This window comes from Terrapene carolina, unplaced genomic scaffold (assembly GCF_002925995.2).
Source record: "Terrapene carolina triunguis isolate 2854851 unplaced genomic scaffold, T_m_triunguis-2.0 Scaffold194, whole genome shotgun sequence".
Classification (NCBI taxonomy): domain Eukaryota; kingdom Metazoa; phylum Chordata; order Testudines; family Emydidae; genus Terrapene; species Terrapene triunguis.
The window spans coordinates 3,347,831-3,416,334 of NW_020664545.1; the positions used below are offsets into that span (position 1 = coordinate 3,347,831).

The 68,504-nt window shown below is 59.6% G+C and overlaps 3 protein-coding genes across 3 annotated transcripts in view; 1 reads left to right on the top strand and 2 right to left on the bottom strand.

Moving 5' to 3' along the window:
* Positions 1-7,583: 7,583 nt before the first annotated feature.
* Positions 7,584-21,042, bottom strand: SLC5A5 (solute carrier family 5 member 5). The gene is made up of 15 exons (XM_024219120.1): positions 20,671-21,042; positions 17,790-17,855; positions 17,335-17,386; positions 16,747-16,814; positions 15,988-16,142; positions 15,358-15,498; positions 13,169-13,298; positions 12,420-12,508; positions 11,738-11,850; positions 11,384-11,454; positions 10,408-10,494; positions 9,876-10,081; positions 9,053-9,156; positions 8,319-8,428; positions 7,584-7,799 (listed from the first exon to the last, which is right to left on the bottom strand). The coding sequence occupies exons 1-15, from the start codon at positions 21,040-21,042 to the stop codon at positions 7,584-7,586; spliced, it is 1,980 nt and encodes a 659-aa protein (XP_024074888.1).
* A 16,540-nt stretch (positions 21,043-37,582) lies between these two features.
* Positions 37,583-60,485, top strand: JAK3 (Janus kinase 3). The gene is made up of 24 exons (XM_024219106.3): positions 37,583-37,711; positions 40,027-40,241; positions 41,078-41,201; positions 42,020-42,131; positions 42,840-42,985; positions 43,387-43,684; positions 44,447-44,569; positions 45,458-45,615; positions 46,493-46,598; positions 47,209-47,395; positions 47,879-48,000; positions 48,741-48,872; positions 49,028-49,112; positions 49,957-50,090; positions 50,917-51,055; positions 51,508-51,659; positions 52,898-53,048; positions 53,444-53,583; positions 54,296-54,485; positions 55,292-55,416; positions 55,776-55,948; positions 56,803-56,920; positions 58,078-58,188; positions 58,288-60,485. The coding sequence occupies exons 1-24, from the start codon at positions 37,605-37,607 to the stop codon at positions 58,402-58,404; spliced, it is 3,465 nt and encodes a 1,154-aa protein (XP_024074874.2). The 5' UTR covers positions 37,583-37,604; the 3' UTR covers positions 58,405-60,485.
* Positions 60,486-66,805: 6,320 nt separating this feature from the next.
* Positions 66,806-68,504, bottom strand: part of B3GNT3 (UDP-GlcNAc:betaGal beta-1,3-N-acetylglucosaminyltransferase 3) — an 11,082-nt gene continuing 9,383 nt past the window's right edge. Inside the window, exon 2 of the mRNA XM_026655009.1 lies at positions 66,806-67,969. Coding sequence (XP_026510794.1) covers positions 66,806-67,963 — 1,158 coding nt within the window. The 5' untranslated portion in view covers positions 67,964-67,969. The remainder of the gene's footprint in view (positions 67,970-68,504) is intronic.

Sequence of the window (68,504 nt, forward strand, 5' to 3'; positions counted from 1 at the left end):
ATGGCAGCGTGGGAGCAGCCCGCAAAGAGCCAGCTGTGGAGTTCTGTGCCCCCGGCAACCTTTCCCTCCCCGGCCTCTGGGAGGATTAGCTCATGCACTGGAGCATGAAATGAGATGATCCAAGCAGCTACAACTGGTGTCGGGGAGGCCAGCAGGGGGTCATTAAAATTATCCAGCTGGTCTTTGCTACTCTAGTAGAGGTGATTTAAGCCTAGGGCAGGGGTTAACTTAACACTTGGCCCCATAAAATCCACCCAACCCCTGGGAAATCGAACCAGTCCCCTGTGCTCCCCTGTCCCCAGCATTAACACCATGTGGTTAGGCTGAAAATCCAAGACAGGAAGTGAGAATGTTATTATGTATCTTGAACACCTAGGAAACCTAACAGAGCTCAGGGCCCCATTATGTTGGGCGCTGGACAGACATGGTGAGAGACAGGCCCTTTCCTGAAGAGCTCACAGGCTAAACAGACAAAGGAAAGGAGGGGAAACTGAGGCACGGAGCAGGGCAGTGACTTGCCCAAGATAACCCAGCTTGTCCATGGCAGAGCCGGGAATAGACCCCAGGTCCCCTGACTCCCACTGCCCCCACCATAGGCACCAGGTTTGTAAATGTTTTGGATGGGGTCAAGCCCGCAGGTGGGCAGGTGACCCTGGGTCCCTCCTTAGCACAATTCTGGTTGTGCCCCTGGTGTAAACACTGTGGGGGAGGGGCTGGGCCTGCTTTCCAGAATATTGGTGGGCCCATGGGCCCCTATAACCCGGTGCTTCCAACCCTAGCTGCGGGACCACGCTACCTTCCAGTAACACAGCCCCCGGCGTCTGTCCTGCTACTGAGCACACATCACACCTTGCCGGAGCCACCTCGGGATGTGGGGTGGGTGACGGTCTAGTGGGGGGCTGCGTTCAGACTGGGCCAGCGACCAAGCAGAACAGAGTTTGAGCCTCACTCGCGTTGCTGGTGGCCGTTGTGGCACCAGGGGGCGATAAAGGCTACGTCTCGCCATCCCAGCTCTCCGAAAAGTCCCCGGACTGCTACAGAAACCGAGCAAGAGGAGACAGGAATACCACAGCGGTCCCAGGCCAGACGGGCCCAGTCTCGTTCAACCTCCTCTGTAGCACAGCCCTTCCCCCAGTTACCCCTCTGGTGAGCCCCGTGCCTTGGCACTGTGCATCGGGACAGCTCCAGCGCTCAGAGGTGTGACAAGTCTGCAGCCCCGAGTGCTGTGGGATACCGACCCAACCTCGTATGTGGACAGCGCTGGGTCAACAGGAGAACGTAGCGCCTCTCGGGGAGGTGGATTTTCTGCATCAAAGGGAAAATGCCTCGCGCCGGCATAGGTACATTTCAAGTGTAGACAAGCCCCGAGGTGCACCAGGGCCCGAGGCCCCTACCATGGCAGGGAATTGACTTACCCAGACGATCCCAGCAGGTGCCAAACGCCTCCTGCTGCAGAGGAAGGTGAAAACCCTCCAGACAATTCCCTCCTGACCCCAAATTCCCCCTCCGCCCCCACCAAAAAAACCCTCTTTGAAATCTGAGTTCATACACGAGTGCCAGGAGTTCACCATTCTCGGTGCTGGCCGAAGCAGGCAATGGCTGGCGCTGCAAAGATGCCACGCAAGTTGGGGTAACTTAGTGGCCTTAGTTCAAAGCAGGCAGAACTGGCAAGGGGGGGCCTCAGGCCAGGCTTGCAATGCACTGTGAGTGTTATGTAGGGAGTTTAAGACCGAGCTAGTGGGCAGGGCAGGGGGCTGCGGGTCAGGATTGCAGGGCATCAGCAAAGCTTTGTGTGGAAGGAGTCGAGGCCGGGGATAGCAGCAGCTGCAGATCAGGCTTTTTCTCTCTCTGCTATTAAACCAGGCTGAGCATTGGTCTAGTTGATGTTTTCCCAGAAAGGCAAAGCACAGCGGGTGAGCCGGCCGGTTTATTTAATGGAATCATGCGGCAGAAATGTTTGAAAAGCCGCTCGAGCGATCAGCATGAAAGGGTCACTCGAGAACCCCAGCTGAGCTCTGTTTGAAGTAGCGGTGCCCAGCGCTAAATGAGCCGGTGCCTGCACTGTGGCCGGCGGGTGCTTTGCAGTCACGGACCCCTCCTCTGGGCAGCTGGGCAGCATCTCTGCGTGTCTGGGAGGAAAAGGAGCTTGTAGCGGAGTCAGCAGCTCCTCCAGTTTCCTTCCTGCCGTTCCATGGTGGCTGTTTCTCATCAGCCCAGGTGCACTTAGGTGAAAGCATCACAAGCTCCTAGAGCTAGAGGTGGCCACAACAAAGCGAAGGGGGACTAGCCACAGCCTGACTCCATTGGCTTTCTCGGCCACCTGCCTGGCTTACGTTACAGTTCAGTAATGAGCACAAGTCTGCAGAAATCCCAGTTCATTCATCCGGGGCTGCTTTCTGGAGGCTGCTTTTTCTGCTTCAGAATCTGCTTTCAGGTTAAAAAAAAAAAAAGTGTCTCTCTCCAGTTCTTGTGGATGCAAAAAATCCACCTCTTCAGTGTGACCCATATATAACCGATGAAGTGACAGCTGTCCGTCTGTGGCCAGTTTAAAACAGTATCTCTGAGAGGGATGCGGTGTCCCTTTCATGTCAATGGGGGTGTTTACCCTGAACCCTAGTGATGACAAGGTAAATGCCAATGATTTCACCACTTATCAAAGAGTGCAAGGCTATGTCTACACTGGCAATTGAATGACAAAACTTTTGTTCTTCAGAGGTGTTAACCCTCCCCCGCCCCGAAAGACAAAAGTTTTGCCGCGACAAATGCCACTGTAAACAGTGTGTTGTCGCTCCTGCCGACAACACAAACGCTGCTCGTTGGGGGTAGAAGTTTTTTGTCGGGAGGAGAGCCGAGAACAGTGGCTACACTGTGTGACTTTTAGCCGCATGGCTGGGGCGACAGCCACGCTGCCAAAAGCTGTGTAGTGTAGACAGGAAAGGGACAGAGATCTGCACAGTCTGCTGTTCGCAGTGTCTCACTCTGATGTCATGAATGGATGGGCTTGCTTTGTAGGTGGGGCTTTGAAGAATAACATGGTTTGGATTTAATCTTACTTTGCTCGCTGGTGCCCCCTTGAGATCTTACTCTGGAGTCGATTTTGCCTTTTAGGGGGCAGAAAATTGTCCCAAAAATGTGCAAAACAAATTCATTCCTTTAAAAAAAATGAATCAGAAACATTAAATCAATAACGTTTGTTTAAATGTTAAAAAAGGAGCAGTCGAGTCATGTCGAACACTGGGACACAAACCAGCGTTGACATTTTTTTTTTAAAAAGGGAGTTTAGTGTTTCCCAGACAGTTCTATGATTGACCTCCCTGTCCTTGGAACAGCCCCCCCTTGGGGTCATTCCAGCCTGCAATTGACTGCCCAATGGCCTGGCATACTCCACAGCCCTATCGAGCTTTTATCTGCTAGCAAAACCCAGTCAGAGATTACGCAATCCCCACACCCCTTTTCCAGCTCACTTTAAATACGCAGCTCCCAGCGGCGCTAGACAAGGCACCTGTCCCGATTAGCCCTCTGAATGTCAGATTATCAAGCAGGTGGAATAAAATCACAGCTCAGAGCTCCCCATAGATTGAATTCAAATCTTTTAGTTACTTAGCAGGGTGGACTCCCAGCAGCTGATAGTCCCACACTTGCATCACTTCTCCTTTCACCTGCTGTGATAAGGACAAATCAAGGAGTTGCCACAAGGTGGGTTTTCCCATCTTAAGAAACATAGAAGCATCTGCAGCAGAGATACGCGAGCGAGGGGGCGTGGAGAATCAGGAAGCGGCAGTGCTAACATTATGCAATGATGGGGCTGGCAGATTACTCAGATCCAGCAATAACTTACCGGCGGCAGGCGGCTGACACTTTACAGCAGTGATAGGTCACCGGGCACTTTTAGCGGAGTCCCATGCAAGAGGCAGAGCTGGAGCGAAGGGTAGAGAAGGGCTGTTTGCATCCAGTCTCTTTGGGCCCACTCGGTCTCCCAGCGGTCAGCTCTGAGCCAACGCGGCAGTCGTGTCTGCGGCGTGGATAGAGGGGCCCTAGAGCTGCTGGGAAGCTGCAAAGGGTCTTGGCCAATGTCCGTTCAACTCAGCCATGTCCGTGCTCCTGTTGCACTTGTGAACATTGGCACGGTTGGGTTTTCCTTCGCACGAGGGATCAAGGAAACATCCAACCAAGCAGCTTCACCCACAAACCAGTTCATTAGCGGCGCTGTGTGGCAGCCTCCCTGACTGGACACCGCCTGGCTTCAGTGACCCATCACCCACAACAACCAGGTGACGTGGCGCAGCAGGAATCGATAGGCTGAAACGCGTTTCTCCCAACGACCTGCCAGCTGTTGACGAAGGGACCAGCAGGATCGGCTGGAAAGGGCCAAACGAGCGGGATCATTTAGCCCCAGCTCAGAACTCAGCCGGCTCCAGTTGGTGATAAACCAAATGCAATACTCAGCCACGGGTGGGGGGCCTGTGCACGAGGGTGAATTTCCCCCTCTGGGTATTCTGTCGAGGCCACATCAAAGGCTACGCCTGACGCATGGGTGGGTGCATGCGGCATATGGACAAGGCTAGAGGGGCAAAGGGCCTTCTGCCAAACCACAGCTAGTGCTGGCTGTCACAGGATCCCGTCTGCCCCCCACCATTGAGGGGTGCATGGATGGGTCGCACGTGAGCCCCGAACGGTGTTCCTCCAAGGGCGCGAGCAGCCAGGGCTTTGCTGGTTGATCCTGCTGCCCACAGCTGGTTTTTAGTTCTCTGGATTTGTAATTCACCCCAGGGGCCGGCCGCCGAATTGCCGCCGAATAGCTGGACGTGCCGCCCCTCTCCGGCGTGGCCGCCCCAAGCACCTGCTTGACAAGCTGGTGCCTGGAGCCAGCCCTGCCCACAGGCATGCCGCCGAAGGCTGCCTCACTGCCGCCCTCGCAGGGACCGGCAGGGTGCCCCCCGCGACTTGCTGCCCCAGGCACGCGCTTGGAGCGCTGGTGCCTGGAGCCGCAGCTGATTCACCCCCATTACACCGCCAGTGAGCGCTGCCCCAGAAAGCAACAGCCCCAGACGTGCGCCCCGCCACGGCTCACCTGGGGGGAAATGCATCATGAGCTTTCCCAGCAAACCCTGGGCTAAGGGGTGGGGCCGATCAGGGTGGTACTTATTGGGGGTGAAGCCATAGGATGTGGCACTTTGGCCCTTCTATTTCTGAGCGATTCTAGGAAGCAGAAGACAGTGCAGTGGGGTTACAGCCTGTGCCTGGGACCTTGCTGTGCTAAAGAGTCTGTGGCTAACTTGCTTCATCTTTGGGCCTCAGTTTCCCCATCTGAACACTGGCCTGCCTCCCGGGGGCACTGCCAGGACAAACACCCTGAGGCTGGCAAAGTGCCCAGATGTTATGTTGAAGGGGGCCCCAGAGGAGCCTTGGCCAGATGGGCAGCCCAGGTGCATGGCGGTAACTGAGATCAGCCAGCCACGGCCCCCAGCCAGCCCAGAACTGGGACCTCACCAAGGGGCCTTAGTGTGATGTCTCTCCCTCTGCCGGCGCTGCATCGCCCAGGAGGCACTGTGCTTTCAGCCCCGGCCGGCTGCTAGCTCAGAGCCAGGGCTCCTCGTGGTGGAACCGCAGCAGGGGGGCACAGAACCAGCGGGGAGGGGATTGGGGCCAGCTGCTGTCTGCTTGAACCCTTTATTGAGCTTCAGCATCTAGACATGAGTACGGCCCAGGAAGGGACCAAACCTGCCGTCTGGAGCCAGGTTTCGTCTCGAAAGGGGCTCAGGAAAATCCCATCCGCACACAAAGACAGAAGCTACCGCAGGGGCTAGAGCAGGTGAGGCCTCAGCGTGGACAACACACTCGCCCTGGCCAGGCGTGAGTGAGCAGGGCGGGCTGGTAGCTGAGGCCCTGCGCCAGGACTCAGGAGATCAAGGTTCACGTCCTTGCTCTGGTGGGTGACCTTGAGCCAGTCCCTGCACCTGCCTCAGTTTCCCTAGCTGTAAAATGGGGATAACGATGCTTCCTTCCTCTCGCTTGTCAGCGCCTTGTGGCAGCAGCTGTCTCTCCCCGTGTCGGGGCAGAGCCTGGGGCAAACGGACCCTGCTGGCTGTGGGGGCCTGACCCCTAAGATCTCCTAGCACTTAGGAGCAGCCCTCAGGAGCAAGTTTGTTCAGCCACAAGGCCTTCCCCATAGGGATTCCCTTGGCCCTGCTCTGGCTAGAATCAGCATTACCCCCCTCCCGTACACACACACACACACATTATTTCCTTCACAATCTTTATTGGAGCAAGGTGTTTGCAGTCAACAGGCGCTTGTGTGCCCCTGATAAGATAGAGCGTGGGCTGATAAGCTATTTCGTGAGCAGGTCCAGTCTGTGATGGGTCGATAAAGTTCTTCGGGCCCAGAGGAGTTATGCAAGCAGCAGGAGTCTTGAAGCCAGGCTGATACGCTGCCAGAGGGTGCCTGGAGCGAGTCACTGTTAACTCCAAACACTCCTGAAAAACCCCAGGTCGGGCCTGACCGGTGCCGCCTGAGCCTGCCCAAGGAGAGAGGTCGGCCCGCAGCCCCAGCTGGACATCGGGACAGCAGCGGGGCTAGCGCCTGTTTACCGCCGCTGGGGATTGCTGGCCTGAGAGGCCAGGGCAGAGCTGACCCGACCTCATCTGTCCCCGAGCTCAGCCTAACCCTGGCCCACACCATTCTCCACGCCGGTTCAAATGAGCTGATGTGGCACTTAGTGCCCGGTGGCTTCAGCTGCCGGTGGCTGCCGCAGTGGGGCTGGGGGGCAGAGAAGCTGGTCCTGGCTCGGGGGGCAGAGGCGGAATTTGCATGGGGGCTGGCCTAGCGAGGGTTTATCGGACCCACAGCGCAGACGATCCCCTGCCAGGTGCAGAGGTGAGGGCGCGGGCAGCCTGGGACAGGGATTCTGAAGGGAGGGGCAGGCGGCGCGGGGCTCTCCCCCCGGTGTCCTCTACATAGCAGAGGTGGCGAGCACTGCTCTGGTGCTCAGCACAGGACTCCAGGGCTCTTTCTATGGCCCTTCCTCCAACTTGCCAAGCCCCTTGCCTGCTCCCTGCCTCAGTTTCCCCATAAATCACCGACCTAAATCCCAGGGCTCCATCTGTCACTATGTTAGCAGCCAGGAGGGGCTGGGCAGCTCTAGACAAGGCCCTGCTCTGTCATGGCCACGGGGCTCAGCACTGGCTGCAGCTTGGCCCCCCCGTGCAGCTACTGCCTTCCCAAACCCACTTGGGCTTGGCCTGGCTGGCGCCTGCAGCATCCAGGTGACTTCGTGCAGCCGCTTTGCAGTGTCAGCCTCTGCCCGGCCAGTCAGAGCCCCGGGCACCCCCTGGAGGGGGCCAGTGCAGGGCGGGGGGCGCTGTAACTGCTCACCTGGTTATGCTGAGAATACCCCCCCCCCCCCGAATGTCCTTGCTGGGGGGGTTGGCCAGCCCAGGGCTGCTCTGTCCATTGCTCCCTCACTGGGGCGGGGGCTGGATTCGTTCCCCTCCCCCCATGCTGGCTCTGGGGTGAGCGTGGCTGGTTGAACCCCTTTGGGCCGGAGCTCAGCGGCGTCGGCCCAGCCCCACGGCGCTGCCCGGCCCTAGACGTTGGTCTCTCGCAGCAGGTGGCAGCAGCCGGTGTCGACAGGGTGGCAGAGCCAGAGGAACTCCTCGGAGTCGCACTGCGAGGGGGCGGCCACCTTCGCCTGCTTCGCCAGCAGCGCCCGGTCGGCCTCTTCGCTGTCCGTGAGCCCTGCCAGCAGGAACGTGGAGGAGCTGAATGGCTTCTCCTGCAGAGTGGGGGAGTCCTCCGAGTCCTGTGGGGGGAGAGCGGAGATGGAGGAGGGGGGGCTGACGTGGGGGCTGACGCTGGAAACCTCCCCCCGCCGCCCTTACGTGTCCAGTGCGAGCCTCCTGCCCAGCAGCGGCTGCCCGGCCGCGGCAGCATCGCCAGCCCTACCAGCAAGCCAGCCGTGCCGTGTGCCACGAGCGACACGCTCAGCCCAGCTCCTGGGGGGGGGGGGGGAGGCAACCCCGCTCTCAGCCCCCCAAGCCAGGCAGACCATGTGAAAGCTGCCTCCCATGAAGTGAGCCCTGGGACACCCAGGGGCAGACGCCCTGCAGGACAGGCGGACGGTCCCTGCTGGGGACGCCCGGCTCTGGTGTCTGGCCAGGGACGCGCTGGCTCCCTGCTTTGCACTGAAGTGCGGTTTTGCCCAGAAATGCCCAGGCAGCCACCAGGTTGCCAACTGGGCTGGCGGAAACTTGGGAGGGAACAGGGACAAAGAACCTTCCTGCCCTCCCCCGAGCCCCAGGCCCCACCCTGACTCCGTTACCTTGGTCAGACTGTCCTCAAAGGGGTTTTTCCCGCCCTCTGGCAAAGACGTCTCCTTGATAATGTCCCACCAGAGCACTCCCCGGGGCATCTGGCTCCTCTTGGTAGGACCTAGCGAAAAACAATGAAAACCAGATGGGCAAAGTCCCTGTCTAATGACAACTCTGGCTAAACAAAACACCATGGAACAGGGCAGAGCAGTGGCTGTGCCAGTCCTTTGCCCACCTCCGACGCCCTCCAGCCCTGGCGGACACTGAATCACCTACTGATGAGGCCAAGGAGCATTCTCCCCATGTCACAGATGGGGAAACTGAGGCACGGAGACCCCAGACTTGCCCAAGGTCACACGCCGGGTCCATGACAGAGCTGGGAATGAAACCCAGGAGTCCTGACTCCCCCTCCCAAAGTTTAATCTCAAGAGTATCCTCCCTCCCGCAGCGGAGGCCTGCGGTCAGTTCGCTGTCCCGGGGCCTCCACACTCCAGGAGAAGCTCGTTTGACCCTCTCCATGCATGGGGGCTGGGTCACGGCTGGGACAGCATGTGGGGGAAACCTGCTCCTTCGCCGCCCTCGTCTGGCCCTTTGCACCAGTGCCACATTCTCACTAGTTCATCCAAATCTGCCCCTTTCTCTCCTGCCCTCCACCCAGGCTCAAGCTCCATGGGATGCCAGGTGCCAACCCAACATATGGCACCCCTGCCCGTTGGCCGGGCTGGCACCTCGCAGCTGGCATTACCTGTCAGGCAACTTATCAGCACCCCCACCACCACGGTGGACAGCGTCCCCAAAGCCCCATAGTAGAGGTAGGACATGGCGTAGAAGTCATCGGCAATGGCCGGCCTGCGAAGGAAGTGACATCGTAGTAAAGCAGAGGAAAGGACATCGTGATTGGCTAAAGAAAACCATGACCAGATACATCTAGGCTGGTCAAGGGCGGTTCTATTCCTGGGGATCACCACGGCTGAGAATTGCTCACCCCCTATGATATTGGTTGCCCTGCCTTCCCCCAGCCCACCGGCCTGGCTCAGTCCCTGTGCCTCTGGGCTCGTAGTAGGGAACGTCTTCAGGACTGTGGCCCAACATGCCTGAGGTCTGTAGGTCCTACCACGCTGTCAGTGCGAAATACAAATGCTGCCAATAACAGAGTTGCCCATCTGATGAGGTCGGGGCTTTGCAGGAGGAGAAATGAGTGTCCCATACTTTGTTGGTTTATTTACCCGATCTACCCCCATCCTGGACCAGAGCCGTCACATGCAGCCAAGCCCCTCTGCCAGAGCTCTCCGCCCATGCACCACTGCCCAGCTTCAGGGAGCAACTCTGACCCCAAACCGGACTCCCTAACCCTAACCCCGTGACCACCCGCCACCACCACCATTCAAACCCTAGAGGACAATGGGTCTGAACCGAACACCTCCAGGCTCTGGGAGAGTTCACAACCACAGGCTGGCCCTCATCTCTTTCCTTGGACAGCCTCCGACCCAGGCAATTCCCTCAGCCCTGGGAATATTCAGCCCGGGAGCCAGCCCCTGCTGGATTGGTTCCCTCATTCCTGGCCTCACCTCTCCAGGGGCGCAGAGACGTTCCGCGGAGGCAGGGGTCCCAGGACGATGGTGCTGTTGATCCCCTCGGTAGCGTTGTAGAGCGGGCACAGGTCTCCGTAGTAGGGCAGCACTCCCATGGTGTCCTCACTGGGTGGGTAGATAGTGCCCCCCACGGCCACCCAGAAGGAGAGGGCAAAACCAGCCCCCAAGCCTGCAAAAACCCCCTAGAAGCAGAAAAGAAACGAGGATTCAGCCAGAGCCTGGGCAATAGACATCCCGCTCCCCACGGCTCTCGGGCATCTCCACGCACACAGCCGGGTGCCTGCTCCTAGGGCCAGCATCTTCTGTGTCTCTCGGGATCAACCTGAGACAGGCACAGGCAGGTGGCGTCGAACAAGGCAGCCGGCAGCCCACACCTCACCTACAGCCCACGGATGCCCCTGATCTCCCACTCCCTTTGCTGCCGAGTCAGAGCCAATCTGAGCACCAGCTTCCCACTTCCGATGCACCGAAGCAGCCTCCATCCCCCTCTCCCCCCGGCAGGACTTACGACTGTGTTGCAGGCGGGTATGAACATCCCAAGGATGAAGGCTCCAAGCAGAGGGCCGCTTATCACTCCCATGACAGTGAAGGAACCCTGGAGAGATGGAGATGGGGTGGGGGGTCAGCCGGGATCTGGACGGGGTTTGGCACTTGGGGTCCCGGGAGGAGAGCAAGTCAAGACTTTCCCATCTCAACTTTTATTTTTAAATGAAAAAGAGCTTTTTCGACAAAGGGGAGTTTTCGGGAGAGAATTTCCATTTTCATGGAAAACCAAAAGTGGTTTTCCCCCTTCCCGCCCCCCCCCCCCGCCCCAACATCACAAAATAAAAGTTGGGTTTTGTGGAAACTTTCATCTTCTGTTAAGAAACGAGGGAACGGACAGGTGGGCTTCGACCAGCTCCCATCAGGAGGGTCTGGCCAGGAGCCACAGGTCTCTCCTGCCTTAAAAACCTCGTGCACTTCAAAGAGGGGACTTGAGTTTCAACTTGATCCATCTCCAGGCTATGTAGCTGCAACCCAACAATTGCTGTGGGATCCTGCCGCTGAGGGGCACCTGTGAGCCATGATCCAAAACTCCAGCGTGTTGGCACTAATATATTCATCATCGGTGCCAACACAGCCCCCAAGTTTTCCCAAATGCTTTGGGAAGCTTCTAGTTTTGGAAGCCCAATGGGAGACGGCCGGAGCTTGCTTTTCAGAGGCTCCGTTGACTTCAGCTGGAGCGGTTGATGCTCCGCGGGATGTGGGGTGGAGCAGGACCATAGGGCTAGGGGGTGGGCGAAGGGTACAGAGCCCTTGGCTGGCAGACCCCTATGTCATTGCCACCTCGACAGCTCTTCCACGACTCATGTGAAACAAGCCGGAGCAAGGGGGACCCAGGGCAACGGATGTTGGACGGGGCTCAGGGACAAAGCCTGCGGATATCGAACCAGAACCCCGGAGCATGGCCCTATCCAGCGGGGGGGGGTGGGGAGGGAGCTTACCTGCAGCACACCGCCTCCCAGCAGGGAAGACAAAGCAGCCACCGTGATGCACGAGGTGCCGTAGATTAACGCTGCGGAATGGAGAAAAAAACAGCCTCAGGCCAGGGAAGCAGCCGCATCAGACCCACACCCTGAAGGGGGCTGAGGCATCATGGGGGGGCGGGGAGCAGCTTGGGGCTGGGGAGCTGGTCGCCTTGATGTGTCCCCCCCTTTAGCCATGGAGCCCTAAGCAGCCAGGGTGAAATGCACCCCTGGGCTGCGGGCCCGGGCAGCCGAAAGCCAAATGTGCCGCTGCCCCGTTGCCATGCAGCCAAATGCAAGGCTCCCTCCCGCCCCCTCCAGCCCCGCACTTACAGAGTCCCTTGGAGATGAGGGTGAGTTTCCGCGGCGTCAGGGAGGGCATGTTGGGCTTGACCAGGTCTTCCACGGTGACGGCGGCCATGGCGTTGATGCTGGTGGACGCCGTGCTGGGGAGAGAGGGCGGGAGCAGGGGAGAGTCATGCACGCCGGGCCGACGGGATTGTCATCCTCCGGTCTCCTAGGCTAGGTGGGGTTGGGCCAGGGGGATCTTTGGATGGGAGACCAACAGGGACGTGATGTAGAGGGTGCGCTCCCCTCTGGGTCGGTGCTCATGCCCCAGCACGCTGCTAGGGGGCGCTGTGCCACAGGGAGCTGGGTGGGTGGCTCGGTAAAGGGCACTCCCCCTTGGAGCCAGTGCTGACCGCCCGTGCCACAGGATACGGGGCACTTGCCCCACAGTCCTATCCATCCCCAGTGCCGGCGACCCCAGTCTGCACCCGGAACTGCCCCTTTAGCTGCAGCTGGGCACAGCGACTTTCCTCCTCACTTCCTGTCCCAAATGGTTGGGGGGGGGGGATTTAAAGAGCTGACGAGCTCCACCCCAGAGCCAGCTCCGAGCCGTGGAATAACAAAGGGGAGTGGGGCGGGGGTGGGATAGCTGGGCCCCCAAACGGAGCCCGGGGCTACAGCCACTATTGCGCTGTTTTGCTGGGGGGGGTCGGGCTCTGCCCCTTACCTGAGGGTCCCGCTGTACGCACAAGCCAGGAAGAGACCGGGCACGCCCGGGTACTTCTCAAAGATATCCAGGACCATGTACGGCATGTACTGCAGGGAGGAGACGGCCACGTCACAGAGGAGCCAGAGGCAGGGAGGAGGGGGCAGCTCCCGGGGGGTTATTCCAGAGTGAGAATAAACCCCCTCTTCTAAGGCGGGCTGGTGGGGGGCGGGGGAAAGGACCCCGCTCCTCCCACTCGCTGCCTCCTCCTCGGAGAGCAGCTTAAACCCGTCGAACAGACACAGAGAAGGTGATGCCCCAGAGAAGTGGGTTAACAGCATAATACCAAGGGCCGGGCATGGCACCTTCCATCCCAGGGCCTGGGAGCACTTTGCAAAGCATCAGCCCTGCTTTATAGATAGGGAAACTGAGGCACGGAAAGGCGCAGAGACCCACCCCGGATCAAGCCAGCACTAGAACCCAGGTGTCCTGATTCCTAGTCCCACGCTCCAACCACTAGGGAATAGTCCCCTCCCCGAACTGGGGAAAGAACCCAGGTGTCCTGCTTGCCGGGCTCGTGCTCTGCCCACAGCCTCTAAAGAATGAACGATCCACGCAGGGGCTTCACCAGACGGCTTGTCAAGCTCCCTCAGTTTGGCCTCTTGCCTTGATCTCCTCCACCCGGTCATTAACAGGGCAGTTCCCCCTGGCTGCTCAAACAGCCCTCGGTTCACTAGAGCAGGGCTCCCCTGCAGTGGGGGCGGAGGTACCTGGTCGGGGGCAGAGATGTATCCGGCCAGGAGGGGATCGCAGTCCTTGTAGAGCACAAACATCACAATGCCACAGCCCACCGCGCTGGAGACGATGAAGAAGAGGCCCACTTGATTGACCAGCAGAGCACTGCGAACACACGGGCGGCAGAGATCACAACCGGGACAGAGCCAACACCGCACAGTGACGTCCGGCCAGGAGCCGGCTTTCCCCTCCGCCGGGCCGGGGCAGACCCGCCGTTGTGCTGCGTCAGCAGCCCCAGTGGTCCGTGTTCACCCCCCCCCCCCCCGCTGCGGCAGAGGCAGGGCAAGCTTCCCAGGCCCTCAGGCTGGGAGGGAGGTGCCCCATTTCAATGGGACTTGGGTGCTTAACTCCCAGAGGTTCCGTTGTAGGGGCCCCCGACAATGTGCCCTCCTCACCTTGACCCAGACGGGGCACTAGAGCCGACAGAGCCTGGTGCTTTGGGAGGCTCGCCTGCTTTGAGACGCCCCAGGCCTGATCTGCAGAGGGGCAGAGCACCCCCATGCCAGCCAAAGCCAGTGGGCGCTCCAGGGGCTCCGCACCTCTGGAGGGCAGGGCCCAGGCACAGCAGGTCGGGCCTGTATCCGGCCTCGCCCTCCTCGGCACAGGGCTCCGTTTGCTCTCCCCAAAACGTGCCCCAGCTCGAGGGCAGGATCCCGACCTCCAAGGAGAGCCCTCCCCTCGCCGCACTGGGCAGAGCCCCTCGGCTGCCCCATGCCGCGCAGAGCTCAGAGTGATCCCAGAGGGCTTGGCCCACAGCCCGGGGGGCTCACGGCGAGATCCCCTCTAACGCAAGGCCCAGCTGCAGGGACCGGGAGGAATCCAGGGGCTGGGGCTGGCTTTGCAGAGAACAACAGTCTCCTGTCCCCTGGCGCCTGCTTCCCCCAGAGATCTGCGGTAGCTACTTGTAGCCTTCCAGGCTCTGGATTCATCGACGGCTTCCTGCCACTGGCCTGGTCCCTGAGAGACCCCGGGATGGGACACAGCTACCTGGGAACACACGTCCTAACTGTCTGCGGGACAACCCAGAGCTGCAGGGTCACAATTACTCAGCAAAAGCCAGTTCCGGTTCCTGGCAGAGCCATGCCCGGCGGCTCCCTGTTCAGCATAACCCTGACCCTGACCCTAACCCTGACCCTGACCCTTGAGCCAGGAACAATCCTCCCCGGCCCTCCGGCTGGGCAAATCCCCTCTTGACTCCCACACTTCGCCCTGGTGAGCTCGGACACTTTCCTCTCCGCAATCCCCCGCAACTGCCCACTCAGAGCCTGACAAAGCTCCAGCCTCTCCCCCACCCCATGCAAACCTCAGCCCTGGCCGCAGGGGAAACGCCAGGCCTCTCCCCCACCTCCTTTCCCCATCACCCAAGTGGCTCCTCACTAAGCCCCACCCCAAGCCAGCAAGTCCCCATGGTCACAGTTCATCCTTTACTGCAATGGCCTGGGGAACTCACTGCCACAAGATATTGCTGCGGCCAAGAGCTTTAATCTCTGCTGGTTTTCTGCCCCTGCACGAAACGAGGTTCTTGGAACAGGCACAACCTCGGCCACCGATAAATACATGCGGGCTGGTCTCAGCGCTGGCACGGCCAGCCGGGTGGGGCAGCTAAAGTCTCCCCTGGCCATTATCAGAGCACTGGAGGAGGCCAGGGTGGGTTATCGGTGGCTGACGGATCATGGCTTGTGTCTATAGACTCACACAGGAGGAGGGGGAAGGCGCGTAAGGCTGCGTGGCAGCTGCCATGTTGATATTAGAGATACCGGCGTCGGGGCAGATAGTAGCCTGCATGAGCCAATAAACCCTGGACGAATCGCCCCCCAGCACAGCGGTGGATCAGGAGGGACGAGGGCACCTTCTTCCCACCCGCACCCTGGGCTTCCCATGCCAGCCAGGAGGCAACAGCACCGGTCAGGGGATAGAGGCTCGTGCCGTTGGAACAGAAGATCAAGGGTTCTATTCCTACCTGCTCCGTATGTGCAGTTTTACGTGGCAACACTGGATCATAACCCTGCAGCCTCCAGCACTGGCCACAGCCACCATGAGGGGACTCAACCAGGGTCCCCCTTCCTCCATCCCTCTGTGCTGAGTTCCCCAGCAGCCAGGCTCTCGCTTCCCTAGGAAGCTAAACCCTGCCTCAGTTTCCCTCCCCTAAGCAGTGGGGACTCACAGTTTTGCCTCATTCTCCGTCTTGCAGGCCACGTAGCGCTGGACCTGGGCCTGGTTCACACCGTACATGGAGAGCCACACCAGGGTGCCCCCAAAGGTGAAGGTCCAGAAGGTGTAGCGGCTCCTGGGGTCTGGGTCGAAGCTGCAGGCAGAAGGGGAGGGCGAGACACAGACTGAGCCAGTCACACAGGGGGAGAGTCTCCCAACACAGACTATTTACCCAGCCCCATAAATGTGTGGGGTCGGGGGGCTGAGGGGCCCAGGCTACCATCTTGGCAATTCCACCTCCCACCCCAGTCATGCTGGGACATCTCAGTGTCATGGGCTGGCATTTCGGTGCTGTCATGGTACAATGAACGGCCGGGAAGGGTCACACCACGTTGCTGTGGGAATATCCCGTGTGGGACACAGACTGCCAGCCCAGAGAATCACCCCACTAAAAATGAAAACTGGCTGGGAAAAGCCCTGGGGCAGACAGCAGCCCTGCTCCGCGAGGACACTACTGGGAGCCAGGACTCCTGGGTTCTCTTCCCAGCCCTGGGAGGGGAGTGGGACCTGGAGGTAGGGGTCGGTGTGTCCCAGAGTTAGTGGGTTTCTGGTGGGAAAGACCCATGCTGGGAAAGGCACGTACTCGGCCAGGTTGACCCTGGAGTGGTTGGACGCGATCTCCAGGGCTGCGCTGGGGCCGCCCACCAGCAGCGTCCCCTGGATCAAGATGGCGATGAATCCAGAGAGCATCACCAACACCTGGAACACATCTGTCCAGATGACGGCCTTCATCCCACCCTGCAGAGGGAGAAGAGGAGGGTCAGCGCCCTGGGCAGCCAGTACCAAAGTGACATCACAGAGCCCCCAGGGGCCAGAGCCTGGGCTGGAGCAAATCAGAGATCCACTGACGTCAATGGGGGGAGGGATAGTTCAGTGGTTTGAGCATTGGCCTGCTAAACCCAGGGTTGTGAGCTCAATCCTTGAGGGGGCCATTTAGGGATCTGGGGCAAAATCAGTACTTGGTCCTGCTAGTGAAGGCAGGGGGCTGGACTCAATGACCTTTCAAGGTCCCTTCCAGCTCTATGAGATAGGGATATCTCCATATTAAAAATGAAGCGACACTGATTTGCCCTGGCCCCAAGGGTGAGCTTGACCCAACCAGGGTAGGGACACGGCTCAGCGAGCTAGTATTCCCCTCCTGCCATCGCTGGTTTGACCTGCCAGCAGATTGTGGAAGGGACCCGCAGGGCACAGGATGGAGGCCCCATTGCTGGAGCCTTTGCATTGGACACAGTGCAAGGATACCCCAGGCGAGCCCCATCCCACTCGTCTCTGTGATCTCTGCTGGAACCAGGCGAACAGCTGGAGGACACGTGCCAGCAGCGGGGGGGCTGGTACTCACTATGGTGGTGTAGAAGGTGCAGATGGCTCCAGTGGAGAGAAGAGACGCCCAGATATCCAGCCCTGTCACTAAACCAAAGAAGCAGCCAGTCAGCTAAGGGGAGACATTCCCTGACCCAGCCGTGCGGCTCACAGGGAGACGGGCCCGGCACAGAACTCCCGATCTCCCCCCACACAGAAACTTCGGGGCCTGGGTCAGCTCTAGGCCCAAAGTTTGCAGCCGGTCAGACAGCGGCTCACAAGAGATAACGGGATGGATCCCCAGCTGGTGTAAATCAGCATCGCCCCACTAAGCCAATGGGGCCAGAGCCCCAGCTGGTGAACAGCGGCCAGAGCTCCACGGGAGTCAATGGGGCCAGTGGGAATCGGGGGCTGGGAGGACAAAGCCCCTGCAGCCGCAGCAAAGGCAATAGAGGAAGGGCTTTGATTGTAAGCTGCTTGGGGCAGGACCCAGAGGGCAGCAGCCGGCGCGATGGGGGGCTGGGCCGCGCCTGAGCGCTATGGGAACAGAAATACTAAAGAACAGCAGCCAGGCCCCTTTCCAGGCTTCGCTCCTGGGGACCCTGAAACCGGGGGGCCTGGGACGTACCTTGGTTGAGGATCAGCGCTGGGGCGTAGATGACTATCCCCGTGTACAGCATCTGCAGGCGGAACAAACAGCGACCCAACCCCACCGTCAGCACAGAGCATGCCAAGCCCCTGGCAGCAAGAGCGCAGCCCCCAGCGGGACAGCCGGGGGGTCAGACAATGGGGACCGGGGCTGGAGGAGGCCCAGCTCGACTCTCACGCCGTTCACGTGGGCACCCCCCAGCGGGACACGACCTGCCCCATGGCTAGACTCCCCCAGGCTCTGGCTCCCCACTCTGTGCCCTACCCACTAGGCCACGCTGCGGAGCGGCTCCTGTAGCTCAGACCCCGGCAGAGGTGTCTGCTCAGACCCCACCGTCTGTCCACGTGGAATCAATGTCCTTAGCCCGTTCTGCCTGTGCAGCCCCCACCCCCAGATACGCCACTCCGCCCCCGCCAGACCCCCGGACTACGCACCGTGGCAATGATGTACTGGATGGTCCCGCACAGGCGAACCTTCCTGCAGAATCTCAGCTCCAGGTACTGCAAGGGGGAAGGGGGGGGGGGGGGGGGTGAGATATGGGGGGGGGAATGCTGAGCTCTTTGCTCATCTCCTCCACGGGAGGGGGCTCAGCAAGCCAACACATCTCAGGGCAGTTCCCCAGCCTCGCCTGGCTACCCACAGCACGAGCCCGCCGGGACAGGCGCCTCCAGCCGCTGCTGAGGGTCGTGGAGGAGTCCGGTTCCTCAAGGGACTCGATCTAACCTGTTCCCTTCCTTTGCAGTGGTTTGTCTCAGCCTGTCGGTGCAGCCCCCTCCCCTCCCCCCAACACCTTGCACAGGTGCAGAATTGCAAACCCCTTTGCTCCTTGCAGAGCAGCTCTCCCCCCCCCTCCCCCCAATTTACAGCAGTGCTGGGTTGGAGAGTAACAACGTCGGACAGAGCAGAGTTCAAACCACAGCTCTGACCCCTCCGATTAGATTAACATTGGCCGCTCAGGGGCTCCAGTACACAGACCCAGCGCCCCTGGGGCTTGGCTGCCCAAGGGCGCCGTGGGGTCACCAGCCAGAGAGTGTGTGTGGGGGGGGGCAGAGAGGGGGGCCCCTGGCGCTCTGGGGTGCAGCCGCCTTTCCACTGCCACACAGCGAATGGGCCTCGGAGCATAAATGGGCGTGAGTAGGGGGAGAACGTCCCTGAGCAGAGCCGGTCCCAGGCCCCGTGGCTTAAGTCAAAGAGTGGGATTCAGGCTCCCAGATCCCATTCGGTTTCATGGTAATCGGGCACCCGAATTCCTTCGCTGTTCCGTGGGGGATGCCCCGGGGCAGGCAGCACTCCAGTCCCAGGACTAGAACTAGGGGCTCCCCCCCAATGCATTTGTCCTCACAGCTCCCCAGCAAGGCAGGGACGTGACATCAGCCTCATTGGACAGAGGAGAAACTGAGGCAACAGGAGAGGAAGGGGGTCTGGGGCAGAGCCAGGAACTCCCAGATCTCCCGAGTCCCCCAACAGCATCTGAACCACAAGGCCTCCTTCCAGGACCCCCACCCCCACGCCCCAAGAAATAGCACGGGAGCTGGCAGAGCTCGGGTTCCACAGAGACCGCCGCCCCTCGCAGGTGGCTCCGGCTCTCCGCCTTGCGCGTCACTGCCTGGCTCGCTAATGCCCCCTCTCCTGGGACGCGCTGTTCACACCACTCCGAGACGCAGCGAACACACGTCCCAGCACATGCTCCAGCGAGCCAAGAGCAGGAATCCACGCCAGGGCTTCAGATGAGGCACTTGGCCAGCAGGGCCTGTGATCCTGGGGCCTGGGCCTTTAAGGGCTGAGCTTCCCAGACAGAGTCTGAGCATGGCACGGGAAAGCTTTGGTTGTTATGCTCCGCCAGTGGGAACCAGACACAGAAGAAAGCACCCGGAGCACTGAGCGACCCCTGAGCCCCCCAGGGCTGCCTCCTCCAGGGTGGTCAGGCAGCCGGGCAGCTCCCCAAAGCCTGTGGTGCCTGCAGACTGGGCGTGGAGAGCCCAGGGTATGAGAGAGGCTCATTCACAGGCTGGCACCGAGCTTCGAGACTTGTTGGGGATGGGGGGGGGGGTGAAGGGATGAAGAACAGCGCAGGCAGCGTGCAGCCAGGCAGGCAGCGCAGAACTGGAGTGGAACAAAGCCCCAGCTCCGAGCACCCCCCAGACTCGGGAACGGTCAGAGTCACCCTCGGGGGCTTGGGCTGGTTCCCAGAATGCTTTGCAGCTCCCAGCAGCCCAGCCACTCATGGTTGTTTTCACTTCTCCGACCTCGGTTTTAGCTCCAGGGCAGCTCTGGCGGAGTTTGCGCGTCGGTGCCAACAACTCAAGCGTCCTGGGAGTTTTCACCCTCTGGTGCCACGCCCGCTTGCCCGCAGGCCATACAGTTACCGGAGCCCTTTCTGGTTTGGCACCAGGGTGCCATGTTCTTCTTGGATGGGGGAACCTCTGCTGGGATCCGAACGCCCCAAAGCTGACTTGTTTTGGGTCTGGGGCTCTGATTCGGGACCCTCCCCATCCGCTCCCCCAGACTGGAGCCGGTGGTCGAGGGGAACAAGTCACGTAGCTAGAGACGGGTGGCCAGAGAGCTCCAAGCTCTGGGGAAGCTGCGATCTGCACCCACCCAGCTCTGGAAGGCGATCAGTGCCCCCGCCTCCTTCCCCAGCCCTTTGAGGGAGCATGCACCGCCTGACCTCAGCCCTCTCCCCACCGGCGGGGGGGCTCCTTTGCGGGTCCTGGCAGCTGCACTCCCCGGAAGCCCAGTGAGGAGCCCTGGAGTTTGTCAGGGATAATAGCAGAGCCAGGAATCCAGGCACCTGCTCTCCGGGGCCAGGCCCTCGGCACTCAGACACCAGACTCCTAGTCCCCTGTTCTAACCACATCCGCCCCCGAGCAGGACAAGCCTGCCTCTCAGGCGGAAAGAGGAGAGGGGAAATACTGGGATCCCAGGGGGCACCCTTTGACACCCCCCTCACCCCCGGCACCCTGAGATCTGGGGACTGTGGATTTATCAGCTCCTGTTATCCATGGTGTTTGCAATGATAAGACTCTGCATGGCCAGCAGAGAGCCGGCGATTCCTGACCTTTCCCACTCAGCAACTAGGAGAACGTGGTCAGCAGAGCCACAGGGCTGGGCTAGCGGGGGGCTGCGGGTCGGGACTGAGGGGCACCACCAGGGCTGTGTTCCTGTGTAGGGGAAGGCTGCCCAGCTCCTGCTGCCCCATAAATGCCCCTCGCCAATCCTAGCAGCCCCTCAAATTCACGAGCACCGAGCGTGGCCCTGAACAAACCCACCTTGGCTGCCCAGGCCTCTCTCCTGTGTCCCGCCAGGCTCCCTTACCTCGTAGGTGCTGGTCAGCCTCAGGCGGTAGAAGACGGGCAGGAAGAGGTAGGCTGTCAGCAGGGTGTTGAGCAGCTGCCCCAGGCACATCCACAGGAACTTTATGCCGTAGCGGTAGGCCTCCGCGGGCACACCCAGCACCTGGATGGCCGACATGAAGCTGGCGGAGAGCGAGAGCCCCACAGGCACGGCCGACATCTGGCGCCCCCCCGTGAAGAAGTCGTCGCTGGTCTTCTGCCCGCCTTTGCGGAGGGCGTAGAAAAGCCCGATCCCCGTGGAGATCAGGAGCATCAGACCAAATACTCCGTAGTCCCAGAGGTTGAACGTTAGCATCTCCGGTATGAAAACCTCCATGCTGCCCACCTGGGACATCGGTCCAGCCTCAGGCACGCCCAGACCTCAGCCCCACAATATTCCCCCCACAAGCAAATCAACTGGTAGCAGGAGCTGGGCCTGCAATGGGGCCCTGTGCGGTAACTTGCTGGACCAATACAGTCACCCGGGAGCTCGGCTAGCAAAGCAGGGGCAGCTTGGAACGCGCCTAGACAGGGCCACAGACAGACAGACAGTTGCAGATCTAGACACACAGATAGGCAGCAAAAGGCTGTAAAAAACCCCTACAATTAACCACGTGAATTTCACCGTGGGAGAGAGGAACAAATAATAATGATTTAAACCAACAAAAACAGCAAATTGTGTATGAAAATCAAAATGTTTCAGAAACTTGAAATTCACAGTTTGGATCCAGGACACAGAAAGGCCCACACTGCAGAAAAGTCTCTACACTCACGGTGTCAGAATCAGCGGGGGACAAATATGTTTTAAACAAACAAAAACCTCTGGCCTGGATCCTTTCTGGAAAATCAAAATATTTTACAAACTGAAACGGACGAGAACGTCAATATTTTAAAACACGTGGTTAGAAATTAAAGCAAGTCCAGTTGAGGCGGATCAAAAAAACTAAACCAAACCTGTTTTGTCTGTTCAAAACAATGCCAACAACTCTCAGCGCTTTCCACCCAGTGCCTGGAAAGCCGAAAGGTGATGGCACGAGAAAGAAAATACCCAGCTTAAAAAATAAAAAAGAGCGACCCTGTTAAATTGCTACAGGTGAGAAGATCAAAAGAGAGCAGGTTCCAAACCTGTGCTGTGCTCAGCAAAATGTTCCCCTGTGTTTAAAAAAAAATGTAGAAGATTCCTAAAAGCCTTGTTTTACAGCACATTTCATAAGCAGGTCAATAAATAACTACATCCAACCCCACTAAACTGCTAGGAAAACAGGAGCAAACAGTTTGCTGCCAGCGGGAGCTGGGATGTCCTGGGAGACTCCTTGGCGATCCTCGATCCCTTTGGGATGAAGCAGCTTCTCTTCTACCTGGGCAGCTCTGGGCTGGGAGCGTTTTTCAGGAGTCACTTAGCCAGCAGGACTGCGATAAGGGAGGAGGTTGCTCAGAGTTTCTCAGAGGGGTGTTGATTTATTTGATGGGAGACCAAGGTCATCCAGGCTTGGCTAAAGGAGTGTGTCTCCAATGCCAGGCACCCTTTCAGTGCTGGGGCTAAAAGAGCAGGTGGAAGTCGTAAGGAGGAAGTTTTTAAAGGCACTTTCCAGCCCAGGGCCCAGGGCGTGGTGGCAAGTTATGAGCAATGCATTGACAGTGGTGGGGAAAGTGTAATTAGCAAAGGGACCTGCCAGGGGAATTGGGGCTGGTTCTGAGCGGTAAGTGTTAGGTGCTTCCTGGTAAGGGATCACAGGATGGGGGAGAGGAGAGAAGAGAGGAATAAGTGAGTGGGAAAAAGAATCCAATGACTCCCCACCACCTTGCACGGGTGCAGTGATTTACAGCCGTGCTGAGCAGGGCTGCAAAACGCTGCCACTGGAGAAGGGAGCAGAGAGCTCCCTACGCCCTCTGCACAGCTGTCCGACTCCATCGGGCTCTAAGGGACACACGCACACAGCCGCAGGAGGCCGTGAGCAGCGATGGATGATGCCCCAAAGGCCCATTGGCTGCCTGCTTCCCCAGGGGAGCTCCTGCATCGCCAATCCTGCAGGGCCAGGCCCCGGGGCCCAAAGCTCTGCTTGCAATGCCTTAGCGCAGGCAGAGAGGCGCTGAGTGACCGTGGGTGCTCCCTGTTCGATCACAGATATCAGGGGCCTGCTTCGCAACTGCACCCCAAGGGGACAGGAGTCCTCCCCTGTGACAGTGCATCTTCCCCCCCAGCCCCCTCACATCACTGCCTCTGTCGGGCCCTTCGCTTTGTGACACTGGGCGCCTGTCCCTTTTAGAGGCGTTTTCACTGACTGGGGGGTGGGGGGTATTTCCTGACCAGATCCAGGTCCGGCCTCACCGCAGCCACTGGAAAACTGGGTGAAAAGGGAGAGAGAGAGAGAGAGAGAGATTTAAAAAGTCACTGGAGAGCTGTTATCTGTGTTTGGACTCTGAGGAGGACAGGGAGTCTGGGTTAACCTCGCAGCAAGGGGCAACCCAAAGGCCTTGTCTGTGCAAAGACGCCAGCCCAGCTTTTGGATAAGCAAGTGTAAGCAGCTCAGTGATTAACACTTTCAGCTCCCGCCTGGCCCCTTTGATTTCAATAAATGCCAATGCTGAGGCAGCGAGCTTGGGTCCTAGTTACTCGGCTCCTCTGCTGGGGACAGAGGTGGAGTGGGTGGTTTAAGGTGGCTTTGCATTCGGGGGCTGTGCAGGGCCCTCCCCAGCCTCCAGTGTAACTTAGAGCAGCCCAAGGGCTGCTCTAACTTACACGCTGCATCCCATGGCCCCTGGGGAGCAGAGGATTGCCGTAGTGCAATGCATTCTGGCCACATGCCCGACATACCCCCTACGCCAGGGGCTGCAAGCAGGAAGGCCCCCGTCACAGACAGAAGATGCTCAGGGATGGCGTTTACACCTCTTTATGCTGTCAGAGCAGCCTAAGCCTCCTTGAGAATTAGGCGCAGAAGTTCCCTATTTTAGTTCCTTTTTAAAGAACCTCCCACCCTGCCTCAGTCTGTCCCTGGAGCTGCTCTGATGAGCTCAGCACCTTCCCAGCCCCTCAGGAGCCTCCCAAGTCTGGGTCATTGATTCCAACATCTATCCTTAGCCGCACAAAATCACTCCTGCATCTCTGTCTGCAGGCCCGGCGCTGAATCCAGCTGCAGCCAAGCCTTAGACAATGGGACACTCGCTCTCTGGAGGGCCCAGATATTAACAGCTATTGAAAGACACTTGCAGGCGAATGGGCCCTGGCTCCTCATCTTTGGCAACACGCTACCCTCCACGCGGGCTCCACAGTTTGCTCTGTAGTCCAGCTGGGAAGATCAATCTGGGGGAGGGGGAGAGGGGGCTGCATTACCCCAATCTATGGAAACACAGAACCTAGAAATCCGCAATCATCGGAGAAACAGGAAGAGAGCGACTTCCAAAAGATGGAGTGTTAACCTGAGTAACGGAAACCCGCTCCAGCTGGTGCGGTTACATTCTGCCTCCCTACATCTCCCCTGTGACTTCAGCTCTTTATTCACTGCCTGTCCTCCAGGGCTGCTGAGCTCCCTTAGCTGGTGCCACCCCAGAAGTGGATGCATTTCAGCAGCGAGGTTCGGCGGGGAGCAGCTTCATGTGGACAAAGTCTGCAGAGGCCGTAAATACTTTCGCATCTCTCATCCTGGAGGGCAGGCGCATTGTCAGCTCTGTACAGCTGTGGGGCAGGAAGACTGCAGCAGTTCTCGTTGTGCAATGAGAGGTTGATGGTGCCGGATGTGCTGTGGCATCGTGCCAGCCCCTCCCAGACACATGCAGCTGGAGAAAGACAGGTCTGTTTCCCTGCAGATGTGCCAATCAAGCCATTCCCTCAAGACTGGGTTCACGTTTGCCAAGTGCATGCGTTCCTGGCTAGTGCTTCGCCAGACCCCAAATGCAGGTGGCGGGGCTGGGGGATTGGGCACAGACTCCCTGGCTAACCTTGGGCAAGTCCCTTTCCCCCTCCACAGAGCAGGGATAACGATTACCCACCTGAGGCAAGAGCCTTCCGATTTGAGTGTGCCCCGGGCTATTTGCCACAACCCGGCCCTGGACCCCTCTGCTGAGAGTGGATCTGGCTGCTGGATCTCCCCTGCTTCTAAGCCAGCCGGGTCCGGGCAGAGCCAGCTCACTGTTCCATGCTCTGGGTTGCTCGGGTAGAGCCGCAGGCTCACAGCCCCGCGTCTGAGCTGTGCCGCAGGATGTGGGACTCCCCTGCCCCCTCGCCAGTGCCTCACGCATCCCATGCCCCCTAGCTGCTGACACACACTTCCTGAGAGTTCATAGACTCCAAAGCCCAAAGAGATCACTGGGATCATCTAGCCAGCCCTTCTCCACATCATAGGATTTCCCTGAATTAATCCCAGCTCTCTAAAAAACATCCACTCTTGATTTAAAAATGGCCAGTGGTAGAGAATCCACCAGAACCCGGGTAAGTTGTTCCATTAGTTAATTACCCTCACTGTTAAAAACCTACGCCTTATTTCCTCTCTGCGTTTGTCTAGCTTCCTTTGTGGCTGGCAAAATTTTGAAGCTCCAACACCAACATCTGGTACTTTGCCCTTGCTCTTTTTGAGGTGTAATGGTACGTTAGCTGTCCCTGGGGGCTGCATAGGTATGTTGTCTGGTAAACGAGAGAGACCATGCTGGAATGCGAGCTGTGTGGGAGCCTGGCTGCATGGTGATTGTCCTCGTTTTCTGTAATATGCACCTCCTGTTTCAGAGGATCTGGGTTTACTTCTAGCCCAAGGGTTCACTTTTAGGGCTGCCAACAGTCCCTTATTACAAGGGACACCCCTTATTTTTTCATCTCTGTACAAGATCAGGAGTTGCTGAGTGCCACGAAAAGCAGCAAGAAATACTCCTGGCGAGTGTAGGGGAGTGCTGGTTAGTAGTACTGATACTAATAACTATGATAATAATATCAGGAGGGGGGTGGGGCGGGGGTGCTAAGAAAACAGTCCCTTATTTCTGAAGCACAATGCTAACCACCCTACTTGTGTGGTATCTGCAAGGGCCATCACACTGCTGCAAACAACAGGACTTGACCACAAAGCCAATATGTGCAGAACATTCTGCTGATAAGCCGGCCCTATTGTAGGGCGTCGCCTCGCCGCGTCAGGTGCAATTCTCAGGTATTTGCATGGAAGGGATGTTTTGTGTAATTATTCCTGTCTGATCACAAAGGGAACAATAGAAATGCTCACTGCTTGCCAAATCCTTGTCACCCAGACCGACATGTGGTAGAGGGAAAAACCGTGTTCCTTAATCAGCAGGGCTGCCTGCGTTCAGGAGCAGGGTGCCCAGGGCGGAAGAGTGATTTTACAAGACACCGGCGGGTCTTTGCAACACAAACGCTGTCACATTGCCCAGGGGGCAGGGAAGTAATGTTGTGTCCCCACAGACCACAAAGCCGATGGATCCGGAGGGTCACCACTTCCTGGAGGAACTCTAAACTATAACCGATTGGTGGGGAGGGATGCCAGCTTGTGGTTAATTCAGGGAACGGGGAGTCAGGACTCCTGGGTTTGTTTCTGGCAGGGAATACGGGCTAGTGGTTGGAGATAAAGGCCTGCTAAATTCCGATCCCAGCTCAGCGAGCGTAGTCTTGCTGTTGGAGGCGGGAGTCAATGGTTTGTAAAAGCAGGCAATGGCTGTGCATGCGTTTACCCCGGCTCCTCATGACAGCAACAGAATTCACCACCAAAGCTCTCCGAGCTCCTGAAAGAACTGAAGACATGCAAGCAGGCTCCCTATTGCTAAAGGGAAACTACAATACAAGCAGGTTCCTCGTTCCTCCAGCACAATTGGTGGTTTGCCTCCCATGTGTGCTTTGGAAGGGTGCAGTGATTTTCCGGGGGCTTAGCTGGTCTGTTCACACAGCGAACTAAGAGGAAAAAAGTTTAGAGCTAAATACACAGTTAAATGATGACTCAAGGCGAGGGCCAAACAGATCCTTTGTGCAGCTCCCTGGATTGCAGCAGTTACAGGAAGGATGAACCTGACCCCTTAGTGATCAAATATTTGAAGGAGGGCGAGGGAATTTAGTGGGTGTTGACAGACGGAAGAATGGGACACGGTAAAGAAAGGGGAAATTTAGACCGAGGAACAGAAACCTTTTTTGCAAAGGGCATCTATTCTTAGCCACAAGCCTCAGCCTTTTGATACTATTTGTGTTCTCAGAGCAGCCAGACCTCAGCCCTGGAGCAGGGCCCCACTGCAGTATTTTCCCCCCCCCATCGGCTTCAAAGCGCTTTGTAAAATGGGTCAGCGTTGTCACAGACAGCAAGCTCTTCGGGGCACGCACCGGCCATTCCTCGTAGGCGTGCCCAGCCCAACGGAGCACGGAAAGAAGCCCCTTGCCCAAGGCCACGCAGTACATCAGTGGCAGAACCCAGGAGTCCTGACCTCTGTTCTTCTCCGGGTTGAACCAGGCGCCTTCCCGGGGGAAGTGGTCACAGCCACACCGAACGCTAGGCGATGTGCTAGGGCGGCAGGCCTGGCCTGGCTACCAGGAGGGGCTTAACCCGTCTTGTCCCCCCTACTAGTTCTAGGATAACCCACATGGGAGGTTCAGCTCTCGGCTCCTCCCGGTGGCCCATTTTACCATGTCCACCAGGATCCTTGTCTCCAGCACTGGGCACCACTGAAAGATTTCGCCTGTAGGAGGAATGGCTGGGGAATCTCTTGGAGATGGGCCTGGAGCTAAGGTCTCTTCCTCCAGCTGGTGAGTCTTCACTCTCTACACAACACTGCTACAGACTGGGGACCGAATGGCTAGGCAGCAGTTCTGCAGAAAAGGACCTAGGGGTTACAGTGGACGAGAAACTGGATATGAGTCAGCAGTGTGCCCTTGTTGCCAAGAAGGCTAACGGCATTTTGGGCTGTATAAGTAGGGGCATTGCCAGCAGATCGAGGGACGTGATCATTCCCCTCTTTTCGACATTGGTGAGACTTCATCTGGAGTGCTGTGTCCAGTTTCGGGCCCCACACTACAAGAAGGATGTGGAAAAATTGGAAAGAGTCCAGCGGAGGGCAACAAAACTGATGAGGGGTCTGGAGCACATGACTTATGAGGAGAGGCTGAGGGAACTGGGATTGTTTAGTTTGCAGAAGAGAAGAATGAGGGGGGGGGGATTTGATAGCTGCTTTCAACTACCTGAAGGGGGGTTCCAAAGAGGATGGATCTAGACTGTTTTCAGTGGTGGCAGATGACAGAACAAGGAGCAATGGTCTCAAGTTGCCGTGGAGGAGGTCTAGGTTAGATATTAGGGAAAACTTTTTTACTAGGAGGGTGGTGAAGCACTGGAATGGGTTCCCTAGGGAGGTGGTGGAATCTCCTTCCTTAGAGGTTTTTAAGGTCAGGCTTGACAAAGCCCTGGCTGGGATGATTTAGTTGGGAATTGGTCCTGCTTTGAGCAGGGGGTTGGACTAGATACCTCCTGAGGTCCCTCCCAACCCTGAGATTCTATGATAAAGAACACAAGGGAGCCTCCAGGCCACAGCTGGGTTCTGGAGAACCGCGTTTCCTCACTATATGCAGGCACGGCAGGCCTAGCAACGTACCCGGCTGCTCTGCTAGGTTCTGGGGGCATCTAAAGGACTGAGGGGGCTGAGGTACCACCTGGGGTGCCACCTGGAACTGGGGTACCACTGAGCCCTCTGACCCACCAGCCTGGGCTCCCTTTACACTGTAGTGCTGTGACCAGCCTGCCAAGCCCACGCACAGGTAGGGACACACCCCGCTGCAGTACCTACAGACGCTGTGGTACAGACAGCTACAGCTAAGGAACTACCCGGCTACTCAACTGCCCCCCCGAGTGTAAACCCAAAATGATACCGTCTTGCGCGGCACAGATCTGTCCAGCGTAAGCTCATGAAATTTGTCCCCTCCCGCAATGTGGAGAAGGATACGCAACTGCTTTCTGCCCTGAGTTATGACTCCCACACCCTGGTTTTAGACAAAGCAAAAATAAGTTTATTAACTACAAAAGATAGATTTTAAGTGATTATAAGGGAGAGCAAACAGATCAGAGCAGATTACCTAGCAAATAAACAAAACATGCAAATTAAGCTTAATATACTACATAGGTCGGATATGAGTAGCAGAGCCTCACCCTAAATAATGATTCAAGCAGGCTGCAGAGATTCGTCAGGGGCCAGGTGCACTGGCTTACAACTTAAACCCCCCAGGTGTTCCTTTCACAGGCTAAAAATCCTCTAACCTGGGTCCAGCTCTTCCCCCAGGTCAGTCCTTGTTCCTCAGGTGTTTCCAGGAGTCTCTTTGGGTGGGGAGTCAGTGAAGAACCACGATAGCATTCCCCTGCCTTATGTAGCTTCTGCATATGGCGGGAACCCTTGGTTCCAAAGCTTGGTTCCCACGCCAGTCAGTGGGAAAACACGCCTATCCCAAGATGGAGTCCAGCCCCAGGTCACATGTCCCGGTAGTGTCACAGCTGCCATTGCTCAGAGCCTGTCTGTAGTGTCCTCAGGAAGATCCGGGGGGGGGAAATAAGCTTCTGCCAAGGCCTATTGTTCTCCCTAATGGTTCATTAACGTGAATGAGCCCCTCCTAGACGGACAGGCTTTTACCTCGTGGGCGTTGCCCAAGTGTAAACACATTTGTAATAGAGCTACATGGTCAATATTCCTAACTTCAGATACAAAAAGGAGACATGCGTACAAATAGAATAATCAGATTCAGTAAATCAGAACCTTTCCAACCATCTGTCACATGATCTATCTGGCATAAAATACATCAGAATTATGCCATAATCATACCGCTGTGAAGACTATGGGGTGCAGTGTCCCAGGGGCTACCCCCAGCTCCCCTACATTCCACTACCAACCCCTGGCAGGTGAGCCAATCTGGGGTTAACAGACCACACAGCCCTCTCCTGCTCAGTTCCACCAGCCCACGAAGGCAGACAGCGCCTCTCTCCGGCCTGGGAGATAGGTAGTCCTCCAGGCTTACCCTCCTTGCTCTTGCTGGGGCTGGCAGGAAGAAACCCGGCCAGGACACAGGAGGAGCAGAAGAGAAAGTGAAATAAAAGACTGAATTGATAGATCACGTAAAAATATGTGGCGCTAGCACCCCCGCCCCCGCTGCCCAGGAGGGACCGATGACTTGTCTCCTCACCCCCAGAGAGTGCATCTGAAGTTGGCCAGAGGAAGCCGTGAAAAACGCCATCATTCATCCAGCTGTGTAGCACATGCACAATTCCTTCCTGCCCCCTGCTGGGGATTGATTTGTGCCCTGAAGCATGAGGTTTGAACACCTGCTGAAATGTTAACCCCAGCTCCGACCACTCCAGAACGCCCATCTTAGTCCTTTCCTGCACTCGGAGGCAGGTATATGGCAGCCGCTGGCACCCTCAGGGGGATCCCAAGGCTGGATTCAGCCCACGATCGCGGGGCATTTTCAGCCTAACCAGGCAGGGCACAGAGAGGGGAGAAATCCCTGCATTTCAAATCGAACGGCTGGCCTCGGGAGGCTCTGGGACTCAGTGGATTGTTTTATGAGTGGAAGGATTTAGGATAACCAATGTAAGCCAGGGACAGGGACCTGCCTGGCAGGGAGCTCTGAGGGGTCAGGAGGGCATCTAGGGGTCAAATGCTGCTCCCACAGACTGGTGTAAATAGAAAGCAACATCATTGACTTCAGTGGGCGCATAGTTACCTCGGCGTCAGAGAGCGCTTTGGGTCTGGTTTGTACCCCACCCAGCGCAGCAGGGTCCTGCTCCGTGGCGGCTGGGCGTTACCACCACCAATCATCCTCAGACCCACGGGCTTCAGTGGGCTGACGCCAGCTGTGAGCAAGGTCAGAACCCAGGCCCAGGCATCCACATGAAAGGGAAGCGCCCAGGCAAACATGTGACAACCACACAACATAAACAGCAGCTCCGAAACTTAATCGCCCGCAGTCACACAAAAGCCCCGCTCGGCTGGCAGCTCCGAGCTTGGGAGCAGAGCAGGCTGCCAATGCAGACAGCTTCCTGCTTCCCTATTGCAAAGGGGTTTAATAAACACGCTGGCAGAGTTCTCCTCCCAAAGCAACTGGATCGATTGTCAATGAGGTCATTCCGGAAAGGAACCGGGCTCTGGGGGGGCCCGCTCCTGGCACAGCACAAAGCTAGAGAAGCCAGTTCAGCTGGTGGCAATGACTCCACTACAGGGGCTAATTGTCACTCTGCTGCCTCAACAGATCCATCCATGTGATCCAGTGGCTTGGGGCCCCGCTCCGGGAGCCAGGACGCCTGGGTTCTATTCTTCGCTCTTTTGCTGAGCTTGGCTGGGGAATCGCCCAGACCTGACCCATCGGACGGGGTGTCTGCAAAGGGGAGATGGAAAGACTGGATGAATTCATGTTTGCCAAGCTCCCGGGCGCAAGGGGTTATCAGCACACAACAGATCTTTGGTGCTGTGTGGACATAGCTCCGGGAGCAGAGTGCTGTTGCTGAATCAGTGTCTTATGGTTCAGAAACCAATGCCTGGGGGGGGGGGGGGACCTTTCTCCTGACCCAGCTGCCCCCTCCCAGCATCTCTCCTGAGTAAACATGCAATAAACACACTGAGCTCAAGCCTGCCAACCCCCAGGTCAATAGCAGCTGGCCCAGGCACTCAGCCAGCTAGGCAGAGCTAAAGTACCACTCCCTGGAGTCTGGTTCTTATGGGCCTGAGTCGCAGGGGTGCTGCTGGAGCTGTGGGCGCTCAGAAGTCACCAGGAGACGCGGGGGAATCTCGGAGAATCAACCTCCTGCTTTACCTGGGTGGACAGTCTCAGAGCTTCAGCGAAGGCACTGATGTGAGCGCGTAAAGCACATTTCTAACTCCCCGCACGGGTAACTGCAAGAGAAGGGAGTCCAGGGAGCAGCTAGTAATTCAGAGACATACCAAGAGTGTACCTGCAACGGCCCCTGCTGGATAGAATCAGAACCGCTCTGCTGTGTGTCATATGCTCTAGATTCTCCTTTAGCTGAAATGGCAGGGCGATCAGAGTGCTAGCCCTGGGCCGCGGGGCAGTTTCGGGGGGCAGCCAGGACATCCCTAGATGGACAAAGGCCAGAGACAGTGAGATCTCAGGGTCTGGCTCGCTAGCCAGGAGTCGTTCGCGCCAAGTGAGGCTTGCAAGCCCAGAGCAGGCTGGGGTTTGGGACAGGCAAATCTGCTGTTCCCAAGAGCCCGCGGAGCTCCAGAGAGAATCGCTAGGTGGCAGGTCCGCTCCCATGGCCCGTCCTCGCCAGCGCCTGAGTCAGCGGGAAGCTGCTTCGGGAGTTGACAAATGGGGGCAAAATAATAGAAATGTCAGGCTGGCCGTAGGGTGACAAGACAGCAAGTGTGAAAAATTGGGACGGGGGGGAAGAGGTGTTATAGGAGCCTATATAAGAAAGATCCCAAAAATCAGGACTGTCCCTATAAAATCAGGACATCTGGTCACCCTAGGCTGGCAGGGACCTCGAGAGACCAGCAAGGCCCCCCACACACTGGGGCAGGGCCAAGTAAACCGAGCACCCCCTGCCTGACAGGTCCTGATCTAACCTGTTCTTAAAAAGCCCCCCCAGCCCGGATTCCACAGCCTCCCTCAGCAGCCTGGCCCAATGCTCCTAGCCCAGCCCAGGGAAGGGGCAGGAGCTCTTGACCAGCCATGAAATGTCAGCCCCACAACCCTCACCCCTGCACCCTCTCCTATCCCCAAACTCCCTCCCAGAGCATGCACCCCTCCCTCTGCACCTCCCCACCCCCAAACTCCCTCCCAGAGCCTGCACCCCACACCACCTCCTACACCCCCACCCCCAACCCAGAGCCTGCACCCAAACTCCATCCCAGAGCCTGCACCCCTCACCCCCTCCTGCATACCCACCCCCTGCCCCAGCCCGGAGCCTGCACCCCAGACCCCCTCCCCCACCCAAACTCCATCCCAGAGCCTCCACCCTGCACCCCAATCCCCAGCCCTGCATCCCAGACCTCCTCCCCCACCCAAACTCCCTCCCAGAGCCTTAGGCAGGTGGGGGGCAGAGTTTGGGGGGGGCAGAGTGAGTTCTGGGCACCACCAAAATTTCTACAAACCTGCCACCCACAGTCCTCAATAAAGCAGGAGTGTCAGAGGGGAGACCACCCACCCCCCCATGGCACAGAGGGACCCTTTGGGCACCCCCCAAGCCACACAAAGGCTCTCACAGCCCAGCCTGCAGCTGGTTTATTAATGCAAACTGGTCAACATAACCCTCCAGCTCCCCAGGCAATCTCCCACCACCACCGAGTTCATGGCCCCATCCGCCCCATCCAGGGGCCCCTCACCCTGCCATGGCTACACCCAAGTGTTCCTACCTGGAGTCCTTCTCCCCCCCCCCCCCAGAGGAGCCGGAGCTGGAGCCACTAGACAACTTGGGGCTCTCAAGATCTGCCCCCAGCCCTCTCCCTTATCTACCCCAGGGGGCCTGATTGGGTCACATGACCCACCTAGCACATGACCTTCGTTTTCCCCACCTGGGGAGGTGGGTTAACTGTGCCGCAGGGGGCCTGAGCCCTCTCTCCCCTTAAAGGGCCCAAGGAGCCTGTACCGGTGCTGCCCAGCCTGCGTGATCTCCCCTCCGCCCACTGACCACGTCTTTGTAGGCTGGAGTCAAGAAAGTCACTCGGCTAGGGACCGAGTCCGCCCCTGGCTCTGACAGGGCACGTTTCCTCTGGGGGCCCCCCAAGTGCCTTACAATGGAGCTACGGATCATTGCCTCCGTTTGGGGAAACCGAGGCACAGAGCGAGGCAGCAACCGGCCCCAGATCACAGAGCGGCCCAGAGCCAGGAATAGAACTCAGGAGTCCCGACTCCCAGCCCTGTGCTCTAGTCTAGCCACTAGACCACACTGCCTCCCCTGCAATCAGGTTCGCTCCCCCGCTCACCAGCAAGTCCTGAGTGGCTACCAGTCTTGCTGCCCAATGTGAGCTGCTCAGTGGCTCGTGATTCCCCCGCCCAGTCCCCTCACCCCTCCTGCAGCACCAGAGCAGGGAGCAGAGCCAGCCAGAGGCCCAACCCCATCCCTGCAGGCCGCTGCCTGTCACAGGGCTCCCTGCGCTTGTCTCCCCCAGCAGATGAGTCAAAGCTCCTGCAATGCCTCCCCCCCCCCCCAAGCCCAGCGCTGACACACCTGCCCAGGAGGAAACCCAGCAGAAAGCACATCTCTTATGTAAGGAGCTCCCTGTTGCAAGCCAGGCTGCAAGCAGCCCAGTGACTCAGTGCCCAGGCACGAGAGCGATTCTCCCACCCCCGCTTCCTCTCCTCCCTTCCTGCACCAGACAATCAGGTACATTCCGGCTGCGTCACACACCTGCCGAGAGCGTCTGCTTGGGGCACACTTGCCTTCCCTCCTGGAAACTGCGGCCTGGGAAACGGCCTTTGGCTGCCCTTGCCGAGCCAAGCCGGGCCTGCGCGTGTGTGTGGGGAGGTGAGCTCCCGCAGGACCTGGCGATGGCCAAGGGTGGTCCCGCCTTGTCTCTCCAATATCCTGGGACCAATACAGCCACTCTGCACGGGGCTCCCACAGCGTCAGTATCGCCGGGGTCGGTATCATCCGTGCAAAGGGAGTATCACCCAGCCAGTGTGGGCGTGTCTTGCACTTGGGCAATAGTGAATCGGGCCCCTCGTGTTTCAACCGAGATCAGGGCAAGCGACCTCGGACGCAGGCCCCAGGGGGGTGGAAAGGAAAGCACACGTCTCTACGCCGGGCGCTCCTCTGCACATGCTGAGCCCCCCGGACTGCTCTGAAGAGGTTCCCCGCCCCGAGACCCAGCAGGGAGCAGGAGGCAGGGAAACCAAGCAAGGGGGAGGGGGCTCGAAACAACCTTCCCATGGCTTAAAATCTGTTGGGGGGCGACCCCTGCATTTCCCCCTTTGCGGCTCCTCTCCCAGGGGGGTCGTAGCAGTTCAGACACCGACGCGCGCCCCCCCGTGCGACTGTGCATGTGACATTATGGGCTGGCAAAGGCATTGAACCGATCACAGCACAGACACCAGCTCAGCGAGCCGCCGTGGGCTTCGCGGCTGCTAACTTGGGGTGCGGGGGGGGCATCTCCCAGCTGGGACTGTAGATGCCCAAGGTGGGAATCGGCTTTCATAGATCAGCGCCCTCCTGGGTAGCCACAGCAGAGTGGGCACGGATCCACCAAACCCAGTCCCGCCCGAGCCCCTCCAGCAGGTGAGCAGCATGTGTGGGGCAGGGAGGGGGCTGTGAAGTTTGCCCAGCCGCTGCGCCTGCCCCGTGGACAGAGAGCAGCTGTTCGTTTCCAGGCCAATCAACCCCAGACCATGGAACTGCCATGGGACAAGCCTCTGTACGCAGACTGCTCCTAAAGGTGGGGGCAGGAGTCCGCTCCCTCACCCCCACCATCCACGGGGTCCCAGCGCCAGGGCAGAACTGCTAACGCCTCTGCTCTCTGTGAGGAAAGAGCCAGGGCATCTGGAGCGTCTCCAGCCCCGTTCCCCCTGCGCAGAATCCCGGCCGAGCGTCGCCCATGTCTCGGGCCCCGCAGGCAGCCCTGGGATCGGGGCGCAAGGGAGCATGTGGTTGGAGAAGGGGGAATGCCAGGGCAGAGCCGTGCCAGCTGCTTCTGTGGCCCTTCGCTTAGCCCTGGGGGCAGCTGCAGGAGAGTGGCACCATCTAGTGGTCAGAGCCTCTACTGCACAGGGCTGGGGGCCAACCAGTAACTGCCCCCTGGTCAACATTTCCTGACAGAAACTTTTGCACTGGGGATTGGTGGTGGTGGCGGGGGGTTCCATTGTAATCCGTCCCCCACCTCTGTCCCCTCAGGAAAATACCATCTGGCACTTTTTCAATGGGAAACAAAAGTTTGGTTTGGTTTTGTATTGAAATGCATGTTTTGCTGTTCTAAACCGGGGAAATTTCAAAGTTGTCTGTGCCCCCCCCAACATACACCCCCCCTCCCCACAAGCCTTTATTACTATGAATGCAACAGAATGAATGGCACGGGGGGGGGGTATTTTTTGCTGTTTTCTCCCCCTCCCACCCCCACTAAGTTTTCCTATTTTCTTCTTTGGAAATTTTCAAAACTTTGCAGCCTTGTGGCAAAAAAAATCCAGAAAAGCAAAAAGGAAAACACACACACACACACACACACACACACACACACCCCGGCCCCCCCCCCCCCCCTGACCCCCTGAACTTTTTAAATAACTGGTTCCATTTCAAATCCTGAATAAAAACCCAGCTTCAAATCTGTTAGTCTTTAAGGTGCCACCAGACTCCTTGTTGTTTTTCCAGCTTCAAATGTTATCCTGACGTTGTTTTCCCAACTCTTTATCATAGCCCCCTCGTGTGGACGCCACGGGCACCCAAGGGAGTTTTTCTGCCGGTCTAGAAACACCCTCTGTCGCTGTAGCTGCGTCTACACTGGGGCTGGTTGGCACAGCTCCAGCAGTCGGGGGCAGCCATAGAAGTGTAGCCCAAGCCTGTGCAATCCCATTCCCGACCCTCTCGCGTCCCCTGCGTCCTCGCCTGTCCTACCTGCCCTGTCCTAGGCAGGGGCTCTCCCCTCCCACTCTCACCTGGCTTCCTTAGCCCCGGTGTTGCAGAGCTGAGCTCCAAGCAGCCCACGACGCATGTGGCTCTCTGGAGCGTGGATTCTGGCCCAGACCCGTCTCGATGTCTCCCTCCCACCGGCGTGCACAGCAAAGCGGCTGCAGCTGAGACAGGAAAGCCGCTCTCCCTGCCATGCTCTGCGGTCAGGCCCTCCCACGCACTAGCTCGGCACGGCCGCGCTCACATCCCAGCTCGACAGGAAGCCCCTGGGGGCTCCCTCCCTCCCCCTTTGGCCATGCCAGGGACCCTCGCCGGCTGCAGGGAGACACGCTGGCCGCGTCCAGCAGCATCTAGTCCATGGCTCCGTCCAGGATCCACTGGGGCCCCCGAAGAATCCAGCCTGGGCCTCACACTGGGGCTGCAGGAGCAGGCCCCGTGCACCACAGAGCCCATCACCTCCCTACCGAGCCTCAGGGCTTTGATTCGAACGCCCTGTGCCACACTTCAAATCCCATGGCAGGAGCAGGGCGAGGCTGCTCGGAGCCCGCGTGGCTGGATCCCAAGGGGTCCCGCGGGGTCTCTGGGGGACGTGCCCAGACCACGGCTCCGGTAGAGAACGTGCCCTCCATGTGGCTCCGCCGCTCAGAGACTGGGGGTCACCGGGAGACCTCGGGGGGCTGGGACGGACTCAGTGGGGAGCTGCAGAACTGAGCCCCTATGTCAGAGCAGCCTCAGCTCCCAGGGGCTGGCTCGGCAGCCGCTCTTTGTACCTGGAACGGGCCCAGCATGGGCCTGCAGGGACCCCCTTCAGAGGGGCCGGGGTGGCTGTTCAGCAGGGCCGGCTCCAGCATTTCTGCCGCCCCCTGGCGGCGGTTCAGCGGCAGGTCCTTCGCTCCTAGAGGGAGTGAGGGACCTGCCGCCCCCGAATTGCCGCAGGTGCCGCCCCTCTCCCTTGGCCGCCCCAAGCACCTGCTTGTTAAGCTGGTGCCTGGAGCCGGCCCTGCTGTTCAGGCCTGGGGATGCTGCCAACACGGGGGCTAGTCAGGTCGAGCGGTCGTCCCGCACCCCAGCATGGTACCGTGGGGCCCGACTCCGCCCAGACAAACCTGGGCTCAGAGGGCAGCTGCAGAGCCAACGCCTAAGCAGGTGCAGCAGAACCCCAGCTCGGACCTAGCCTCCCCCCCCGGCCCCCCCCGTGCTCAGCAACTCTCCCCTCCAGCCCGCCTGGGCCCCTCCCCATCCCACGCACCCAGCTTCTGCGAGCAAATGACAGGAAGTTCACACAAAGCCAAGACACACAGAGGGCAGGAAGGAAGCGAGAAGGGGGATTTCCCCCCCCCCATCTTTAATCTGTATCTTCTCCCAGCCGGATGGAGGCAGCGTAGCTCGATCCATGCCCAGCTCCCTGTCCCGGCCCCGGGAGAGGGAACCGAGCCTGCTGGCTCCTTGTCCCGCCGGCGAGGGCAGAGCTGCGCCCGCAGAGACGTCACCCCGCACGAGGTAATGTTCTGGGTCTCCCCGGCTGGGACGCAGGGCGGAGGGGGGCCTGGCAGGGGGCTCGCGAGCCCCTCGTGGAGCAGTTGGGGGGCGCTCGGTTCCCTCCCCCGAGGTCATCCGGACCCAGAGGGAAATCGCAAAGGGTTGTGGCTAATAACAGAGGAGGAAGCCGGCCGAGGCTGCTCAGCTGCGCACGGTTGTTTGTCTCTTAGGACCGTGGCCGGCCAGCCGCAGAGGCGAGCTCCGTCTGCCCAGCGTGCTAACGAGAGGCGAACGGAGAAGGCCGCCAGCGAGCAGGGGATTTGGAAGGGCTGGAGGAAGGCTAGGTCTGGGGTCAAGGCATTGAACTGGGCTCCACCTCTGCCCCGACTCCCGGGGGGCTTTGGCTAGTCATCTGTCCTCGCTGGCCGAGAGAGTTGGCTGCTCAGTGTAAGATGTCTGAGATTTCCAGAGCTCTGCCAGGCCACTTTTTAAGCAGGTTGGCCTCTGTGCCTCAGTTTCCCCATCTGTAAAACTCCCAGGTTTGTGGAGTGGGCTGAGGCCCTTTGGCTAGATGGTCTGATGGGGTCACTGGATTCAGCTCCTCCACTCGGCGGGGAGGGAGGGGAATGTACCACTCTCTCTTCGTACTATGAGAATCCTGTCTCTCTCTCTCTCACACACACACACACACACACACATCCCTCTCTCGTATACGGCACTGACATGACCACAGCCTGCAAACAACTAACATGTTCATTGCACTCCTGCATCCCCTCCCTGGAGGGTTTTAAGAGCACGTTGGCCCAACCCCTGAAAGGGCAGGTCTGGGGTTGCTTGGCCCTGCCTCAGCGCAGGGCACTGGACCCACGGCCCCTTTCAGCCCCACATGCCTCTGATTCTAAGTTCAAGAGTTGAAGTCGTGGGGCCCGATTCTTCGCTCCCCTGCCCATTTACACCAGAGAGCAGCGCTGCCCTGTACGGCTGTGCCCGCAGAAGCCGGAGCATAACCAAGGACCTGCCTTCCCCCCCTCCCCCCCCCCTGTTCAACTCCAGGTGCGTTTTGCAAGGCAGCGGAGTGAGGTGAGAAATGAGATTAGCATCAGCTCGCTGGGAAGGGAGCGGTCGTTGGCCTTACAGCCGCTGGCGGGGTCATTTCCTCTCGCTCCCCTACTTCACCTCTCCAAACGGTAGGCTGGAGAAGGTCGGGGAGGGTTTGCTGCTGGCGGGCACTGCCAGCGGCAGCGGGCGGTCAGGTGGCCAGGGAGGGAGAGAGGGCAAGTTTTTTCAAAGCACTTAAATTGCTTCTGAAAATGGGCCGTGAGCTCCGGGGAGACAGAGCCGCTTTGGAAAGTCTCCCCCGGAAAGCGGTCGACGAGCGCAGCCTGGGTTCGCGTGGCCAGGAGACCACAATACGCCCCGTGACGTTGGCACCAGCTGCCCCACGTATTGGCCAGTCAAGGTTGAGCGCCCTGTCCTCTTCGCCCGTGGACTAGTCTACGATACAATGTTAGGCCAGCGTAGCCACATCACGGAGGGCCGTGAACAATGTCAAGTGAGCCGAGCCGACTTCTGCCCCGGTGTCGACACCGCAGGGTCAACGGAGGAATTCTTCCTCGCTGCCTCCTCGGGCTGGGTGGATTTCAGTGTCTGCATTTCGAGGCCTTCACCTCGCCAGGCCCGGGTGCAGGCGGTGTGGGGGGGAAGCCACTTGAATATCTCACCGGCTCCAGTCTGCAGGGTTCTCGGGCCAGCTGGAGAGGCCGGGGAGGTGGGGGATGCCCCAGGCTGACCGCTCTGGCCTCTGCAGTGCCCACCCTCCTAGCGTCCTGCACCCAGCCAAGCAGCTGTGACTCAAACCCCACGCAGGGGAATGACGCAGACTGCAAACGAGGCGGCTTTCATGGTCGACTTTCTGATCGCAATCACATTGGAAAGGAAGGCCGGGGCGGGGGAGGTGCAGTCGATGCAGCGGCCGGGGCCTTTTGCAGCGGCACGAAAATGACTTCCTAGCTCGCCACGTCGCTCTGGGTGAAGTGGCCGGGAGGGGAGGGGACCCAGCACCTGCTAGAGAGCAGGCGGGGGCACTTGCAGGAGCAGAGGGGACCTGAGTGGCGTCGCTGCCTGTCCTAGTTTTGCCTGGGGGGGGTCCATTTTCAGAGGTGACTGTCCCGGGAAATCTGGGTGCTCCGGAGCTGCTGGGCTCAGATCCGCCCGGCTGTGCAGGCGTTTAGTCCCAGAGGCGCAGCCCAGCGCAGGGGGTGCAGAGAAAAGGGGCTCACTGAGCCGAGAATGCGCCTCGAGCCCGGCTAACCAGCCCCGGCCTGGTGTTACCACAGGCTGCCTCCCACCATGGCCCCCCTCGGAGAGGAGACGCCCCTGATCGGAAACAGGTCCTGCAGCCTGTCCTCCATGGAGTCGGGGACCCTCCAGGTCTACCTGTACCACCCGGCCAACACCCCGCGATCGGACCCCGACTTGGGCGGCGTCCTGACTTTCACGTATGGCGAGTACTTGGCAGAGGAGCTCTGTGTGGCGGCCGCCAAGGCCTGCGGTGAGAGGGGCGCGGGAGCCTGGGGATGGGATCCGGGGCGGGGGAGGGGAGGATGTGGCCCCACCCCACCCCCCGCCGTAACGCAATGCCACACCTTTCCGAGCCGCCGCGATTATGTCGCCATCTGGTGGCCGCAGCCCGAAGCGCCGGTCGGCCACGGGGAGCCAGACGCTTGCGCGGTGCTGTGCCTGCCCTGTGTGCGATGGGAGGAGCTCAACGCCCCGCGCTTCACAATCCCCTTGCGCCAGCGTTCACGGGCAGAGCAAGGACCATGTCCGGTGGGGGGGGGGGACCTTGCAGCTCAGGAGATCCAGGGTCAATTCCCAGCTCTGCCCTAGCTGCTGGGTAGCCTTGGGCAAGCCGCTCCCACCCCCATTGGTTCCATGGGGAGAACGAACCCCCCTTTCTCCAGCCCTTGAGCTAGATTGTGACCTGCTTGGGGCCGAGTGTCAGTGCCCTGCTACCCGATCTCGGCAGGTGGCCGCGAGGGGCAGGCCGGAGCTCGGGCTCTGAAGCCTAAGGAGGGGGGGAAGGGGCGGACGGCATAGCCTGAGCCTATATAGACCCACCCCCAGGGCTACGGGAATGGAGGAGCCCCAGGTGTCCTCAAAGCAGGGACAGACACCAATACAGCCAGGCCAAGGGGCCCACCCACCTGGCTAACCAGCCGCTGTGGCTGCACCTTCCTCCCACCATGGCCGCCCTTCTCAGTGTTGTTTGGCACAAGCCGTCCCCTAGCCCCGCGGTGCCCAGGGCGAGCCGCTCCGGTGCCTGGGCTGGTCCGGTTTCCTGCCGGGTTTGCCAAAACGCCTCACCTGCCGCTCCCCTCCCTGCAGGGATCCTGCCCGTTTGCCACTCCCTCTTCGCCCTGGCAACGGAAGATCTGAAATGCTGGTTCCCGCCCAACCACCTCTTCACGGTGGACAATTCGAGCTGCCAAGTCGTCGTCTACAGAATCAGGTGCTTGCGAACTCCCTGCCCCAGTCGCTGAGTGCCCAGCTCCCAGGGCGTTGTCCGGATTCACCCCCTTCCTCAGGGGCCTGCGAGCTCACAAACCCAGCAGAGACCAGCGCAGGCTCCTGGGGGTTCCAGGCAGGAGCGCCTCTGTCCTAGCCCCCTACCTCCCTCTGGTCCAACAAACCGCGCCCACTCCCTTCCCGTCCTGCCTGGAGCTCGCGGGATCACTCGCTAATTACCCTGCATCTCCACGCAGGGTTCCCGCACCCAAGCCCGGGGCCACTGCGGTCTGTCTGTTCCTGAGCAGGGCCATGATTTCATGATGGTGCATCTCAGGGGCAGGGTTTCCTGATGATGTTGTTTGGTTCGTGACCCCCCCCCCCGACTGGATCAGATCCACGGCCCATCTTGTCCAGCATCCTGTCTCTGCCAGTGGCCAGTCACAGGCAGCTGCAAGAAGCCCCCCAGGAAAGAGTTATGGGACAACCTGCCCCCATAGAGTCTCCCAGGGAACGATATGGGCTTATATTCTCCATAGGCTCTAATCCTCTGCCCATCCCCCTAGCAGGAGATTGGGGCTCATGCCCCGATGCAGGCAAGTTTAGCGCCCTGCCAACCTCCTTGGTCCTCTTTAATCCTTGCTGTTATACCTGCACATCGCTGCCCCGCATAGAAAATCAGCCCTGGGGAGCTGGTAACCCCAGGGGCAGACGTGACACTCCGAGCGGGTCAGTTCTCGCCCCCGAGCAGCCGTCCCACGGGGAGGTTCGTGCTGAAGGTGGAGGAGAAGAGAAGTGAGCTGGGCTCCTTTTCCTCGGCAGGTTTTTCTTCCCCAACTGGTTTGGGCCGGGGAAATCGTACCGCTTCGGGCTGCTGAACGACCGAGCCAGCGCCGTGCTAGACTGTCCCACCATCAATTATCTCTTTGCACAGGTGAGTGATGCCCCGGGGGGGGGGTTGCTACAGAGAGTTCGTCCCCTACAATCAGGTACCAGCATCGTCCGCCAGGTGCGTCGAACACCCAGCTGTGAGGTTCAGACATGGCATCTCCCAACCACTTTCCCGGTTCGACTGCGCCCTGGTTCATCACACACACACCGTACAGCTAAGGAGGGGATGTGCAGAGAGACAGAGCAGCTGCCCACGGCCGTGCAAGGCCCCAGAGGCAGAGCTGGGGATTACACCTGATCTCCAAAGTGCCAACCCAGCACCTTGCATGGGCCTCTGCCAGCCTGATACCAGGAGCACAAAGGGTCGGGCTCCGCCCAGACTGGGTTATGGACAAGGTGTAACTAGAGCATGGAAATCCCTGGGCAGCAACCTGGGAACTGTCCATGGCTGTAAAGCTGGGGGGAGGCTGCCAGGGATGGAGTCACCCCGGGATCAAGCATCTCTTGGGGGGCTCCAGGTCCCTCAGCGTCCCCCAGTCCCTTGGAAGGAAGCTTACTCACTTGTGGTCCCATTTCCACATCCCTGAAAGGGGGGCGGGGGGAGGCGTTCCCAGAGCATCAGCTGGAGCCTGCTGTGCTAGCGTAGCTGCTCTGGGGGGCGTGGGGCGAAGTGCTCTCCCGACGGGAGATGGTTATGATCGCAGCCTGGTGCTGAGCTGACGCGTGTGGTGTTCTTGGGGGTGGCCCCCAGTCCCGCAGCGATTTCATCAGCGGGCGCATGGAGGGGGCGCTGAGCCTGCAGCTGCAGGAGGAGTGTCTCAGCCTGGCCGTGCTGGACATGCTGAGGATGGTCAAGGAGAGGAAGTGGAGCCTGGAGGAGATCTTCAGCAGCGTCAGGTGAGAGAGGGAGCCAGCCGGGCAGGGGGATCCGGATCCGGATCCAGATCCGTCCCTTCTAGCGTCTGGCCCCGAGTTCCGCCCGCCCGCCCTGGGGACAGGAGACCCAAAGCAGCCGCAAACACAGGCCAAACCCATCCACTTCCCTGCCCTGCTGGGGTCCAGCAGCAGCCACCAGCGAAGACACAAATGCTCCCGCACGGACTCACCCCCCAGCTGCCCAGGCCTTGCTCTCAGCCTCCCAGTGCCCCAGCCAGCAGGTACCACGGCCCCCAGTTGGTGAGCTACCAAGGGCCACGTGCCAAACAACCCCCCTCCCCTCACAGAACACCTGGAGAAGGGGCGGATGGGGAGGCTAGGCCAGGACCAGGTCTCCTCCATCCTCCTCTTCCCCCCCCCAGCTACAAATCCTGCATCCCGGAGACGCTCCGGCACCAAATCCAGCAGCAAAGCTTCCTGACCCGCAAGCGGATCCGGAGGAAGTTCCACAAGTCCCTGCGGAGGATCAGCGGCTGCCAGACCGACGATTGCGCCCTCAAGCTCAAGTACCTGATCGACCTGGAGAAGCTGGAGAGGACGTGGGTGGAGGAGAGCTTCCCGGTCCGAGCCCCCAGCGGCTGCGAGCGGGGCCAGGAGGGGCAGAGGGTCATCCACGTGTCTGGGGAGAACGGGATCTTCTGGAGCCACAGCGGGGACGAGGTGAGGCTGGGGGCGGGGGGCGGGGCAGGAGCGAACACCCCACATGGCTCAGCTGGGGGATTGAACCATCAACGCCAGAGATGGGGCTGGGGCAAAGGGGGTTGCTCCATACTTTTTATACAGGGGCCATCCCCCCCCCCCCACACACACACTTTCGCCGTCCTTCCCCCACCTCTGGATTGAACCTGGGACCCATGGAGCTAAAAGCTCCAACCTCTCCTGCTTGAACTAATTAGGCAGAAAGCAATAGACGCCTTCGAAACCTATAGCCCGCCGCAGCCACTAGAGGGGGCCACAGTCCTGCCTGGTGTCGGTGTGGGGTACACCACAATGTGCGCACAATCTCCTCCGCGGAAAGGGAATGAAAACCCGGCTGGTGCCAAGAAAGGCCGGACGGGTTCTCCTTTCCTGCGAAGATCAGCCCTTGTCTTGCTCTCTCTTTTCCGGGAAACTCGAGGGGCCGCCGGAGAACTCGCAAGTCTATGGCATCAGGGAAACCAGGCCCAGGAAATGGCTTGTCCCCCAGCTGTCCTAAACCTCTGTCGTTTTCTGTGTCCTCTCTTACCCCCGTCTAATCCCAGCCAGGCGGGAGGACCGCTCTCCCAGCCCCTCACTTCAGCTTCTGTGTCCTCCAGCAAAACCAGGGGCAATAGGAATCGACCCTCCTGCTGCGTCCGAAGCCTCAGCCAGGCTCCGAGGCTCGGGGGACAGTTCGGGTCGGTTCTCGTTGCCCATGCTCAGTTCTCCTCCTCTCCACCCTAGAGCCGCCAGCCGTTCTGCGACTTCCCCGAAATCGCCGACATCAGCATCAAGCAAGCGAGCCGGGATAGCAATCCCGTGGAGAACCGGATCGTCACCGTCACCAAGACAGATAACAGGATCCTAGTGAGTGGGGGGCGGGGAGTTGCCTCATTCCTACTGCCTGCTGTTCCCTGTTGGGCACCCACGGGTCTCCGTGTCCTTTCTAGAAATGTAGGGGAAGGGACCTCGAGAGGTCACCGAGCCCAGCCCCCTCCGCTGAGGCAGGACCAGGTAACCCTAGACCAGCCCTGGCAGGGGTTTGTCCAACCTGGTCTTAAAAACCGCCAGTGAGAGAGATTCCACCACCTCCCTAGGTAAATTCCAGTGCTTAACTCCCATGACCAGGGCCGCCTCCAGCGTTTTTGCCGCCCCAAGCAGCGGCACCAAGTCCTGTGCTTTGGATGGTTTTGTTAGTTAACCTAAGACCATAAGAACGGCCGAACTGGGTCAGGCCAAAGGTCCATCTAGCCCAGTGTCCTGTCTTCCGACAGTGGCCAGTGCCAGGTGCCCCAGAGGGAATGAACAGGACAGGGAATCATCCAGTAATCCACCCCCTGTCGCCCATTCCCAGCTTCTGGCAAACAGAGGCTGGGGACCCCATCCCTGCCCATCCTGGCTAAGAGCCATCGAAAAGATGTTTAAAAACAAGCCTCAATCCACCTCTTCTTTCTGGTTAGCAATCCTGGGCCCTGTAGTAGGCCCCTCCCATGGCATCACCCTAGTTTTTCTCCTCCTCGCCAGGCCTCCACATGGGCAAAGGACAGTGGGCATCCCAGGTCCTGGGGCACGATGCACTTGCCCTTGTGCCCTGCCCGTTCTTGCCACAGCAGCCCCTGAGCAGCGTGAGGGCTAAGTGCCACCGGCTTGGCCTGGCAGAGCATGAGGGATGCGTGTGGCGTGGAAGGGCTCCATGCAGCCGTGAGGCTCGGCTCTGACTCCAGCTGTGCCCCCATTGTCTCTCCCCCCCCCCAGGAGGTGGAGTTCCTCACGCTGCGGGAGGCCCTGTCCTTCGTCTCCCTCATCGACGGCTACTACCGGCTGACAGCAGACGCCCACCATTATTTCTGCAAGGCAGTGGCTCCCCCCCGGCTGCTGGAGAACATGGAGAACCAGTGTCATGGACCCATCAGGTAGGGATGGTGACGGGACCCTGGCCAGCAGTGGCGCCGCCTGGCTAGACCCCAACAACTCCCCTGCCAACTTGGCAGCCCCGGGCTCTAGATTCCTGGGGGCAGGGAGTGAAAAATACCCTCTGCGGGAAATGTCAAGTAATCGTTTAGGTAGGACCTACACAAAAACAATGTTTGCTGTTCCCCCCCTTTTGGCTCTGAAGGGGCACTGCACTTGTTCTGTTCACCAGAGCTGTGCTGAAATAGGAGGAGGGAGATGATGCTTGAACAAGGAAATTGATTTTTAAGGGAAAGCGTTTTTCTATAGGGGGGTAGTATTCCCAGCTCTGGGAGGGGAGTGGGGTCTGGTGGGTTACAACAGGGGGTCTGGAGTCCAGACTCTTGGGTAGTATGCCCAGCTCTGGGAGGGGAGGAGTGTGATCTAGTGGTTAGAGCAGGGAAGGTAGCCAGGACTCCTGGGTTCTAGAGTTGCTTCTACCAATGACGGACTCCTTATGAGGTATCATTAATATTTGTAAAGGGCTCGGAGAACCTTCTCTGGGAAGTATCATCGAAGGGGAAAAGATCCCAGCTAATTCTTGTGCGAGACCCCTGTTGCCTGTCACGTTCTGTCTGACACGCCGGGGGCGCCACATACCGCAGCTCCCCTTCCAAACGGCGGAGTCAGAATCCGGAGGGGAGGCAAAACCCTTCGTTGCATGTAAAGCATCACGCAGCCATGTGCCAGGCCTGGGCGCTGAGCATGCTCAGTGAGTCTGCAGTATCTTAAAGGGACAGTACAGAGTATAGCCGTGCTCGATCCAGTGGCTGAGGGCTCTGGTTGGTTCCTGGCGGCTGGGACCTTAGCGTGGTCCTGACACGGGCCTGGGCTTTGCAGGTCCGAGTTTGCAGTGAAGAAGCTGGCAGCGAACGACGAGGGAGACTACCTCCTCCGCCGCAGCCCGCAGGACTTTGACAGCTACTTGCTCACTGTCTGCATCAAGGTAAGACGGTCACGTCGCTATTGCCGGGACCCGGCCTCTGCTGGCTGCCTGGGGAGCAGGGGGATACCAGGCTGCTTCCCAGAAGCTGTTCGGCATCACAGAGTTTATTCATGCTTCCCAGCCCATCTACCCAACAGGGATCCGTGGGAGTCCAGTCCGGAATTCCCCAGGGACCCAGCCAGGCTAGAAAGGGCCAGGCTGAGTCAGCCAACCAGAGGGAGGAGAGAGGATTCAGTTCTCACCTGGGACAGATGCTGGGCGTGGCCCCCAGGGGAAAGACCCGGCATGGATTTCTCTGCCTTGGTCCCATCCCTGGCTGTGTAGGTAACTGCCCCACATGGACCTAGGTGGTCTATGTGGGGTGTCTCAGAGCCAATGATGCCCAACTCCTTGGATGGGCCAGGACCCCCTCTACCCCGCCTGCCCGCTATGCGGACTCTGCCTTTAGCATCAGGGAGCCCCTGCATCTCACTCAGGGAAGCCCAGTCCCCGGCTTCTAGCGCCTGCTGGCCCAGATCACTGACTGTGGCTCCTTGTGGCTGATGGATCCTTTGGGTCACACGTGGTACCGCTGGCTAACTGCCCCCTCATTCCCTCTCCCCCTGTGCAGACGTGCTTCGGACGGGATTACAAGGGTTGCCTGATCCAGAGGGACAAGGAAGGGAGCTACTCCCTCTCCGGAGTTGCCAGGCGCTTCTGCAGCCTCCAGGAGCTGCTCTGCACCTACCAGAACTGCACCCTGCACGCCGACGGGGTGGCCCTACGCCTGGGCACGTGCTGCCCTCCCCGGCCCAAAGGTACAGCCAGTTTGTGACGCCGCAGGTGGTACCTGGGGGCGCCACCTGGGGCACATGGTGGGCCAGACCCGTAGGCGTGAGCCAGGTGCTGCCTGGCCAATGGGATGGAGGGGGGAGGGATGAGGAAACCAATGGCCGTTCAACGGTCTGTGATGTCACAACGGTGGGTGTGGCCAATAGGGGCGTGGCCAGCGACATTTAAAGCCCAGTTGTGCAGGCTGCCCTGTGGGCACTGCTGAGGTCCATTGCGCCAGCCGGAGACTCTCGAGGATGTCTCCAGTCTAACCCCCCCCCAAGCCATGCACATCCAAGGCCAAGCCCTGCGTCTAACTGGGGGAGCGTTGTCCCGCTCCCTTCCCGCGCTGAGCCCCTGTGCTGAGCAGTGAGGGAGCATCTGACAATTACATGGCGAGACACACACCCCTCTCGCCCCACGCCACGGTCCCTGCTGATTGGTCCCCTTCCTTCTCCTCTCCCTCCAAGAAAAATCCAACCTGCTGATCGTGCGAGGCAGCTGCTGCCAGCTCCCCGGCTCCCCCGCTGCGCCGCGCCGCAGCATCAACCAGATGATGTTCCACAAGATCCAGCCGGAGAACCTGACGATGGTAAGTGGGGGAAGACAGGCCCTACGCCAGGGTCTGGCTGGGCAGGGAGACAGTCCCTGCCCCTCCTCTCCCAGCCACAGTTCTGGATCAAACCCAGAAGAGGGCGACATGCCCAGGACTCCTGGGTTCTCTGCCCAGAACTGGGAAAGAAGAAGTATGTTCTAGTGGCTAGAGCAGGGGCCTGGGGACTCCTGGGCTCTTTCCCCAGTTCTGAAAGGATTGCGTGGTCTAATGGTTACAGCAGGGGATGGAGTGGGGAGGGGGCATTGCCAGGACTCCTGGGCTCTGGCCCATGTGACCTTGGGGGAGTTCCTTCCCCACTCGGTACCTCAGTTTCCCTCTCTGTGAAATGGGCGATATTGAGGGCAAGGGCCTGATCCTTTCGCTCTGGTGTAAACCGGGAGCAGCGGGCAGGCACAGTCCTGTACTTCCCTCACCATCCCTGCTGCTCCAGTGCCAATGTCAGGAGCAAAGGGAGACAGGCAGCAGGGCCGTGCACTGCCCTCACACCGCCCCTGCCTGCGAGAGGAGACAGACACCAAGGTGATGGGCACCAGAGGGCGGGGATTTCCAGCGGAGGCTTGTGGGAGTTAGGTGGGTGCCCAGCTCCCAGCAAAGGGGGCACTGAAGGATTGTGCCCTGGCTCCAGGGGGAGCTGGTGAATGACCCAGGGTGGATGGGGGGGGTGCCCCCTGGTTATTCATCCCCTCCCCCCATCTCCTCACTCTGGCTCCTGACAGTGCGAGAACCTGGGCCAGGGATCCTTCACCAAGATCTACCGGGGCATCAAGCGGGACCAGGACGACGACGAGTGCCACGAGACCGAAGTCCTGCTGAAGGTGATGGACAGTAGCCACGGCAGCTGCTCCGAGGTGAGGCCTGGGGTGGTCGGGGGGCAGGGGGGCGAGCCGAGGGGCTGGGCTCCCTCCAGCGTGGGGCAGCCTGGCCCTAGAGCAGCTAAGCCAGAGACAAAGCAAGGGAACAGGGATCCCAGCCCAGCCTGACCCCGAGTCTCCCTCCGTTCCAGTCCTTCCTCGAGGCCGCCAGCATCATGAGTCAGATCTCCCACAAGCACCTGGTCCTGCTGTACGGGGTCAGCATCAAGGAAAACAGTGAGTAGCGCCCCCGCCAGGAAAAGACGCTGCCCAGAGAAGGCGCGTGGCTGGGAAGGCCCCTGGATCATTACAACGGGGAGGTGGCCAGGCAAAATGCCAGTTTCTTGCTCCACAGTTTATGCTGCTCGTTTGCTGTTCACACTCACAGCCAGTCATTCACTTCCTGAGACTGGAACCCAGGTGTCCTGGCTCACAGTCACTCCTCCCATCACCGGATCACCCAGCTGTCCCCTGCTCTAACCACTAGCTCACACTCCCTCCCAGAGCTGGGGACAGAAATAGCTCAGCGGTCCTGGCTCCCAGCCCCGCACCAGGGCTGGGGACAGAACCCAGGAGTCCTGACTCCCAGCCCCCTCTAACCCGCAGCCCATTCCTAGGGCTGGGGACAGAACCAAGGGTCCTTTCCCACCCCCATTCTAACCCTCAGACCTAACCATGCCCCCAGAGCTGGGAACCCAGGAGTCCTGATTCCCTGCTGCTTTCGCCACTAGCCCCCCTCCCGCCTCCAGTGCTGTAGTGTCCACGTTTTTCACGCCACAGAGGAAAAACTTGTTAAAGTTCCCCGCAAAATACATACGGTGAGATTTATGAATCAGACTCACTAAAACATTTCTGTTGGAAGGCAGCGTGGGGCACTGGAGCTGGGGGTGGTCAGGACTCCTGGGTTCCATTCCCCTGACCAGCAAGACATCCTAAGACACAAGCAGAAGGTCCTTGCAGGTATTTGTGATACAGGAACCATCCTCCCTGGGTTGAATCAGGAAAACTCGGCCTATGTAGCCGAGCGGGTCCTGGCCCAACCTGCTGTCGTGAGACGCTGATCCCTGCCCCTCCCACGCAGGTATCATGGTGCAGGAATACGTCAAGTTCGGCGCGCTGGACATCTACCTGAAGAAGAACCAGGCCGGGGGCAAGGTGACAGCCAGCTGGAAGCTGGAGGTGGCCAAACAACTGGCCTATGCCCTCAACTTTTTGGTAAGCTGGCAGATGACTCGCGGTCAGCCCCTAGGCCCCCTCCCCAACCGCCTTGCCAATGTCCCCTTGATCACCTAACGTCAGCACGCCCTCCTGGGGCCCTGCAGGCAGGCACTCCAGTATTTACAAGGAGCCAAAGACTGGGAGTTTAACCCCAACCCAGGGCAGTTATTAAACCTGAGAATGACTCGTCCTGCTCCTAACACACACACACACACACACACGTCCAAATTCACCCCCTCCCTGGGGTTTCCCTCGTGGTTAACTTCAGTAATAATAAGAATCCGTCGCTCTTACCTAGCACTTTTCATCAGTCAATCTCAATGACAGGATCATCAACCCATTTTATAGAAGGGGAAACTGAGGCCCAGGGAGGGCAAGTGACTTACCCAAGGTCCCCCAACAGGCCAGTGAAAGAGCCAGGAATAGAAGCCAAATCTTCTGAGTCCCAATCCTGTGCACTAGGTCACCCTACCTTAACAGCCCAGCCTTCCCCCCTTGCTACTGGACCATTTCTAGGGTTGCAGGCCAGCCTTAATTCCCTCTGCGAGGCAATCAAAGCATTTGATCCTCCTGGGTGGGTGGTGATAGGGCCCACCTGGTCTGGTGGCCAGGGTGAGTCAGCAGAAATAGCTCTGCAGCTGCACGTCCCTGGCACCTTCAGTACTCTGGAAATCAAAGCCCTAGATTCTGCTGTAAAAGACGGACAACGGTGGGTGGTAAAGAACAACCCCAGGCCGAAATAGCCTGGTGAAGGGCAAATAAAGAGACACGCTGGGCTGTTCGCTGCTGACATTTGCAACTGACCGTCTCGCTCCTTCCCCAGGAGGATAAGAAGATCGTGCACGGCAACGTCTCTGCTAAGAAGGTCCTGCTGGCCAGGGAGGGGGACGCCGTCAGCGGCAGCCCCCCTTTCATAAAGCTCAGCGACCCTGGAGTCAGCCTCATCATGCTGGCCAAGGAAAGTAAGTTCCCTGGGGCAGAGCGTGCCTTGCTGGCTCCCATCACGACTCACGACCCTCGGGATCCCTCTCAGGGCCTTCCCTGTGTCCCATCACCGGAGTATCTGGGCACCTCACAGTCTGCAATGTATGGCAGGGCAGGGCTACGATCCCCATTGCACAGAGGGGAAACTGAGGCACGGGGCAGCTAAGGCCCAGATCTTGAAAGGTACTTAGGCATTGTTGTGCTCAGCCTGGCCATGCCCAGCAGATTTAGGAGCCTCCATCTCATTTTCAAATGGGATTTAGGCGCAAAGGAGCTGTCGATTTGGGATTCTAACCCCCACCCCTGTGCTGCCCTGGCATCAGGCAGCTGCTGGGCTCTGGCAGTGGGGGCAGCGGGATGCCTGGTGACAGTTGGCAGCTCCGCACGCGGGCACCCTGGTTTCACCCCACCGGTGTGTGCTCCCTTGCAGTGCTGATCGACCGCATCCCCTGGGTGGCCCCCGAGTGCATCGGCGACCCCAAGAACCTGGCGCTCGAGTCGGACAAGTGGAGTTTCGGCGCCACCGTGTGGGAGATCTTCAGCGGGGGCACCATGCCCACGAGTGCCCTGGAGCCCCTGTCGGTGAGTCAGCCCCTCTGCTCCCTGGGATCCCCCCTCCCATGGGTCTGAGCCACGCGGCAGCCCCAGAAGGGTCACTTCCCTTCTTCTGTTCCTGCTGCTGCTGCAGCTGGGACTTTACCAGCCTGGAGGTGCTGGTTTGTGTCGGCAGAGCGGGTCTGACCGGCAGTAACGCTCTGTCAACCCCATGGCAACTTCTCTGCAAAGTTCCTCTTCGGAGGGTCCCGGCCCAGAGCAGCTGTTCCTTCGCAGTGCCGCTCCGGCTCACAGTCACCAGATGGCCATGCGCCATTGGAAACGTACAAGGCCCCTTGACGCTGCTGGCAGGCCTGGGCGGGCAGAGGCGGATCAGAATCAGGGCCCACAAGCTTGGCGTAGCAGGAAGGTCGGGGTGGCTCTGGTTAGTTAAGATGCCACTGGGCTACAGGAATCAGAGTCCGACTCATCCCCCACCCACCCCAAGCTCGGGGAGTGGGGCCAACCCCAAGCGTTCACGTGACGTGAGTTTGTCGGCTCCCCAAAATCGCGATCAGCTTAAAAAACCATGAGTTAAAAACGTCCGGTTCTTTTACCTTTGCCTTCTGGGGTCTGAGCCCCTCAGGGTCCCCACTTCCAGTGTTCCTCACCAGCCGGGAAGGCTGGCAAATGTTTCGCTTTTTGTTTTTTAAATGGAAGCCAAGACTCGCACATACTACCATGACTCCCGGAGCTGGGACTTTATGAAAAACTCCCAGTATCCTGCGACTTGTGATAAAGCCATTTCAATTGGCAAGGCTCCTTCTGACCCCCGGGGGAGGGGCATTTGCCGGAAGGAAATCTGCCCTTTCCCCGCTGCATCTTATTTTTAAAGATGTAAAAACAACACCAACAACGATGGTTTCCCCGTGGAAAAAGACGAGGGTGTTTGGGCCCCTCCTCCTGGCATCCCCCTGCACCTGGGGCAAATGCAGATGGAAACTGCAGCCGGCTGGGAGACCCGAACGCCAAAGCGTCTACCCAGGCAGGCCCACCTTTATCCACGCCACCCCCCAATTCCTGGCACGGGGAACGCGCATCAGGATGGTTTCCAGCCTGTGCAAACTCAGCCTGGCCCCTTGGGAGATCGCTGGGTGTGAAAGTGACCTGAGAAGCAGAGGGCGGTGTCGGGTACCGAGCAAGGGACGATCCAGCGGGGGGGGACCCAGGTGATCCCCAGGCAGCGCAACGCCTAACCCCCCCCAAACCCCCTTTCCCCTGGACAGAAACTCCAGTTCTACCAGAACAGCCTCCAGCTGCCGGCTCCCAAGTGGACGGAGCTGGCCAATCTCATCACCCAGTGCATGGACTACCGGCCGTCCCGGCGCCCCTCCTTCCGGGCCATCATCAGGGACCTCAACAGCCTGATCACCTCAGGTGAGTGCCCGGCCGGCGCACGTGGGGCAGGCTGCTGAGAACACGGGATTGCAACAGACAGCCGCTCCCAAGCCACATGCCCAGCGGTAACGGCCGAGCTCCGGCACCCGCGGAGGACTCTGGTCCCGTTTACCAGGCTGACCATGGTCTCTCTTGCTTCCAGCCCCGGCCTGGCTGGGTGTGAGGCCAGGATGGCTCCAGGGCATGACACCGAGCAGGGTACAGCGCCATGGGCAGGGCGGATGGGCCGGCACCGAGCAGCCAGCAGGATGACACCAATGCTGCCGCTGCCCGGTGGAAAGCAGGGGCGGTTTGCAGGCAGAGGTGGCTGGGCGTGGGGGGCACCGGCGGGAGCTGGCCATGCAGCCTGACATGCCCGTCCTCCCCCGTTTCAGATTACGAGCTGCTGTCGGACCTGGCGCCCAGCGAGCTCCCAGCCAAGGATGGCTTCTGGGGCTACATCACAGGCCCAGTGTGCCAGGACCCCACCATCTATGAGGAGCGGCACCTGAAGTACATGTGTGTGCTGGGCAAGGTGAGCCCCCCAAAGGAACCACAGCCAGGTCCTGCACCGCAGGCCCCAGCCTCCCCGTGTGCTTTACGTTCACGCCAAGTCACTCTGCCGGGCCACGTCTCTGCACCGCCCTCACCTGGCGTTTGGGTGTTAAACAGCTCCCCGGCTGGGCGACCCGGTCCCCTTCCTCCCACGGCGCTCTCGTACCGGCTGGCTGGAGCGGCTAACGTTGGCAGCCTGATCCCAGGGCGCACATGGGGCTGTGCATTTCCTTTTCCTCAAGCGGGGACTTTCTCCCCAATGTCATGGGGAATCTTCTATCATGGTTAAACTCACCCTTTGCAGAGGGGCCAAAACAAGGTCTAAGCCCTACTTTGGTGCATCGGCCACCTCCACAGCTAAACCTTCGAAACCCTTGACCTCCATGGTTTCTTGTGGCAGGGAGTTCCGCAGGACAGGCATGTATCACCCACTTTAGTGCTGTGCAAATCTTTGCCCCCACACCCCAGTGGCAGTCTGGGTAAGGCGTTTATACTGCTGCATCCAGCTAGTGGGGTTTCCTGGAGCCACCGCTAGGGGGAGATGAAGAACCATGCTGGGTTAGGGTGGGTGACGTGGCGTGGCGCGTGGGGATCAGTGCCCTTGATGCAGGCCCCGGGGGGGTTGCCACGGCTGTGTCCATCAGCCCTCCAGCTGCCAGGCCCCACGCGTTCCGCTCCCTCTCCTTCGCCAGGGGAACTTCGGCAGCGTGGAGCTGTGTCGATACGACCCGCTGGACGACAGCACCGGGGAGCTGGTGGCCGTGAAGCGGCTGCAGCAGAGCTCGGCCGAGCAGCTGCAGGACTTCGAACGGGAGATCGCCATCCTGCGCGCCCTGCACAACGACTTCATCGTCAAGTACCGCGGCGTGTGCTACAGCCTGGGTGAGCCGGGGCCTGGGCAAGGAAGGGTTAACGCTAGGGCTGGGCAGGAGCCCTGGGGACCAGCCCCGGCCCTCGCAGCCGTAGGCAGCGTGAGTGAGGGGGCAGCGAACTCCATGGGGAGCCCCTGAAATCACTGACGGGCTCTGGGGAGCGACCGAGGCACCAGGGGCTGGTGATGGCTCCAGCACGCTGCAGGGGCCGGTCGCAGACTGTTTGCAGCTCGGCAGCTGCCCCTGAATCGTGACCCGCAGCCCCCTGCTATCCCAGCCCTTCCAGTGCCCCTCACCCCCGACCCGCAGCCCCCTGCAATCCCAGCCCTACCAGTGCCCCTCATCCCAACCCGCAGCCCCCTGCTATCCCAGCCCTACCAGTGCCCCTCACCCCCGACCCGCAGCCCCCTGCTATCCCAGCCCTACCCGTGCCCCTCACCCCGACCCGCAGCCCCCTGCTATCCCAGCCCTACCAGTGCCCCTCACCCCCGACTCGCAGCCCCCTGATATCCCAGCCCTGGGATCCCCCTCACCCCCGACCCACAGCCCCCTGCTCTCCCAGCCCTGCTGGTGTCCCTCAATCCTTGCTGCTTGTTCCAAGCTGAGACCCTCACCTCGCTGCCTGGTGGAGCTTCCACTAGAGCAAACCCGCTCAGGACGCACAGGGGTGTTGGGCCAGGGCTGAGTGCCGGGTGCGGGGTGGGCTCCCGGGCCGGAGCCGAGTGCCGGGCGCGGGGCGGGCTCCCGGGCCGGGGCTGAGTGCCGGGCGGGCTCCCAGGCCAGGACTGGCCGTGACGTCCTTTCTGCACCCACCAGGGCGGAGGAGCCTGCGGCTCGTCATGGAGTATCTGCCCAAAGGCTGCCTGAGGGAGTATCTGCAGAAGAACCAGGAGCGCCTGGACCACAAGCGGCTGCTGCTCTACGCGTGGCAGATATGTAAGGTAGGGGGCCCAGCTGCACCCCCAGGCACCTCCCCGCGTGCAGCTCCTCTGCTCCGTGCCCCCCATTCACAGCAAGGGGGATGGGAAACTGAGGCACAGAGCAGTGATGTGACTCTCCCAAGGTCACCCCGGGAGCCTGTGTCAGAGCTGGGACGTAAGCCCAGGTCGACCACAGCCCAGCCCCAGCGCCTTACGACCGTCCTTCCTTCCCCAAGCCCAGGCAGGTGCACGGAGCGGGGCCGGCTGGCTCTCTGATTCAGAGTAGGCAGGGAGCGGGGTTCCCAGGGCCGGAGCCAGGGCCCCCTGTGGGATTGGCGTGCGTTGCCTCCGGCTGGAGGCTTTCAGCGTCTCTGTTCCAGGGCATGGAGTACCTGGGATCCCAGCGCTACGTTCACAGAGACTTGGCCAGCAGGAACATCCTGGTGGAGAACGAGACCCACGTGAAGATCGGGGACTTCGGCCTGGCCAAGCTGCTCCCCCAGGACAAGGAGTACTACGTGGTGCGGGAGCCGGGACAGAGCCCCGTGTTCTGGTAGGGGAGGCCTGAGCTGCCAGCACCCCTTGGCCTGCGCTTCGCTGGGGGGCGGGCTGCAGGTCCCAGAGCAGCTGAAAGCTAGGACACCTGGGTTCTTTTCCCAGGTCTGCCACACACTCCCTGTGCGGCCTTGGCCATGACACTTCCGCTTTCGGTGCCTCATTTCTCCCCTCTGTGGAAGGGGGATAAACCGCTTACGAGCGCTGGGGAGATTCTGAGTGCTCCCCCAACCCACAGTACGATCCAACCTTCCTGCCAGCGGGGCCATTTCACACCTCTAACGCAGTCCGCACTAACAACGGTACTTTGCAAACATCAGCTAAACAGTTGCCCTGTAGAGCCGTATTGTCAGTCCCATTCTACAGATGGGGAAACTGAGGCACAGGCCTGCAGCCACCTAGCGAGTCAGTGAAAGAACTGGGAATAAAACCAGGGGATTCTTGCCCCCTCGCCCTATGCTCTATCTACTAGACTCAGCTGCCTCCCCCGGTGCTCCCATACAGTAGCGCCGAGGGATGCCTAGATAGATGGGGAACGGAAGTCTGGGGGTAGGGGGGATGTTGGAGTTCTCTGATACAGTCCATGGGGGACTTTGAGCTCAAAAATGTTGAATTTTAAAATACTCAGCCAGCTGCTCAACTGGCGTAAAATGGTGCAGCTCCCATTGACGCCAATTGAGCTGGGCTCATTGTCTCCGGCTGGGGACAAACTGCCCCTTCTCTCTGCCCCTCTTGTCTCTGGAGGGGAGAAGCCCTCACCCACACAACCATCCGCCTTCAAACAAGTACCTTGATGGGCCCTCTGCTTGCAGCTCACCCACTTACCTCGCTAACCGCCTCCTCCCCGGCCAGGTACGCGCCCGAGTCCCTGTCGGATAACGTCTTTTCCCGCGAGTCCGACGTCTGGAGCTTTGGAGTCGTCCTTTACGAGCTCTTCACGTACAGCAACAGAAGCCAAAGCCCCTCCGAGGTGAGACCACTAGCCGCAGCTTCCCCTAAGGGCTGCATCTCCCGTGAGCGCCACAGGTGCCATGAGTTTGGAGGGTCTCAGTCTCTGCTGCCAGGAAAGACCTTTGGCTGAATCAGGCACATCTCCCCGTGGGCTCCCCTAGGAGCTGCCCCCCGTTACACCAGAGCTGAACTTGGCCTGGTACATTTGGGATTGCCCCAGACGAACTGCTGAACAACCCCATGATCCCCTTAGTCTCCAGCATTGGATGCCTCAGAAGGTTTAACTCCCCTGCCTCAGAGTGCTCCTAATGGGGCAAGCCTACCAGGGGAGGGGCTGGGATTCCTTCCTGACCCCAGTCAGCTCATACCCTGAAGCATGAGAGCTGAGAACCCTTGTGACTTAATAAATATCTAAGCCCCTAGAAGCCAGCTAAGCTCCTTGCGTCACTAATATCCTGCAGCAGTAAGTTGCACAGGTGAGCCCCGATGCTACCCACTGCAAGGTATCCCCACTTGGTCACTTATCTGAGCAAACACTGCACACAAGTGACCCATCCATGGCAAACTAAACTGGCAGCTTCCTCTCCTGAAGGCGGCTGTGGGTTATGTGAAAGTTCAGTTTGTACCTAGTTGACAAAGAGGTGATAAATGACAAATCAATACTTTAATACCTGGTTAACACTTAGAGGCCAACCCTGTCAATAGGTTGCGAACAGCCTCTATGCCAGCTAACCTTGCTGTGCACATAACCATCTCCGATGCCCTCCCTTCACGTCTGTTATCTGCTTACAGAACTTCGATTCGGTATTGATTACCCCTTTGTAAATGGAGCTTTGATAGACTAAAGGGTGACCACGGGGACTGTATAGTATGGTGAAAAAATCAGATTTTAAAGAAGCAAATGGCCTTGCAGTCTCCCCTCCTGCCTGCGGAGGGAGACAAAGTCACATCTGACCATGGAGACTATATGGCATGAGGGGAAAACCGGTTTAAAAAGAGACCTCGCAATCCCCATTCCTGCCTGTGGAGGGAGACAAAGTCACATCTGACCACGGGAGAAAGCGGGGAAACTGGTTTAAAAAGAGACCTTGCAATCCCCACTCCTGCCTGCAGAGGGAGACCAATCCACTCCCAGAGTTTCCATTTCCTGCCTTGTTTTCCCTCCCCGCCTCGCAGGAATTTCTCCGCATGATGGGACTCGACAAGCCCATGCCGATCATTTGCCACCTGCTGGAGCTGCTAAAGGACGACAGGCGGCTCCCTGCGCCCCCTGGCTGCCCCGCCGAGGTAAGGAGCCCGTGCTTCCCCGAGGGCGGGAGTGGCTCTGCTGCGCGCGTCCCTCTCCCCCCTCCGTGTTCACGGCTCCGCCCCCCTTTCCCCCCCCAGGTGCACGCCCTGATGCTGAGCTGCTGGGCCTTCAGCCAGAGCAAGAGGCCCAAATTCAGCGAGCTGGGGCCGAAGCTCGAGGCGCTGCGCGACAGCCGGAGCAAGGTCCGAGGATAGCAGGACCGGGGGAGGGGCGGCCCAGGGGCCCCCGCTCCCGTCTGGACTTGTCACCACGCCTCGCCCCGGAGAGGCGAGACCCTGCCACGCACGCCTGGGGCGCCGCTGACTGTGGGGTCATGAGCTGCGCAGGGTCCCACGCACGGGCCCCTGCTGTGAAACTGCAGGGACTGAACCCAGGGGAGGGCCCTCGCCCCCAGAGAAGAGGACGGCGGGACACGCAGGGGGCTTGACGATGGCTCTGGCAGCCCAGGCTCCGGGGCTAAGCCAGACGCATGCTCGAGGCAGGTCAGCAAAGGGTCCCGGGTTTGCTGCCGAGGGCTCTGATCCCTCCAAGGCTCCTGTGGAGACACCTTCCTCCTCCGCAGCTTGGCGGGCTGGGGGCCGGGACCGGACTGCCAGCCCCAGAGCCGCCAGGCGCCCTCCCGCTGGGCTGCGTCACTGGCCCAGCCCAGTGGCTAACGGGTTTGACTCAGCCGCGGCTGGTGCTGTCCAGAATCGTCGCTTCCCCAGCTTAGGACTTGGCTTCGGCAGGGTGGAGGCCAAGGCGCGTTCCCTGCTATTTGCCCGTGCGGGTGACTGGGGAGACGGAGTCAGCCACCCGTTGCTGAGGCATGCGATGGGCCGCAGAGTCAATCAGCCCATCCAGTCTGACCCTCCTGTATAACACGGGCTGGAGAACTTCACCCTGTGACCCCAGTCAAGTGCCCGGGAGCTAGTGTGTGACCAAAGCACCTCCCAGAAAGGCCCCCACCCCACACCGCCCTAGGGCGGGCTAGGCCTCGCTGCCCCGCGTGCTTCGCTCATGCGCTGCGACACGGTCCTTGAACACAAATCAGAACCATCCGCTGGGAACTGCACCTGGATTGTACACGCCCGATGCTACCAGCTAGAACCGCTCTGTATTACCCAGAGAGCTGCGGCGCCTTTCCGACAGCCCCTGTCCACCTCTCAGCCAACGAGCAGGCTGGAGCTTACACCAAAGACCCTCTAGCTTTTAAGATACCTGTGGGGGGCTTTTCACACCCCAGCTTTTCTTGGAGGGGGGGAAAGGACTGGAAATCTCAGTGACACCCACCCACCCAGAGCGTCGCCAGTTAAAGAGAGACACAGAAGAGCAGCACCATTCTGAGTTAATTTAATTATTTAGAGAAAACTGCAAGGTCTGAATTCAAGGATTCTTGTAGGGTGAAGCAAACAGTTTTGGTCTTTGAAGCAGAGAGGTGGTTGAGGAATTCCCCTCCCGCACGCCCCAAAAAAAAGTTTAAATGAAAATGAAAAACTTTTGTTTTGTTATAGGCAGTGGAAGTTTCCTGTGAAAATGTTCAGGTTTTCATTTAAAAAACATCAACATATCTTTGTTTTGAAATGCCGAAAACCCTTTGTATGTCGTGGCCAAAAACTGGAATGTGTTTGGCTCTTCAACAAAAGTCGGAATGTTTTTGTCACATGAAACCTTTTCCCAGAAAATTTCATTTACCCCAAACCCAGCTGTTTGACAGCATAGCAGGCGCTTTACCCCAGGGACACCTGAGCCGTACGCCGCTTTGCAAAGAGTTAATATACACGACTTACCAAACGGTGTTCCGGCGCATTCGAGATGAACTAGATTGCATAGCTCGGGTGGGCAGGATTCGCATTTTAATCAGTAACTGTTGGGAACCGTCGATTTCTCCGCACACACCCAAACCGAGGAAGGGTTATTGCCAGCGATAACAATCAACATTTACAGAGAGGCAACGTAAGAAAAAGGCTGCTTGACGATAACAGTTTGATTTAAGGAGTTACTTTGTATGCTTCTACCCAGGACACTGACACCGATTTGTGATTTAACAGAGATAAAACTTTAACTTTTTGAACCTTGAAGGCGACTGTCATTAAATCATTATTGTCTGATTCCTCCCCCCCCCCCAATAATTTCTTGCAACTATGCAAATTGAAATAGACTAAACATTGGAAAAAAATGCCTACCAATGAACATTGCTCTGATCTGTCGCAATTATACGGAACTCAAAATTGAATTCTGCTGCGGCCAAGCAGAGCGCTTTCGTCACTAGAAACACGTACAAGTCAGCCCAGCCTTTGGCAGGAGTTAAAGGGACTTTGAAATCAATCCAGGCTTGGCAAACCAGTCCCTCACCTTCAAAAAGCCAATCAGCCCCCTCTTCCCCCCCCCCCCCCCCCCGCCTGTCCAAGGTGGTTTTAAAAAAAAATTTACTTTTGGCATCTGTTTATTTGTCTCCGGTTCCTGAGCCTTTGAGAGTCCCAGTTCCAGGCTTTCATCGGCACTCAGGCGGGCGAGAAACACCCTTGGACAGCTGGCTCCTAACAGAAGGGCATCATCTCCGCTCTGGTGCAGCCCCGGGGGCAGCTGGGCCGATGTCGCGCCGGGGCAGGAGGGCAGCTCCGGGGTTCTCCTGGGGACCTAGCGCGGCCGCCAGGGCAGGGTGTCTGGTGCCCTCGGGGGAACCAGGGCCTTCAGCCGCCTCGGGGCCAGCGGAGAACTGGTCACTGTTCAGCCACTCAAGCGGTTTAGCTGAGAGAGGGAGAGGAGGTGGGTCTGTGGGTGGCAGAGGGATCAGAGTCTGGCTGCCCCACATGGGGCTTCTCTGGGGAAATGCCCCAGCCCCGGCATGGTTGTTCTTTTGGCTTCGCTCCACACATTGTCTTGAAGCCGAGCCGCTCGCTGCCTCGTTCCAGGCAATTAGCGGTTAGGAGCCAGGGAAGCTGTGAAGGGATGTGGGGCAAAACCCACCATTTCCTTGGCTCCCAGGCCCAGGACAACTCTCCCCGTCCTGGCAGAGTTGGAAAGCACTGACTGAGCGGGGAGCTGCCTCTCGTGCAGGATCAGGCTCCCCGAGGTGCTGCCCAGATAGTCCCTGCCTCACAGAGCTCACAGCCTACTAGGCAAAGGGCAGGAGGGGAAACTGAGGCACCAAGGGATGTGACTGGCCTCACACTACCCAGGAGGCCAGTGGCAGAGCTGGGACTGGAACCCAGATCGCCATAGTCGCAGCCCAGCACATCGCAGCTCAGCAATCATCACGTCCTTTCCTAAGTCGCTGTCCCCATCGGCTTGATGGGGAAATCGAGGCACTGGGCCTTGTGCCCAAGGTCCCACTGAGTCAGTGGCAGAGACAGGAAGAGAACCCAGGCGTCCTAGCGGCCAACCCAGCGCTTCAACCAGTGGCTCACAGCTGCATCCTACTGTCCCACAAGCCAGTTCTCCCGAGCAGCCTCCCCCCTCTGAGCGCTACTGACCTTGGCTGGCTGACTACGCCCACAGCCGGCTGGTTTGTCACTCCTTTGTGTAGTCACTTGCCCTAATCGTAACTCTTATTGCTGCTATACCAGGGACGGGGTTTTACGAGCCAAGCCTTAACGCACACAGGGAGTTTCACGAGCACACAGGCGGTTTCACAAGCACACACGCCCGGCCTTGGCCAGCCAACCCAGGTCACCGCCGCTGGGTGGAGAAAATCCAGTGCAAGCTGAACCGGGCTGGCATGGGCCTGCAGCGTCACAGCGCTGAGCAGAGGGCGCCCGGTTTCCCAGCCGGCTCTACTCCGGCCGGGGCGGACAACGGGAGGTTAGCGCCCGGGCCCGGGCCCACTGGGGTCAGCGGAGGGGCTCCAATGACAGGAAGAGCCAGTCACTGGAACGGCCCAACCAGCGACAGCGCCAATGTCTGCCGCCATCTTGCAGGCCGGCCGCCTCCCCGGGAGGGGTGTAGCGCTGCTCCGGGGCCATTCGGAGAGATGGACGATCCCATCCTTCCCCCTCGAGGCCGGGCCATTGCCATCTCAGGAACCACCCCCGGGCCTGGGCTAGGCACAACCCTCAGCCCCCTGGCTGGGGAGCGTCTGGCGATCCAAATCTCTCCGTGCGCCTCTCCGGTGACGACAGGAGCCCCACGCAGGTTTCCCCCCAGCGACTGCACTCCGAGAGGCCAATCGCCCAACGCTTCCCCCCACACTTTAATGAAGCTGTGATGTAATCTCCTTCCCCACAAGCAGAACCGAATGCTCCACGAACTGTAACCTGGCCACAGCCACAGCCCGGTCGGGGACCCAGGCGTCCTGATGAGGCTAAAATCCCTTCAGCCGAGGGGCGTAAAGGCCAGATGCTGAACTCAGAGCTGCACCAATTCACACCCCCAAGGATGCGGCCCGAATCGCTGCCAGATGGCCCGCAGGCATCCTGGTGGTCCCCTCGTTACCGAGCTGTCAAGATCTTTTAGGTGGGGAATCATTAAATGTGCGGGAATCCCCTCCAGTGACAGTGTCGCGAAGGGGGCGTGGGCGCCCCAGCCTAGTGGTCAGAGCAGGAGGGAGAGGCCAGGAACAGAGCCAAGCGCCAGGCACGGTGGCGGGGCTGGGAACACGGCAGGCACAGGAGTCGGTGCGGAGCTGCGGGCGGGCGAGTGCTACCCCTAGGCATAGCAGTGGGTCTCCCGAAGCATCCCAGAGGCGGGGGGCTGGCTGAACAGGCTGGTCAGCTGCCGGACCCAGGCCCTGGTTCCTGATACACTGCGACAAGCACCCTCTCCCCCACCCCCCCCCCCCCCCCCCCCCCCCCCCCCGAGCATGCACCCCGCAACGAGAGTTGCCAACTTTCTAGTTGCAGAAAACCCAACACCCTTGCCCCACCCCCTTTCCAAGGCCCCGCCCCTGCTCATTCCATCCCCCTCCCTCCATCGCTTGCTCTCCCCCACCCTCGCTTATTTTCACTGGGCTGGGGAAGGGAGTTGGGTGGTGAGGGGGAGAGGCGATGTGAGCTCCTGCTGGGGGTACGGGCTCTGGGGTGGGGCCAGAGTTGAGGGGTTCAGAGTGAAGGAGAGGGAGTTGGGCTGGGGAAGGGGGTTGGGGTGCGGGAGGGGGTACGGGTTCTGAGTTGGGGATGCTGGCTCTGGGGTGGGTTCAGGGTGCAGGAGGGGGATCTGTGATGGGGCAGGAGGTTGGGATGCAGGGAAGGGGAGGGCTCCAGCTGGGGGTGCAGGAGGGGGTTCTGGGCTTGGGCAGGGGGTTGGGGTGCAGGGGGGGGGTGAGGGCTCCGGCTGGGGTTGCGGGTTCTGGGGTGGGGCCAGGGTTTGGGATGCAGGCTCTGGGCGGCGCTTACCTCAGGCGGCTCCCGGGAAACTGTCAGCATCTCTCTCCAGCGCCTGTGCTGAGGTGCGAACACGTGGCTCTCACACCACCCCCTCAGCTCCCATTGGCCGCGGTTCCTGGCCAATGGGAGCAGCTGAGCTGGCGGTGGGGGCGGGGGCAGCGCACAGAGCCCCCATGGCCATCCCTCCGCCTAGGAGCCGGAGGGAGATGCCAGCAGCTTCCCAGGACTCGCGTGGAGCCAAGTAGGGAGCCTGCCTGCGGCACCGACCGGACTTTAATGGCCTGGTCGGTGGCACTGCCAGGTCCCTTTTTGACTGGGTCGAAATCCGGACCCCTGACAACCCTATGCATGACAGAACCATCCATGACAGGCCGCCCCCCTCCCGTCGCCTGGAGCTATGCCCAGGAAACTCTCCCCCGCCAGCCACCAGCCAAGCTGCAGGACGCTTGTTATAAAAAACACTCATTTATTCTCCGGACGTTGCGTCAGTTCTCAGTGGAGGGACGGGAGGAAGGGAGAGCAAAGAAAACCCACCCACTCCACTGGGAGGCTTCAGTTTTCATTGGGTTAAGGCCCCACCGGGCAGGGGGAAGGGGCAGAATCAGTGTCTGGAGGGGACAGGAGCAGGGACCCACACGCTTCCCGGTACGGGCCTGCGTACGAAGGCCGAATGGCACAGGGAACAGAGCGAGCCAGGTGATGCACCGTGCAGCACGTCACAGCTACAACACGCAGCACAGGCTGCTCCAGCCCAGGACACGGCTGATGGAAACAACTTTCTCCAACCGCTGGTGAGGAACTACCGATTGCCCAGCTGCAGCCCTGGCTGCGGCACCAGTGAGAGCTGAAAGGCTTGGCTGGAGCAGGAAGGAGCCGGAAGCCCACGACTAAATGCTTTGCTGACCTGAAGCCACACAGACGCACCTCAGAGCTAGCAAACCCTCGCCCCCAACAGCCCTTTGCACCCCCAGGTTTGTGAGCTGGTGGCTTCGCCCCCCACGTCTGGGTTGCAGAGTCCAGAGCGATTCCACAAACGCCCCCCGGGGAGGGGTGGCAAGAACATTCTGCCCCAATCAGGGAGGGGAGATGGTCTCAACAGAACATGTGCTGAAAATAGAACCAGATCTTCAGTTTCCTGCCACTTCTGGTTTTTGTTGGAGGTTTTTTATTGCAGGCTGGGGAGGGCCGGGGAGGGGATGGACTGTTCTCTCCGCAGCAGATTTAACCTGTGCAGTTCCTGACTCCAGCTCAGCGCTCTGCGTGAAATTGAACAATTGACGTGCCAGGTTCAGAACGGGGGGTGCATTTGAATGCAAGGTGGAACTGGGGAGTGGAACGGTTGAGGAGCTGGTTTGAAACATAAAACAAAGAGGCCAGTGAGCTTGGAAACTTTGGGCTTGTTATCTCCTAAAACACAATTAACTGGCAAAGTCTGAGCAGCAGTTTGTCACAGCCAGGGGGATGCAGCGGACCGGTTTGGAGAGGTGCACAGCTCTGTGGCCGCACCCTGGTAGCTTTCTTGATTGAGCAACAGAAATTGCCGGTGGGTCGAGTTTAACCGCAATTCAGATCTCGGGTTTGCCCTCTGCTTGGGCAGATCGGGGGAGGGTCGTATGTTGGGCCTCTGCCAGCCCCCCGTGCCCGTCTGGCCGTGCCAAATCCTACATGAACCAAGCCCCAGGCCTGAATTCAAAGGGCCCCAGTCAGTTAGTAACTATCAGCCGTGTCCTGCAAGGGGCTTGGGAGTGTGCCTGAGGCTGGATTTTCAGGGACAGGGCAGCACTTTGGAAATCAGCCCTTGGTGCCATAGGACTGTGCCCCTGGGAGGAGTGGGGGTCGGCGTCGGGGGGTGATTAGTACAGTCAGGACACAGCTGAGCCAGAGGTGAAGAGAGGCCCCCGTTTGCTCCCTCCCTGGCCAGCAGAGATGCAGTTTTACACCCTGAGTCTCGAGCGCTGATTCAGCACAGGACGGTGTGCCCCGAAGCCAGCTGGGTATGGCCCGTCTCCCGGTGCTTCTCAGCATGGGGTCCTGCCACCGAATGGATGGGTGAGGCAGCGTCCAAGCCCCCAGGCAGATTTCTGTCCTGGAGCACAGGTCCACGCGCGTCACTGGAATATCTGCACAGACAGGCGCTGGGAGGGGGGGGGGGGGGGCCCGCCACACACACACGCCCTCCTGAGGTTTCCTACAACTGCCCCAGACTACCCAGGGGGCTGACGCTCCGATCCTTCAAGCTGGTTCATCTCCCCCTTCACCCCCTGCCAGCTTAGTCCATAGGGCAAACAGACTCACAAGGAGCAGGGGCGGGTGGGGAGCAGACGCCGCTTCTCTCTGCTCTCAGCCCTGCCGGTCAATATATCCACCAACCAGACCGTTAGCAGCGAGGGACTGGGCTGGAGCGGAGGAGGCCAGAGATCCCCTGCGGGCCCAGCTGAGAACACCAGACTCATCCCCCTCGTACTGTCTGCTTCTGCCTCATAGCCCCAGAGCCAGATTCACCCGGGGCTCGCTAGGCACGACCCCATTGATTTTACGGGGCCACAGCTGGTTACGCCGGGGCAGATCTGGCCCCCGAGCTCTGGAGTGGGGATGTGCATGACACCCGTCTCCTGCTCTTAGGGCCGCCGGTGAAACAGGGGCTGGGCCTGGGACGTGAACCAAGCTCCTCACGCCAGACACCCTACCCATTTCCTGCTGCATTTGGACCTTCGGCCCCAGAGACGCAGCGTCCGGGCATCGGCCAAGCCAGTGACATCCTGCCCCAGGATTCGGGCACCCAGGTGGCAATGTGCCTGTTAGTCAAGGAGGCAGAAATTCCCCCCTCCACCCCAGAGAGATGCCGGTCTGGCGGCCTTCTGGCAGTTGCTTTCTCAGAGATAGCCACCCCAAGGGGATCCCTGCAGCAGCTCGAAATGCTTATCGCCGCCACGGGGAAGGGAGGAGCTGTGGGAAAAGCTTCTGATATCCCAAGAATGGCAAATGGGCCAAACCAGTTGGGACAGGACCAGAAGCCAGTGAGCCGTTCAGCATCTCTGTGCACCTTATGCATGCTAGCCAACAGAGTGTCAACCGTAATTCCTGCTGAGGCTCGTTCCTGGAAGTCCCGCCCCCTGGAGCCGGGACTTCCTGGAATAGGCCTCAAGAGCAAGAAAGAGGTGACTGGTCTGGAGCATTCGGGGCACAGCAGCGAAGACCTAGATGGGTGGCATCACCCGCCGATGCCCTAGCACCTTCGACCTCGCATTACATCCCTCCCCGGTGCCCCCTCCCCTCAGATTCCAGGGTCCGCTCAGATGCTCTGATAGACCTGCAGCTTCTTCCCGCAGTGCAGGTCCGGCTCGTGAATGGCCCGCCACATCACCAGCATCTCGTAGGGCACGAAGCGGTGCACCAGCAGCAACTCCTTGTAGTAGCAGGGATCAAAAGACTCCAGCTTGGAGGAGGGCACCCTGACGCCCACGGTCCGGATGCCCACGTGGGAGGCCGGGGCCAGCCCAGCTTTCTGCAGGCACATGCCCAGGTAGACGTCGTCTATGGGGAAGAGCTCGATGCCCAGCGACTCCTTGTAGATGGTGCGGGCAGTGAAGCCGGACATGAGCACCCCACCGCCCGCGCAGTAGGACGGGTAGGAGTTGGTGGCGGTGACCTGCTCGGGCACGTAATACTTGCTCCACTTCTCGCGGATGGGGCCCACGTGGGCGATGAGCTGCCCCACGTAGAGGTGCCCGTCGCCGTCGTTGGCGCCCTGCATGCCCAGCAGGTACTGCACCACGTTGTCCGTGTTGGTGAAGACGTCGTCGTCCCCGTTGAAGAGGAAGCGGGCGCCGGGGCAGCGGGCCTCCAGCCAGCTGTGGAACAGCACCTGCTTGAGGGTCAGGTTGAAGAAGCTATCAAGGAACGCCCACTGCAGCACGTCCCCATGCTCCGCCGCCTCCAGCCGCAGCAGCCGGTTCAGCTTCCAGGCCTCCCGCACATCCCCCGCCTCCCCGGAGAGGAAGAGCCTGCGGATGTGGACCCCTTGGTACGTCCTCTCCTCCCCCCAGGTCTTGCGGATGATCTCCCGCCGCTCGTAATTCCCGGGCGACGACTTGATGGCCAGGAGGAGGAAGACCCCCGGGGAGCCCTCGGCCCCCCCACACTTGTTGGGGGCGTCCAGCAACTGGGGGAATTCCTTGCAGTGCTTGTAGCGCAGGAAGTCCTGGATGTGGCCGGGCAGGTCGGCGAAGCCAGAGATGTTGGCCACCAAGGAGTTCTCCTTGCACTCGGGGACGTGACGCGGGGTTGTGGGGACGCCGGGCGTTGGGGCGGGGGGGCTGGTACTGCTGACTCTCGTGGCAGCCTTCCTCACGTGCTCGCCCTCGTTGGTCGCGAAGAGGAAGAGGAGGCCGCCGATCCCCACCATGGTCAGGATGAGGACCTCAGGTTTGCAGCCCCGGCGGGACAGCATCTTCCTCTGCAAGAGAGACAGAGATGGGAGCTGAGAACCAACACACGGCTGCACCTCCAACCATTCGCCCCATCCCTGCCCTGCTGGGGGGCGCAAGCACTTCCTGCTGCCCGAGCCGGCTGGCCTGCATCCCCTGGGCTCCTCTCTCCACTCCTCTCCCCTCGGTTAGAGCCCTGGCCCCAAAGCTCGACTCCAAAAGCCATTTTTAGGCACCTGATTTGAAGCGGCCGGATTTTCAGAGGTGCCAAGCGACCACCGTCATTGATGGAAAGCCTGGCTGCTAAAGCCAGCCTGGCATCCCCTGCAGCCTGGCATCCCCACCCGCTTCCCAGCAACAGCCCCTGGCTGTTTACTCGAGGGGTGGATGGGCAGGTTGAAAAAAGGCGACTGCACGAACACCAGTTTGGGGCATTTCTCCATTCCCATCCCCCCCGCCGATCAGCTTAGGAGAGTAGCTCACAATAAGTGCCGGGAATTAGACGTCGCTCCTTTGCTGCTGGGATTTGGAAATCAGATTCCCAACACACCTGGGGGAAAATGT

Bases quoted from the DNA above. Each gene is read 5' to 3' on its own strand.
- JAK3 (XM_024219106.3), top strand. From the start codon at position 37,605: ATGCCCAGCTCCCTGTCCCGGCCCCGGGAGAGGGAACCGAGCCTGCTG. The intron at 40,242-41,077 runs GTGAGAGGGGCG...CCCTCCCTGCAG, and splicing joins GGCGGCCGCCAAGGCCTGCG to GGATCCTGCCCGTTTGCCAC. The intron at 51,056-51,507 runs GTAAGTTCCCTG...GCTCCCTTGCAG, and splicing joins CATCATGCTGGCCAAGGAAA to TGCTGATCGACCGCATCCCC.
- SLC5A5 (XM_024219120.1), bottom strand. From the start codon at position 21,042: ATGTCCCAGGTGGGCAGCATGGAGGTTTTCATACCGGAGATGCTAACG. The intron at 17,856-20,670 runs GTAAGGGAGCCT...TCCCCCTTGCAG, and splicing joins GGCTGACCAGCACCTACGAG to TACCTGGAGCTGAGATTCTG. The intron at 11,851-12,419 runs GTAAGGGGCAGA...CTCTCTCCCCAG, and splicing joins GCGTACAGCGGGACCCTCAG to CACGGCGTCCACCAGCATCA.